This window comes from Ovis aries, chromosome 5 (genome assembly GCF_016772045.2).
Source record: "Ovis aries strain OAR_USU_Benz2616 breed Rambouillet chromosome 5, ARS-UI_Ramb_v3.0, whole genome shotgun sequence".
Taxonomy (NCBI): Eukaryota; Metazoa; Chordata; class Mammalia; order Artiodactyla; family Bovidae; genus Ovis; species Ovis aries.
This window is the reverse complement of record NC_056058.1, coordinates 38,599,548-38,671,636: the sequence shown is the minus strand read 5'-3', so window position 1 is coordinate 38,671,636 and position 72,089 is coordinate 38,599,548. Positions and strand designations below refer to the sequence as shown.

General features: G+C 37.3%; 1 protein-coding gene across 1 annotated transcript; it reads right to left on the bottom strand.

Annotated features, from left to right (window-relative positions):
* Positions 1–15,400: 15,400 nt before the first annotated feature.
* Positions 15,401–63,711, bottom strand: GCSAML (germinal center associated signaling and motility like). Its single transcript, XM_042250405.2, has 5 exons — positions 63,614–63,711; positions 43,489–43,548; positions 39,959–40,008; positions 22,870–22,898; positions 15,401–21,968 (listed from the first exon to the last, which is right to left on the bottom strand). Exons 1-5 carry the CDS (start codon positions 63,640–63,642, stop codon positions 21,735–21,737), a joined length of 402 nt encoding a protein of 133 aa, XP_042106339.1. The 5' UTR covers positions 63,643–63,711; the 3' UTR covers positions 15,401–21,734.
* Positions 63,712–72,089: the final 8,378 nt, after the last annotated feature.

Genomic DNA, 72,089 nt, shown 5'->3' with positions numbered 1-72,089 from the left:
ACCCAGAGATCAAATCTACATTTCTTGTGTCTCCTGAATTGGCAGGTTGGTTCTTTACCACTAGCTTTACCTGGGAAGTCCATAACATAACAGTGTAGACAATCACAATTAGAGACAGTGAAGTTGATATCAATAGGATGCAAGAAATGCTTCAGAGCATGAAGTGAAAATTATTAGGATTTAACTACCATTGGGATATTGAGCCAATGAATAGGAAGAAGTTAAAATTATTGAAGTTTTGCACATAATGAAATTAGAAGATTGAGTAGTTAAGAACAGTGTGCATCAATTCAGTTCCAAGTCAGCTGAGGCCTGGAAAAACAGACTGATCATTTCTGCAATGTTCAGGAACAAAATTTTAAAACCACTTTTTGGTGCCTTTCTTATCATGAAGACTTTGACCTAGAGTCTCACCCAACCTATGACATATTGTTACCAGCTACTTATTTGACACCTAGTCATAATTAAGATCCTATATAAACACATAAATCATATATATAACTTTTATGATTATGGAAATTGCATAATAATATAATTCAGTTCAGTTCAGTTCGGTCGCTCAGTCATGTCCAACTCTTTGCGACCCCATGAATCGCAGCATGCCAGGCCTCTCTATCCATCACCAACTCCCAGAGTTCACTCAGACTCACACCCATCGAGTCCGTGATGCCATCCAGCCATCTCATCCACTGTCGTCCCCTTCTCCTCCTGCCCTCAATCCCTCCCAGCATCAGAGTCTTTTCCAATGAGTCAACTCTTCGCATGAGGTGGCCAAAGTACTGGAGTTTCAGCTTTAGCATCATTCCTTCCAAAGAAATCCCAGGGCTGATCTCCTTCAGAATGGACTGGTTGGATCTCCTTGCAGTCCAAGGGACTCTCAAGAGTCTTCTCCAACACCACAGTTCAAAAGCATCAATTCGTTGGCGCTCAGCCTTCTTCACAGTCCAACTCCTCATCCATACATGACCACTGGAAAGACCATAGCCTTGACTAGACGGACCTTAGTCAGCAAAGTAATGTCTCTGCTTTTGAATATGCTATCTAGGTTGGTCATATTAGAACAGCTGAATGAATATAAGCACTATCCCCAGCCAAGTGTCAAAACTCTGGATGTTTGAAGAACTTGTGGCAAATTAATCATTATCACTCCCCAAGTCTCTTTTAAAATACAAATGTAGCTGAAAAGGGTAACACTTTAAGACTTTAAATTTTTGTCCTGAAGTTTTTATTTAAAAACAATCCTGTCAAGTTTTTTATTTTTTAAACTATATCTCTTTTACCACTAAGTATGTTGTCTTAGCACAGGTTTTCAAAATTTCTCTTTTGCGTCATTAAAATCCACCAAGACACCACCAAAGTCATCTTTATCGTGCTTAGACACACATGCAATCATTGCTTCTCCTTGTGTTAATGGAAGTCTATGGAGCATGATGAAAAGTCAAGGATTTTGGAGACAGATAAGGTTTGAGTCTTGGTCTTTCATATCTTAGTTGTATATCTTGAATAAGTCTCTAGATGTCACTGGGCTTTGGTTTACTTGACTGCAACATGGAGATGATGAATAGTTCTAATGTACAGTGATAATGTAAGGACTGTTTGAGATAGCGGATCTAGAATGGCAGTGCTTTGGTTGGGGATAAAGATGTGAATAAATATTGTATTTCATGTATGGGTGAGAGTGTTAAAATGCAAGGTCAAAAGTCCTTCATGTAGTTTACTAGCACCTCAATAATCATGCCTAAGCCAAACATGGTGGCTTTTGGCAACTCCTTCCAAGCCTCAGAAGGAAACACTTTCAGTTCTCCAAACTTAGAATGTGGTTTTCCATTGTTAAGTTTTACTGCATACTGTATTTTTAATAGTATTCACTCATACAGATACTACATATTCATACTCATCATCTGCTTAGATATTTTTACATTCTTTAAGACTCAATTTAATCAGCATTTTGGCAAATCTTTACAGAAGTCACTTTTGCAATTCATTTCTACAACTCTGTATTTGTATACTTATGCATTATTATCATTAAAGACTATTGAATGTGATGTCTACTATCTTGATGTCCTTCATATCTAGCATAGTTTCCAAAAAATAATTGTTAAGTCAAAATCAATATATAAATATGTATAAATAAAACTTAAGGCTTCCCTGGTGGCTCAGACCGTAAAGAGTCTGCCTGCAATGCAGGAGACCCAGGTTCGATTCCTCGGTCGGGAAGAAATAAAACTTGGGCTTCCCTGGTGGCTCAGATGGTAAACAATCTGCCTCCTACATGAAAGACCCAGGTTTGATCCCTGGGTTGGGAAGATCTCCTAAAGATGGGAATGGCAACCCACTCCAGTGTTCTTGCCTGGAGTATTCCATGGACAGAGGCTATTGTCCACAGGGTCACAAAGAGTCAAACATGACTGAGCAACTAACACTGTCACTTCCAAATAAAATTTTAATAGAAGAGCTTGTGGCTTATCTAATAATATATTTATCTTTTATCATTTAATATATGAAATACTTTACATATTTATATAGTAATATACAGTTATTATTTATTCCATTATATATAATTATATATTATGCTTCATTATATATGAAATACAAGACAGAAGATCTAGAATAATGAACTTATAATACATATTCAAATATTACAATATAATAAATGACAAAGAAAAAGATCTAAATATTCAGAAAGAAGACTGTAATAAAGGGAAGGGGCTAAAGTAGAGAATACCAGTGTGTAATATCATCAGTTATCCCATGATACCTGGTCTATTGATCAGAGATTTTCCATCTACCTTGAAAACAAAACAACTTAGAATGAATCAAGATTGAGGTTTTCATCTCTTTTTCATCAATATCAAATCTATATATACTTAATTTTTATACTCTATTCAGTCATAAACACATTGAGGACCAGTTTTCTTATCCTTTTAACAGCATGTATTAAAGTATTTATACATGTTAGGTGAATAACTACCAATTAACTATTTCTCTTGGACATTGTATCAGCTAATGTATCCACCAAAATTTATTGTATATATACTACATTCTATGCTATATAAGGGGAATATTAAATTTTAAAAAACATGAATTTTGTATCAGAAATTTTGCTGGCTAGTAGAAGCACAAGCATACTCAAGAAGTAAGCACAATGAGAAGTTTTAGGTATAGTTGCTTAGCAAATCTTATTTCATTCTATAATAACTAACAGAGGGGAGAAAAAATGGAGATAAAAGAAAGATTTCAGAAAGTCCCTTTGAGTTGAGCTTTTAAGATTATAGCGTGCTCTTGAGTTGCACAAGTTTATTTCAAGAAGCAGCAGCAGTCTGATGAGTTAAAAAAAAAAAAAACAGACTTGAAATAAGCTGGTATCATCAGTGAAGCTGAAAATTATTGCCTGGAGCTTAAAGTGCAAGAGCTGGAAAGAGCGGAGGGATAGAGAAGCTGCAACCAGCAGTTGACTGATCTTAGACTGTTTATGTACTAGAAATCCACACAGCATTTTTACAAACTATGACAACCATGTGGGTAATTTTATGAATGGAAATGTCAAGCAATTATTCTGAAGACTTTAGCAGAGGCTAGGTGATAGAAATGGGATCGAAAACAGCAAGAAGGAAAAGGTAAGTGTCTGCTGACCTCCTGCTTTACCTTCCACTCTCTCTGATCCAATTCATGAAAATAAAAACAAACATCTCATGGTACTACTGAACAGGCCATTCTGATAAGAGAATTCCAAATGGGTTTTCTCTTTATCTACAAATGTTTGTTACATGATATTCAGAGAACTGCACCTCTCATAGTTGAGTTTGGAAGCTGCTTTCAACTTAGAAAAGAAAATGCATGACCTGGTCTCAATACTTTGCTGCAGAAAGTTCTGCCTGCTCTTACCATTTCTGAAACAGAGAAAAATGTCTTGGCTGTTTATATTGCATTGATTCTGAGAGGATGCTAGGACAGGACTGAAATCTGTGCAGTTGCCTAGGAATTCACTAGATAAAACATGAGATTTGGCATTTGCTCTAAGAGTGATCCCTGACTACTTGGCTAACTTTGGGAAACGGTTTTATGTCCCTAGAATTAAGTGTCTTTATATATAAAGTTAGGATATTACTAACAGTTTTTTCCCATGCATATAAGATATATTGCCATGATGAATTAAAATATGTTTTATAAATATCACTGAAAGTCAGTAATTCAATCATGAGTACATAATGAATGAGACACAGAGGACTCATCATATACCAAACTCTGTTCTGAGTTATGTGCATTCTGTGAACCTGTTTAATTCTCTCTATAAGACTAGTGGTTTTTACTATTCTTATCAATAAAGATGAGAAAATTGATGCTGAGAGTGGAGAAATAACAAGTTCAAGGAGACTTTAGTGGCAAAGCTGGAATCTGAGCCCAGGTGTTTGTACTCCCAAACTCCTCACGCTGTGCTGGCCTCCTGAGTTCTTGCTAAGATGCAAGAAATAGGCATACGTGTAATGGCTATGCAACTACAACTACCTTCTAAGTCATCTCTTTAGTGTCTCATTCATTAACTCTTTCTGTTAAGAGATTCATTTTGGTGAAAACTGCCCTGTTTTGAATTTTAGCTTCAAGCCTTCCAGGCTGTGCTAATACCTTGGAGAGCTCTCAGATATTTACACTCCAAGACCACAGATGGGAAGCAGTGTCACAATGGCGGTATACCAAAACCTATTTCATATATACATATCTGCATGTTCTGCTCTGAGGTGGAGAGGAAGGAAAATTTAATAAGAACATATAGACAGAGCCAGTGGCAGGTGGCATTCTGACAAATAATAGAGACAGAGAGTAACACTGGGAAAGAAGATAAGGATTAAAAGAAATACAATTGTGGGGAAACTGGCACATATGATATATCTTTGCAGCTTTTGGAGCTAGGGATATTCACTTAGTCAGATGAGCAAAACCGAGCATGAATGAAGCCAATGTTGAGAGTTTAATCTTATGGTGATATTTTCTGATTCAGAAGTACACATGAATGTAGGGAAAGAGGTAGCAGTAAAGATGTTTCTACTGTTCAGTTGAGTGAACCCTAAACCAGATCTAAGCATAGTCTGCTGTAATCAATGTGTATTGGGGTTATCTGATTAGATATTGTGAAATGTTTAAATGTTGCTTACAAGAGTAAAGGGTATTGGAAAAATGTTACAAAACTTACCCATAAAGTTGCTGATATAAAGACTTTATGTATAATTGCTTCTGAGACGCCTAGTGTGGAGTTCATAGCTGACCATTCTATCACTGGAGACTTGTACCATTCCTGCATCATTCACTTGGTTTGATCTTAGTATGTCATTTTCCCCTTTTTACTAATTTTCCCTTTTCCCTGAAATGAAATGAAAGAATGGAGAAAAATTGAACTGTGAAAGAGCTGGGAGACACAAATTTAATTCTTATTAGAACCCCAACTTAAGCATTGTCCAGGAGAGGAATACTTTGCTGCTATAAAATTTCAATGCTGAGTATCAATTATTAAAGAAATATAACTTAAGCCCACAAAGCAGGGAAAGAACACTGTATTTTCATGAATACACCAAACCAATGAACCTTTGGAAGCCACACAGTAGTCAATCTCTTACAAACTCGTTGACATCTCTTCTTTAGAAATGTATTACCCAGAGTTGGTAATGGACAGGGAGGCCTGGCATGCTGTGGTTCATGGGGTCACAAAGAGTCGGACACGACTGAGTGACTGAACTGAATTGAACTACCCACTTACCTTTTCCCCGCTTAGTGGTGACGTTAGTCCAAAATTATCTGCTGCCAACTCATTAAAGTTCCTTGAACTTATGGTTTCATCTCTATGTTTCTGTTGCCACTTCTGTAAAAATGAATGAAAATTAAAATATTTCTATATTTCTATGCTTTAAAGAAAGATTAAAATACTTTTTAAGTTTAATTTTAAAAAGATTTTTAAGTCAACAGACTATAACCAAATTTATGACTCTTAAAGGAAGCTACTATAAATGCTTTAGAAATCTCTCTGAAGTAGTAAACTTACAATTATAATTTGGTAGCAATTAAATGAACTCCCTCACTTTATCCAACTCTTAAAGCATGGGCATTCTTCTTTAGTCAGCATGATAGTTCAAGCAGAATTCTATGAAACATATTTAGCAGTTATCCTTCCAGATGTTGTAACATTTAAATTTTGAGGAAATATTAGCTATTTAAAAAGCATATTGTCTTAATAATAATGCATGTTTAGAGTAGCACAACCTTTGGAGTATGTAAAAATGTTCTGCCTCATGTGGTGTTCAGAGAATAAACACAATTTATTATGAAATTGTCAATTTTCCTGAAGTGTGGATGCTTTGCATACTACAGAGAGATCATGCATTTGTCCTCTGGGATACTGTGCCCCACCAGGAAATACTTATTAACAGAAGATGGCCAAGGAGAACAATTCATTGTAATCCCCAAAGTCATATTTTTTGGTCATTTGAAACATTTTTAATAGCCTAGAAAATTTCAACAGTATCTCTGGAGATGACTACCATTTATTGTTTTCTTTTTTTTTTTTTTACTCTATAATATTGTATAGGTTTTGCCATATATCAACATGAATCCGCCACAGGTGTCATGTATTCCCAATCCTGAACCCCCCTTCCACCTCCCTCCCCATACCATCCCTCTGGGTCATCCCAGTGCACCAGCCCCAAGCATCCTGTATCCTGCATCGAACCCAGACTGGCGATTCATTTCTTATATGATATTATACATGTTTCAATGCCATTCTCCCAAATCATCCCACCCTCTCCCTCTCCCACAGAGTCCAAAAGACTGTTCTATACATCTGTGTCTCTTGCTGTCTCGTATGCAGAGTTATCGTTACCATCTTTCTAAATTCCATTTATTCTTTAAAAGTTTGATAGAATTAATTACTGAGTATGTAAGCCTGAAGGCTTCTGCTTTGGAAAGTTTTATATATATATATTTAAATATATATATAAATTTAAACCTATATTTTAATCCATGGCTTTACTTTATTTTTTTTCATGGCTTTACTTTAAATATAAGTATTGTATATTTCAATTAATACAAAAAAGAAATCAGAATTGTTGCTAGTTAACAGCGTACAGTTACTGGTATAATTTAAGCTAAAAGACACCTACAGTCAACTAGCAAACCACACAGTTTTGTGTCATGTGTTTTGCTGTTACCTTAAATCATTTTGTTTGTTTTCTTCCAATTTAATTGAAATATAATTGACACCCAGCAGTGTAGTATAAGTTTAAGGTATAGAGTATAATGATTTGAATTACATAATCATGTTAAGTTTAGTGAATATTTGTCATCTCATATACAAACAAATATGAAAAATAGAAATTTTTTTCCTTGTGATGAGATTTCTTAGGATTTACTCTCTTAACAGCTTTCATATATAACATACAGCACTGTAATTCAATCATTTTGTACATTATATCCCAGTACTTAATTATCTTATAACTGGAAGTTTATACATTTTGACTACCTTGATTCAGTTCCGTTTCACAACACTCTCTGCCTCTGGCAATCACAAATCTGATATTCTCTTCTACAGTATTTTTTTATTTATTTTGAAGTAGAAATGATCTGCAATTCTATGTTAGTTCCTGTTAGACAACATAGTTCAGTTCATTTCAGTCCCTCAGTCATGTCCGACTCTTTGCGACCCCATGGACTACAGCACACCAGGCTTCCCTATCTATTAACAACTCTGGGAGCCTACTTAAACTCATGTCCCTTGAGTTGGTGATCATCCAGCCATCTCATTCTCAGTCGTCCTCTTCTCCTCCAGCCTTCAATCTTTCCCAGCATCAGAGTCTTTTCAAATGAGTCAGTTCTTCACATCAGGTGGCCAAAGTATTGGTGTTTCACCTTCAGCATCAGTCTTACCAATGAATATTCAGGACTGATTTCCTTTAGGATGCACTGGTTGGATCTCCTTGCAGTCCACGGGACTCTCAAGAGTCTTCTCCAACGCCACAGTTCAAAAGCATTAACTCTTTGGCTCTCAGCTTTCTTTATAGTCCAACTCACACCCATACATGACTACTGGAAAAACTATAGCTTTGCCTAGATGGACCTTTGTTGACAAAGGTCTCTGCTGTTTAATATGCTGTCTAGGTTGGTCATAGCTTTTCTTCCAAGGAGCAACCATCTTTTAATTTCATGGCTACAGTCACCATCTGCAGTGATTTTGGAGCCCAAAAAACTAAAGTCTGTCCCTATTTCCACTGTTTCCCCATCTATTTGCCATGAAATGATGGGACTGGATGCCATAATCTTAGTTTTCTGAATGCTGAGTTTTAAGCCAACTTTTTCACTCTCCTCTTTCACTTTCATCAAGAGGCTTTTTGTTTCTTCTTTGCTTTCTGCCATAAGTGTGGTGTCATCTGAGGTTATTGATATTTCTCCCAGTAATCTTGATTCCAGCTTGTGCTTCATCCAGCCCAGCGTTTCTCATGATGTACTCTGCATAGAAGTTAAATAAGCAGGGTAACAATATACAACTTGACATACTCCTTTCCCAATTTGGAACCTGTTTGTTGTTCCATGTCCAGTTCTATTCAATATTTCTATACATTTCAAAATGATCACCACTATAAGTTTTGCTATAATCTGTCACCAAAAAAAAAGGTATTATATAATTATTGACTATATTTCCCACACTGTGCATTTCATACATGTGATTCATTTATTCTGCAACTGGAAGTTTATAGCTCTTAATCTTGTTTGAGCAACATTGCCTTTCTTTGGGACTGGAATGAAAGCTGAACTTTTCCAGTCCTGTGGCCACTGCTGAGTTTTCCAAATTTGCTGGCATACTGAGTGCAGCATTTTCATAGCATCATCTTTTAGGATTTGAAATAGCTCAACTGGAATTTCATCACCTCCACTAGTTTTGTTCATAGTGATGCTTCCTAAGGACAATTTGACTTCACGCTATAGTATGCATGGCTCTAGGTGAAGTGATCACACCATTGCCATTATCTGGGTCATTAAGAGTTTTTTTGTATAGTTTTCCTGTGTATTCTTGCCACTTCTTCTTAATATTTTCTGCTTCTGTTAGGTCCATACCATTTATGTCCTTTGTTGTGCCCATCTTTGCATGAAATATTCCCTTGCTATCTCTAATTTTCTTGAAGAAATCTCTAGTCTTTCCCATCCTGTTTTTTCCCTCTATTTCTTTGCTTTGTTCACTTAGGGAGGCTTTCTTATCTCTCCTTGATATTCTTTGGAACTCTGCATTCAGATGGCTATATCTTTCCTTTTCTCCTTTGCCTTTCACTTTTCTTCCTTTCTCAGCTATTTGTAAGACACCCCCCCCCCCGCCTCAGACAACCATTTTGCCTTTTTGCATTTATTTTTCTCGGGGATGGTTTTGATCACAGTTTCCTGTACAATATGATGAATTTCTGTCATAGTTCTTCAGGGACTCTATCAGGTCTAATCCCTTGAATCTACTTGTCACTTCTACAGAATAATCATAAGGGATTTGAATAATGAGCATAAAGGGAACATACCACAACATAATAAAAACCATATATGACAAACCATAGCTAATGTCACGCTCAACAGGGAAAAGCTGTAAGCATTTCCTCTAAGATCTGGAACAAGACAAGTATGTCCACCCTTACCACTTTTATTCCATGTAGTTTTGGGATTCCTAACCATGGCAACAGAGGTGAAAAATATAAATAAGAGTAATTCACATTGGAAAAGAAGTAATGCTGTCATTGTTTGCAGGTGACATGATACTGTACATAGAAAAAACTAAAGATGCTACCAGAACACTACCACAGTTCATCAATGAATTTGGTAAAGTCACAGGATACAAAATTAATACATGGAAATCTGTTGCTTTTCTATACACTAACGATGAAAATTCAGAAAGAGAAACTAAGGAAGCAATTCTAGTTAATATCACATCAAAAAGAATAAGAATGCTAGGGAATAAATGACCTAAGAAAACAAAAGATTTATACTCTTAAATCTTTAAGATGCTGAAGAAAGTAAATGCAGATTAAACAAACAGATGTAAAGATATTCTTGAATTGGAAGAATCAACATTGTGAAAATGATTATTATCCCAAAGCAGATTCAATGCAGTCCTATTAAATTGCCAATGGCATTTTTCATATTAATAGAATAAACTTTTTTTAATTTGTATGGAGACACAAAAGATCCCAAATACCAAAGAAATCTTAAGTATAAAGAAATAAAGTTGGAAGACATAGTTTCTGTGATTTCAGACTCTACTATTAAAACAAAGCTACAGTCATCAAAACAGTATAGTACTGGCAAAAAAAAAAAAAAAAGACATATTGATCAGTGGAGCTCAATAGGAAGCTCAGAAATAAACCAACACACACCTATGGTCAGTGATATACAACAAAGAAGGCAAGAAAAGACAGTCTCTTTCATAAGTGGTGCTGGGAAACCTGGCAACTTCATGTAGAAGAATGAGATTAGAACATTCTCTACACCATACACAAAAACAAACACAAAATGGATTAAAGGCCAGATGAAAGTGCAGATACTATAAAACTTTTAGATGAAAACAGAGAGTGTTCAAACAGAACACCCTTTGAAATAAATTGCTACAAGATCTCTTCAGATCCACATTCTAGAGTAATGAAAATAAAAACAAAAATACATAAATGTGACCTAATTAAAATTAAAAGCTTTTGTACAGCAAAGTAAACCATAAATGAAACAAAAAGACAATCCATAGAATGGTAAAAAATGTTTGCAAACAAAGTGACAGACAAGGGATTAATCTCCAAAATATACAAATAGCTCATGAAACTCAATATACTGAAAAATAGTAATAATAACCATAAATAGGTAAAATATCTAAATAGACATTTCTCCAAAGAAGACATACAGGTGACCAAAAATCATGTGAAAAGATGCTCAACATTGCTAATTACTAGAAAAATGCATGTCACGACTACAATGGGCTAACACCTCATAGCAGTCAGAATGGTCATCATCATTAATGCCTACAAACAATAAATGCTGGAAAGGGTGTGGAGAAAAAGAGAACCCTCTCACCTTGTTGGTGGCAATGTAAACTAGTATAGACACTATGGAGAATACTATGAATATGCCTTTAAAAAATAAAAATAAAACTACCATATGATCCAGGATTCCAATTCTGGGCATATAGCTGGAAAAAACATAATTCCAAAAGATACATGCACCCAATGTTCAGCATTATTACAATAGTCAACGTATAGAAGCAACCTGAGTGTCCACATGGTATACATATCCTATGGGATATTACTCAGCCATTAAAAATGAAATAATGTCATTTACAACAACATAATGGATCTGGAGATTAGCATACTAAGTGAAATAAGTCCAACAGAGAAAGACAAATATCATGTGGTGTCATTTACCTGCAGAAGCTAAAAAAAATGTGATACAAGCAAACTTATTTACAAAACAGAAACAGACTCACAGACTTCAAAAAGAAACTTATGGTTACCAAAGGAGAAAGGTGGAAAGGCAGGATAAATTAGGAATAACATGTATATCCTAAAATATATAAAATAGATAATCAGCAAGATTAAGGTATAGCACAGGGAACTCTACTCAATATTTTATAATAACCTATTATTCAGGAAAAAATTATTATTATTAAGGATTATTCAGGACAATAGTCTGAAAAAATGGATATATGTATATGCGGAATTGAATCACTTTGCTGTACGCCTGAAACTAATGCAATCTTGTAAATAAACTATACCCCAGTATAAAATAAAAAGTAAATTTTAAAATGTAAATCAATAAATTGCTGATAAGTATTAATATGTACATATTGCCATTCTTCTCATTGTTTTTGTAGTTCTTCAAGATTTTTTTTGTAGTTCTTTTGTGTTTCTTTCTTCTTTCCTTCCCTTCTGTGTGATATGATGACTAACTTATGTTTGGATTTTTTCTTTGTTGTGTTTTTATCTATTACAAATTTTAGGCTTGTGATTATCATGAGGCTTATATATAGCAATATAGAAAATATGTGTGTGTGTATATATATACACATGTATGTAACTGTTTTGTTTCTGATATTTAAATGCATTTTAATGACCTTGAATTTTTACTTTCTCCCATTATGTTTACTGTTTTTGACATCCTTATTTATATTTTTTTCTTTTGTGTGTCCCTTAGCTAATTTTATTATGGATGATCTTATTACTTTTGTCTTTTAATCTTTCTACTAGTTTTATAAAAGGTTTATACTACCTTTATTGCATACCTGCTTTTTCCCATTAGACTTTTTTCTTTTATAGCTTTAAAATTTCTAAATTGTGGCTTTTTCTTTTCCATTTAGTGATGTCTATTTAACATTTATTGTAGAGCTGGTCTCATGGAGCTAAACCTTTTCAATTTTACTTGTTTGTGAAATTTTTTCTCTCTCTATCACATCTGAATAAAAGCCTTGCCATATGGACTATTCTTGGCTATAGGTTTTTCACTTTCATCATTTTCAATATAAAGCATTACTCTCTTTTTGCCTACAGAGCTTCTGCTGAAAAGTCAGCTGATAGTATAATGAGAGCTCACTTGTACATAACTGTTGCTTTCCACTTGCTGCTTATATGGTTCTATCTTCTCTTTAATTTTTGCCACTTTAATTACACTTTGTCTTGATGTGGTCCCGTTGGGACTTTCTTTTTTGTATTCTCCGTGCTTCCTATACCTGGATGTCTGTTTCCTTTCCCAGGTTGGGGAAAGTTTTACCTAATATGTTTTCAATATGTCCTCAGCCCCCTTCTCTCTTTTTTCTCTTTTTGGGACTCCAGTATTTTTCAATGGTAAAGAAGCTGCCTGCCAATGCAGGAGATGCAAGAGATACGGGTTTGATCTCTGTGTCAGGAAGATTCCCTAAAGTTGAAAACAGCAAACTGCTCTAGTATTCTTGCCTGGAAAATTCCATGGACAGAGGAGCCTGGTGGACTACAATCCATGGGGCTGCAAAGAGTCAGATACAACTGGATGACTAGAACATGCATGACATATGTCAAACATATCTAATTTTTAAATAAAAGAATTTTTTCTGAGATCCTGTATCTTCCTTGCTATCATTATTCTGACTTTTCTTCCTGAGAGGCTGCCTATCTCCACTTCACTTAATTGTTTTTCTGGGGCTTCATCTTGCTCTTTCATCTGGTACATATTCCTCTACTGCTTCACTTTGTTGAATCTGTGATTATGGTTTTCTTTCTGCAGGTTGCAGGGTTGTAGTTCTTGATTCTGATGTCTGCCCTCTAATGTATGAGACTAAGAGGATTTTTCAAGCTTTCTGAGGGGAAGGACTAGTGGTGGGTAGAGCTGGGTATTGTCCCTCTGGTGGTCAGTCTTGCACTCAGTAAAACTTTAATCTGCTTGTCTGCTGATTGATGGGGCTGTGTTCCCAACCTCTTTGTTGTTTGGCCTGAGGTGACCAAGCACTGGAGCCTACAGACTGTTTGGTGGGGCTAGTGGCTATTTCTGGAAGGGCTGACTCCAATGAGTACTTTGCAGAACTGATCCTTCCAGTGTCTTCATCCCTGAATTGAGCCATAGCCACCCTGAACTCTGCAGAAGACCTTTCAATATTGCCAAGCAGATCTTGCCTAGTCTCTGATGGGTTCACTATTTTTCCCCCTCTGGGTCCTAGTGTGCACAAGACTTTGTGTGTGCCCTCCAAGAGTGGAGCTTCTGTTTTCTCCAGTGTTGTGGAAGTCCTGCAATCAGACCCCAGTGGTCTTCAAAGCCAGATTCTGTGGGGACTCTTCCTCCCATTCCCTGACCTCCAGCTGTGAAGTTTGACATGGGGCTCAGAATGCTCCTGTGGAATAACTTCTGTGGTATAATTATTTTTCAGTTTGTGGGTCACTTACCTGCTGGGTATGGGATTTGATTTTATTATGACCACACCCCTTCTACTGATTCATTCTGGCTTCTCTTTGTCTTTGGATGTGGGGTATCTTTTTTTGACAGGTTTTTCATGGTTGTTCAGCAGTTGTGAATTCCTTTCACATGAATTTCATTTCATCACTGCACAGATTCTCTAGTTGTGGCACACAAACTTAGTTGCTGTGCAGTGTGTGGGATCTAAGTTCCTCGACCAGGGATGAAACCCATATTCCCTGCATTGCAAGGTGGATTCTTAGCCACTGGACCACCAGGGAAGTCTCTGAGATTTATTTTTAAATGCTTAAATACCTAAGATACATTGATGAACAGATAATGATTACTAGGCAGAGTTTTCCGCAGAGACAGACCAATACAAAAAATGCATCTATATCTATATCTATATCTATCTACCTATCTATCATCTGTCTATCTACCTATCTATCCATAGAGAGACAGAGAAAGAATTTTCTCACACAAAAGTAATGATTGATAAGCCTGAAATTTCTAAGTGGGTCTGACAGCTTAAAATTTAGGTAAGAATTGAAGCTGCATCTTGAGTCTGAATTCTGTAGGACAGGAGTCTGGAAATTTAGGCCAGACTTCTATGTTGCAGTCTTAGAAAGAAATCTTTCTTTCTTGATTTGTATCAGTCTTTTTTAATTAAGGCTTTTAGTTGATTGGATGAGGCCCACACAACATTATAAAAGGTTAAGTGAAGTGAGTGAAAGTCACTCAGTCGTGTCCGACTCTTTGCAACCCCATGGACTGTCCGTGGAATTCTCCAGGCCAGCATACTGGAGTGGATAGCCTTTCCCTTCTCCAGGGTATCTTCCCAACCAAGGGATCGAACCCAGGTCTCCTGCATTGCAGGCAGATTCTTTACCAGCCGAGCCACAAGGGAAGCCCATAAATGTTTATATACTTTACTAAAAATTTACACACTTAAATGATAATCACATCTAAAAAAATTATCACAACAACATCTAGATGGTTGCTTGAGCAGCCTAGACAAGTTGTGGTCCACCCTTTGCTTGTGTGGCATCCATACACATCTTCTTAAACAGTACTAAATCTGCAAATAAAAAAATAACAGGGTGGACTGGGTAAAAGTGCTTAAAACGTACAAAATTCAAGTTAAAAGACAAATAGATATGGGGATGTAATAACAGCATGGTGACTATAGTTAACAATACTGTATTGTATCTTTAGAAATTGCTAAGAGAGTAAATCTTAACAGTTCTTACCATGAGAAAACAATGTGTACTTATGAGTGATGATGTATGTTAACTATATATACATCTAATACAATGTTATATCTCAATTTAAATAAATAAATAAGAAGGTGTCAAGACTTTCTGGACTAGAAAAACAATATTTAGCTATAAGCTAAGCTATTTAAAAGAGGCATCTAACATATAAGGACATGGAAAAGTTGAGAGGAAAAAGGATTAAAAAAGATAATTGAATCATGCAAATAATAACTAAAACAAAACTGATATGGCTTTAGTAACATTAGAAAAAATAAAGCTTAAGTAAAGAGGATATATAAGAGGATTACAAGGAGAGGTGCTGATTCTAAGCTTTGCGTGAAGTTAATAACATCTTTCAAAATATATAACTAAATATGGTATAGAATGAAAGGAAACTGACAAATTTACCACCATAGTAGGATATTTTCAACACATTTTTTCTCAATAATTATCGCATTTAAAGGGAAAAAAATGAAGATAGACTATTTAAACCACATGCTCAACTGGTTATATCTAATCGGTATATACACAATGGAACCAAAGTTACATTATTTTTTTAGCTCACTATGATATAATTTCAAAACTTTTCCACTTACTGTATCATGAAACAAATTTTGACAAATTTCAGAGAACTAGTGTTATACAGACATCCTTCTCCAACAGCAATAATTAGAAAGTATTAACAAAAAGAAAAAAGAAAAAAACTGATACTAGAAATTGAGAATGTGTTTTAAATAACTTATGATCCAAAATAAATTGTAATGAAAACAGAAAATATTAAAAAGTGAACAGTTGTTGAAATGTGTCTTCAAATATGTAGAATACAGCTTAAACAGTACTTTAAAATTTATGATCTTAAATGTTTACTTTATAGAAGGATGAAATATAATTTGTGAATGACACAAATTCAGAAATTAGTTTAAAGAAAAGAGAAAGAGCAAAATTACACCTTTCCTTATCTTTTTCTAAAATTTCATTTATTTGTCTACTTTTGGCTGTGCTGGGTCTTTGTTGCTGCATGGGCTTTTCTTTAGCTGTGCTGAGCAGAGCTGCTGTCTAGATGTGGTATGCAGGTTTCTCATTGCAGACTGCTCTTGTTGAGGAGCACAGGCTCTAGGGTGTGGACTTTAGTAGTTGTGGCATGTGAGCTCAGGAGTTGTGGCTCCTGGGCTCTAGAGCACAGGATCAATAGTTGTGGCACACAGGCTTAGTTCCTCCACACAGTTTAAGCAGCTCCACAGTCTGTGGGATCTTCCTAGACCAGGTTGAACCCATGTCTCCTGCATTGGCAGGTGGATTCTTTACCACTGAGGCACCAGGGAAGCCCCTCTGCTTATCTTTTGTATACCCAAAGGTATACTAATCTTCTCCCCCAAAAAGAATGCAAAGTCCTTGGATGAGATTCACTCTTCTGTTTGATATTCTATAACTTAAATACTATGATGTAAAGTTAAAATGTATATGTATATATGTGTATGTATGTACATATATATAAGGAAAGTCAATACACTTTATGTTTCATGATAAGAAAATGAGAGGAAAGATTTAAAGACATTTGCTTAATATAAATGTACATGTATATGTAATATGTAAAATGGATATATACTGTACATTTACAGGTTTATATATATATATGTGTGTGTGTGAATATATATGATATAATTCATAAACACAAACACATGCATAGCAACATAAAAGAAATACTCATAACAATTACAATCTTCATTTCTATAATTAGTCACATGGTTGTAGCTGGATAATTATCATCTTTCATTACACATTACATATTTCCTGTGCCCTCAGCAAGTACCTCAGATAGTTGTGGGTTTTTTACCTTGTGGGGTGATCCAAGCCATTCCTGAAGTTGTCAGGGACATTAGTAGTCCTACCTGAATTAGGTTGTTGTAATTTTCCATTGACCTTAGTCATATAACATGGTAGCATTAAGAGAACCTTAAGGGATATCCCCAATTCCAGACATACTCTTCCTTATCTCTGTTGTAGATGACCAGTTCGATTTATTTCCCTTTGGTTGTTCATATCAATTACCCCAACCAGGACAGTAATTTCCTTTTGTCTGTTGATCATGTGGTATGAGCCCAAAATGGCTAGGTGGCAGTCTTAACTTCTGGTTCATTATTGTTTCTCCTGGTCTTCATACTTCTCCTTTTGGAAGTAAGATCTCTAGGCAAGCAGAGCATAAGTTTCTGAGAACTAAAAGCACAAATTTGCCTAATGTGTCCCTAGAAGTAATAGTGAGTGGTGCCCCTCCCGTGTTCACCCTTCGATTGCTGGACCTGTGAAACAGCACCACACAGTGGCCACTAATTTAGAGTGTACACAGCCAAGGAGAACCTGGCCTCAACTAAGCAACATATTGCCAAAGAACTGGTGCTATAATTGAGTCTTCAGAATATCACCCCCCTGTTCTATCACGCCCTCTGCTTCAGGAGAGCATGGTAAGATCAATGATTTTCATAATCATGGGCCCATTGCCATGCTTCTTTCTCTGTGTAGTAAGTTCATTGATCAGAAGCAATGCTCTTGTAGAAGAGTAACATAACAGTAGATGAGGCATTCCACTGTTGGTACTACTACTGGTGCTTTTGGCAGAAGCATTGCATTCAAAGAGTGAAAACCTCATCTTGAAAAAGTGCCTATCTCCTTAAAAACAAAAATAATGCCCTTCCTTAATGGGAGTGATACAAAACACCCTGATGTTGGGAAAGACTGAAGGCAAAAAGAGAATGGTGTGGTGTGGCAGAGGATGAGATGGTCAGATAGCATCATCGAATCAATTGAACATGAATTTGAGCAAACTCAAATAGTGAGAGTTTATAAATAGCAGAAGATAGTGAATGGCAGAGGAGCCTGGCATGCTGTAGTCCATGGGGTCATAAAGAGTCTGCCAGGACTTAGCTACTGAATAACAACAGCCAGGTACCTGTCTGATCACCACAGGAATAGTGTTACATCAGGGATTCAGTGCTGGACTCTCCTGCTGACACTTGGCCCATCAGCAGTGACCATAACAAGGTAGTCCTTGGTGAGTGATGTTGCTGAGCCCAAACATAAAGCTTATCCCTGCCACTATGACCAGTTTGTTCATAAGCCCACTGAGCAATGATAGGTCTGGGGAAACAGGCTGACAGGTTATCCCATCCATCTGATTATTAAAATCTTTCTCTGCTAAGGTCACACTTTGGTGAGCATTCTCATAGGACACAAATATCTTCATAATTTTTAACATGTTAAGAGAAGTCTTACCACATATCTTTTCTCCAGACCTCTTTACCAATTTTCCAATCATGTTCCTTCCAAATATCTGACTATTCACTAAGCCTCTGGCCATAGCAAATGAATCTGTACACAGTTGCACATCTGGTCATTTTTTCTGCCAAGAAAAGTGAATTACCAAGTGCGCTTCTTGAAGTTCTGCCCAGAGAGGAGAATTTCCCTTCAGTACTGTTCTTCAGGGATGTTCCAGAAAGGAACAGTAAAGCAAGAGCTTTTCATTTTAGGCATAATACCTGTGTAGGTGCAAAACCATTTGTAAACCAGATGAGTCTTTCTTCCTGTCAGCTGATTGTGGAAAACTCTTCATGGAGCAATAGGTACAGGTTGGGAGAAAGAAAGTGCTATAGCAGGAATGGGAACCAGGGGCATTTGGGCCACACCTTCATGTAACCTATTTGTGCCTTCAGGGCCTGCTTGGCCCAAAGTTATATAAACCACTTCCAGTGGTATATGTGATGGAATATTATCATGTGTGCCCAATTCTATGGCTTAGTCAAATGACACAGTTGATGATAGGCAACTCATATTGCAAGGCAACTTGGTGACCATGATTAAACCTTTAGTCTCAGAGCTATTTCTCAAAAGGATAGTAATGATCTTTGGAGGATGGATCCAAAATTTTAAGGGCTTTCCCTGTGATTTACCTATAGGAACCTTCCAAAGCTCCAGACAACTTCCTTATGTGCCACTAACACTTCAAGCACCGCTGGATCTGCTGAATCATAAGGTCCAAGTGGCAGAGAACAGCCTGGACCTGATGCAGAACTGTCACTTGTCTTGGGCCCCACTAAAAACTAGCAACTTTTTAGGTCACTCCATAAACAGACAAGAGCTGCAAATCCAAATAAAGAGTATGTTATTAGCAAAATCCACAAATATTGTGTCTTCAAAATTCCACAGGCATTGGATCTCTTTTTTGTTTATAGTAGTAGCCAGATGCAACAATTTATTATTTACCTCAGAAATAATATCTCAACATCCCTAATACCACTAGATGCCTATATATTTCACTAACATAGAAAATCACTGAATTGTAGTAAAATTTATTTCTTACTCTTGAGACATAAAGGTCTTACTGATAAGTCTTCAAATCCCAAAGATTGCCAGTAAGTCATCAGAAACTAGGAGAGAGGCATAAAACAGGTCTCGGGAAAATAGAAAACCTCTGGCTTACAATTTGATCTTGTCTTGAGCTTTGCAGCCTCCAGAATTGTGAAAAAATAAAATTTTGTTATTGAAGCTACCTAGACTGTGACACATTGGCAACCCTAGCCAACCAATACGTCTGAGTACTCAAGTAAATGTATAGCAGCTTTATTTATGTCAAAACTATAAATGCCTCACATACCCATCAGCAAATAATTAGATTAAAAATTATGAGTTATTCATTCAGTAGTTTACTAATCAAAATGTCAACTACTAATATAAGGTGAAACATTCATTATGCTGAATGAAAGACAGCTTATACATTAAAAATAAATACTGAATCTCCACAAGAAATAGGATACGATTTACAACCAGGTCACATCTATGCTTTTAGATTTCTATATTTCTTTTACTAAATGGTAATATTCATTGACCTATTGACTGCCCCTTCTCCTATAATTCCAGATTACTAAGTATATTAAAATGAGTCATTATCTTGAATATAAGTATTTATTACATGTGAAAAATAACTACAAAATCATACAGAGAAAAAATAATTTTGTCCTTTCATAAAGTTTCTACAAGGTAAAACAATTTTGTCATTTCTGAAAGTTGACTGATTTCTACAATAAAAAATTAGTTTTGTCAACTCCTAAAGTTAACTGATTTCTACAATATCTCTACATATTTCTAACAGGGTGACTTTTCCAGAATTATAAAATTTCTGTTAAGTTCTCCTTCCGCACATTGAAATCTCTTTAAAGGAACACAAGAATTTACCAAGAATAGAGAGTTAAAATTTGTATAAAACCCAATAAGTTATACAACTAGAACCCAGCAAATGCTCAATAAATAGTAATTATCTGTATCTTATGTTATATGAGATCATTCCTAATAAATAAGGAAAGTTACATTTTGACATGACCTATTACATTCTGCTAATTTGTCCATTTTCTGTCTGCCCACTCTCTTCCAGGTAGAGAGTGCCTGTAGAGGAGGCAGCAAAGGAGCTCCAATGTAGAGAAGTGTCTCAGTTTACATTTTGTTAGAGATTAATGTGCATAGAAGAATAACAGACATTATTTTAGAGTAAGTCTAGTATTAAACTAATAACTAGAAACCAGATTCCTTCCTACAGCACATGTCATTTTAATGAAAAAATATGAAAAACAAAACAGAAAGTTAGCTGACATCTATTGATTTATCCTTGCCAGTAATCTAAAAGGTCAGTATATTGTAGCTATATAAAAAATAATTATTGATGTTTTGTCAATTATGTCCTTTATGTCCTCAATGGGAAGTTGGCAAGTTGTTTAGACTCTCCTTGAAAATGAAAGTAAAAATAAATGGGTTGTTTACCAATTTGCCTGGATTTTAACGCCAGACACTATTCTTCCTTCTTCATTAAAAATAACTAGTATTTAAATTAACTAGTATATTGTGAACAAAACTATAAGTACAAGTATGCTTTTAGTTTTTAGTGAACTTTGAACAGATTTATCTGATTTACTATCAGAAAGAAAAACACTGGGCCGCTAAACCTCATTCCTTTTTTTAAATTGCACTCAGCTTTTCCTTTTAGAAAGGCCAATATCAAAACCCATTAATTCTTAAACTGCTACCACAAATTTACATGCAAGAATCTCCAGTATGCAGAAAAGGCAAAATTGAAGTAAATACTCAGTTAGCAAAGGTTCTGGTCACTGGTCTTATTATGTTAAGAATTTATTGAGTAGATTATACCTCAAAAATGAAATAGATAATTAGGAGTGTAAATGCTGGCCTCTGAAATTTGGAAAGTAGAATTGGAGTTGGATATTCTAAGTCACATATGTATAGATGTTTATTGTTCTAAGGAGGATCCCCCCTACAATTTCCACATCCTTAAACCTTACAAACAAAAAGAGGTCAAATATTCTATATCATTATATCAACTTATGTGGCTTTACCCAAACCACATTGACAAGATGTTTCAGTTTCTTAATGTGGTACAATGAAAGAATACCATTTATAAAATCTGGCCAGAAATAAAAGTTGCATGTACTGCTGAAAGAGAAAGACTCCCCTGGAGGTCACCATTTGGTCATCTTTATTACTGGAAGATGATGAGGCAGGAGTATTCTAGTGAGGAAGCACAATTTCGTAATCATTCTCAGCTGTACAGGAAGAAGACCTGATAGTGCAAGGTTTCTTGAGAAGGGCATATTCTGTTTCTGGCCCTTCTCTTAATGGTCTCACTCTCTTTGTGATGTTCTCATAACCATCATCACTGGAGTTCAGGGAGGGTCTCCGATAGGGCCTATGATTAATGACAGTGTAGCATACTTCTTCACAACCACTGACATTCTCATTTTCCTGCAAGTACAAAGAAAAAAGAAATCAAGGATCTAGAATCAATCATCAGATTTGAACTCTGTACTCCACTACCCGTCCTTTTTTCTTGTCTAATGATGATCTTGCACTTCAGGTATTCAAGCCCCTTTCTCCAAGCCCTAATGTCTTAAAGACTTCATTTTAGCAACATATCCTGCTTCAAACTACCACTAATTCTGTTTTCATTTCACTACAAATAATAAAAGAGAATAACAAGACACTGTTATCTCCCTGAACATCTAGAGAAAAGTAGTTGTATAGTTTATATCACACATACTGAGGTATAATATATGCAACAATCAGAATCACAGATCTATAAGTAATTAAGCAAATTGCATAACAATTCTTTATAGGATAAAATTTAATATAATTAAGAATCTAAATACATTTTCAATTGTATGGACCATGAACGAAAAATTAAAATACTGCTAATTAAATCAATAAAATGTTTGTGATACAATATTAAAAAGAATGTGTTTTTTCATCTGTTGATTGATATCCACCATGTTTATAAATATAAAATCTAAGTCCTGTACATAAAGATTAAAAGGGAATGTGGAAAGCTAAAAAATAATGTTTTATGGTAGTCAGATTGTAGTTGCGAATTTTATTTACTTTTGTTATAGTAGCTTTGAAAATTAAAATATTAGACTTTGGTAGACTTAAAACAATACAAACTTACTAATCACCTAAATTTTGTTAAAATATTTTTATTTTTTTATTTCTATTTTTGCATTAGAATTTCCAGGAATAATATTTAAACTATGAAAGTCTTTGATAAATCCATTCAGAAGGTGCATGTTAAGGAAGATATACAAGTAGGTTTATATGAAGTTGTCTGTATTTTGCATTTATCACACAAATGTAACAATGATTGTATTACCTGATTAGAAGTGAATGGAACACCTTTACCTGGAGGGTAAAAATAAAAAGAAAGCAATCTAAGAGTTTTGGGACATCACAAATTGAGGGTAAGGAGATAATGAAAGGATAGGAAGAAATGATGAAACTTCGAAAAGCTCCACTGTCTAAACATGTCATGATTCCCTGTTATTACTGAGGTTCTTAAGGAAGGACACATCTTTTGAGGCAACAATACTATCTTTCTGTGTAAATGATACATACCAAAATTGGTGACTAAAAGTAAATTTTGAAGCTGGATAATAAAATTTGGTCCATAAATATGCTATGATAATACAGAATGGCAAGTATAAATAAAAAATAATTATGGCTATAAAATTGATATAAATTTTATAAAGTTATCATAGGAAAATCATACACCTCTTAAGATGAAGTTGTTATAGGGATAGGTACTGACATAACAAAAGTAACTATATCAAATTAAATATAGATTCAATTTGATTACAGCTATAAATACTGAATTATACATGTTAATCTAAGATTCATTGCTGATATTTTAAATAAATATGTTAGAACTATAGGTTACTATATTTAGAGTACTAAACATAGTAAAATCCCAATTTGTAAAAGGAACACTGAATGATTCTTAAATCTACAACCTAATAGGCTTGAAAGTGATTGTGAGCAAAATCATAGAATATGTTAAATAAACAGATTCTGTATAACAACAGTATGCTAGTAATTTTTAACACCTCATTGTTCTTCACAGAAAAGTCACATTCAATGCACTGATTTCAAATATGAAATATTATATTATCCATATAATAATATATCTATAAATATTACAGTATGTAATGAATCAATTAACCAAATATTTTTTTAAATTAATATTGTTTTATAATCAGAAACTGAGGGAATTATATAGCTTGAGCATAATTCTATTTTAGCATTAGTGATAATTTGGAGAACCAAACACAAGTATAAAAGACATGAAAAAAATCATACACCAGTGGGTGAAGTGGTTACAGCTTTTGGTGCTGAAAATGTTAACCTATTTAAGAACAAGCATGTTTATTCTAAGGTAAAAAATGTGAAACATGCCATCATTGTGCTAAAGGTCAGCTAAATTCATATCCAGAGTAGACTTCTTATTTGAAGTTAGAACATTGAAAAAAATATATGTGAGGCTTAGAACCAGAATGGAAGTATATGAGAAAATTTCTGATGACTGCAATTAACCTGAATTCCAAACTCCAAGAAAGATCATTGTGTCACATGAGGTGTTCCCTCTGGTCTTAGAGAGTGGGACTCCTCTTTCCTTTTGAAAACCCTGAAATTTATCTTGCAAAGGAAGGCCAGCCAGTATCTCTTACCAAGAATACATTATATTATTCATACTGAAGATAAAAATCAGATCCAAACATACCATTGACATAAAGTAGATTATAAAAAAAAAAGAGAGATAGGATGGGGAAATCACTTTCTCCCCCAAAAATTCATCAAAAGAACATTTGAACACTCAGCAAATTCCACAAAACAACTTCTGAACACTGGCAGAGGACACTAGACACCCAGAAAGGCAGCTCATTGTCTTCGAAAGGAGGTAGGACAAAATATAAAAGATAAAAAAGAGAGACAAAAGAGTTAGGGATGGAGAGCAGTCGTGGAAGGGAGTAGTAAAAGAGAAGTTCCAAACACCAGGAGGCGATAAGACTCTCACTGGCGCGTCTGTGGGGAGTCTTGGAATCTCAAAGGGCAACATAACCAGGTGGAAAAAATAAATAAATAAAACGCACAGATTACGTGCCTAATGGCAACTCCCAGTGGAGAAGTAGCCCAGATGCTTGCAAGAACCACCAGCAAGCAGGGGCTGAACAGGGAGGCACACGCTGCTTTGCTTAGGGTAAAGACCAGGCTTGAATGCCCTGAGGGCAATCTAAGAGAGCTAACTTGAGATAGCAATTCAAACTGAGGGATAGCCAGAGAGAGAGAAAAGAGAGAGAACTTTCCTGCGAAAAGCCCTAACCTTAGGCACTGCTGGCCTGCTCACAGAACAAAGGACTGAGTGAATACTAGAGGAGAGCTACCCAGCAGTGGACCGGCCCATCCCCCGCTGGAGGCACAGAGGCAGGCGGGCAACAGCCAGAGCCGGAAAGGGGCAATCTCCGCCCCAGAGATGGCATCCTCTATTAAACTGCAAACAGGCTCACAGTTTCTAACCAAGTCTTCCTGGGATCCTGGATGGTTGACATCCACCAGGAGGGTCACAACCAGAGATCAGCTCCCCAGAAGAGGAGACACACCTGAGACGGCACTCCCACTGGTGCACCCAGGAAACTGAATGGCTGGGATGCCAGAGGCGATAAGACGCACCACACCTGGAGAGTGTGTGCTCGCCAAGCACCTGGTCGTTTGAGCTGCTCGGACCTGGGAAGGGCACAAATTACAGGCCCAACCGAGTCTGCACCTTTGTGGAGTACCCGAGAACCTGAACCTGAGCAGCTTAGACCTGGGAAGTGCACGCAACCCATGGCCTGCTTTAGACAGTTCCCCTGCAGAGCAACCTGGAGCCTGAGCAGTGTAGACTGTAAAAGCACACATTCCGTGAGTGGGAGCAAACCCAGTGTGGCCAAAACACTGTGAGCGCTCCCCACACACGCCAGTGATATTTGCTTGCAGTGTTCCTCTCCCCACACCACGACTGAACAAGTGAGCCTAAATAAGTGACCACCTTCGCCCTGTTGTGTCAGGATGGAAATGAGACACTGAAGAGACTTACAAACAGAAGCCAAAATAAACAGAGGGAACCAAAATAAACAGAGGGAACCACTTTAGAAGTGACAGGTGCAACAGATTAAAACCCTGTAGTTAGCACCGATTACATTGGAAGGGGCCTATAGATCTTGAGAAGTGTAAGCTGAAACAGGGAACTATCTGAAACTGAACTGACACCACACTGCCCTCAACAGCTCCATAGAAATTCCTACATATAATTTTACTTTCAAATTTTTTTATTTTCTTTTTATTTTTAAGTCCTCTTACTCCCTTAATTTTCATTTTTATATCCTGCTATTACCTTGCCAAAAAAGACCCTATTTGTAAAGGAAACTTCATATATATTTTTTATAGTTTTTGTGATTTTGTTTTGCTTTTTTAATATTGTATTTTTGAGAGCCTAACCTCTACTCTAGATTTTTAATCTTTGCTTTTTAGTATTTGTTATAAATTTTGTACCTTTAAGAATCCAATCTTCAGTACCCATTTTTACTTAGGAGTGTGATTACTGGCTTGATTGCCCTCTCCCATTTTGACTCTCCTTTTTCTCCCCTAGGTCACCTCTATCTCCTCCCTCCCCCTTCACTTCTCTACCCAACTCTGTGAATCTCTTTTGGTATTCTGGGCTGTGGAGAACACTTAGGGAACTGATTACTGGCTAGATCTGCCTCTCTGCTTTTGACCCCCACCCCCACTTCTGAGGGTCACCTCTATCTCCTTCCTCCTTCTTGTCTTCTCTATGTAACTCAGTGAACATCTCTGGGTGTTCCAGGCTGTGGAGAACATATAGGGATTTCATTACTGGCTAGATTGCTCTCCCCCCTTTTGATTCCCCCTCTTCTCCTCCTGGTCACCTCTATCTCCCTCCTCCCTCTTCTCTTCTCCATGTAACTCAGCTAACGTTTCTGGTGTCCCTCATTATGGAAAATCTTTTCTCCATTTACCTAGATGTTTTATCACTTGTGCTGTATGGATGGAGAAGTCTTGAAGCTACTGTAAGAATAAGACTGAAAACCAGAGGCAGGAGGCTTAAGTCCAAATCCTGAGAACAACAGAGAACCCCTGACTCCAGGGAACATTAATAAATAAGAGCTCATCTAAAAGCCTCCATACCCACACTGAAACCAAGCTCCACCCAAGAGCCAACAAGTTCCAAAGCAAGACATACCACACAGATTCTCCAGCAACACAGGAACATAGCCCTGAGCTTTAATATACAGGCTGCCCAAAGTCACACCAAACCCACTGACATCTCAAAACTCATTACTGGACACTTCATTGCACTCCAGAGAGTATAAATCCAGCTCCACCCACCAGAACACTGACACAAGCTTCCCTAACCAAGAAACCTTAACAAGCCACTCGTCCAACCCAACCCACAGGGAGGAAACTCCATAATAAAGAAGAACCACAAACTGCCAAAGTACAGAAAGGCCACCCCAAACACAGCAATGTAAACAAGATGAAAAGACAGAGAAATACTCAGCAAGTAAAGGAATATGATAAATACCCACCAAACCAAACCAAAGAGGAGGAGATAGGGAGTCTACCTGAAAAATAATTCAGAATAATGATACTAAAAATGATCCAAAATCTTAAAAACAAAATGGAGTTACAGATAAATAGCCTGGAGACAAGGATTGAGAAGATGCAAGAAATGTTTAACAAGGACCTGGAAGAAATGAAAAAGAGTCAATCAATAATGAATAATGCAATAAAGAAATCAAAACCATTCTGGAGGGAACCAACTGTAGAATAATGGCGGCAGAAGATAGGATTAGTGAGGTAGAAGATAGAATGGTGAAAATAAATGAAGCAGAGAGCAAAAAAGAAAAAAGAATTAAATAAAATGAGGACAACCTCAGAGACCTCTGGGACAATGTCAAATGCCCCAATATTCTAATCATAGGAGTCCCAGAAGAAGAAGACAAAAAGAAAGGACATGAGAAAATACTTCAGGAGATAATAGTTGAAAACTTCCCTAAAATGGGGAAGGAAATAGTCACCCCAGACCAAGAAACCCAGAGATTCCCAAACAGGATAAACCCAAGGAAACACCCAAAGACACATATTAATCAAATTAACAAAGATCAAACACAAAGAATAAATATTAAAAGCAGCAAGGGGAAAACAACAAATAGCACACAAGGGGATTCCCATTAGTTTCTGTTTCAACAGAAACTCTTCAGGCCAGAAGGAAATGGTAGGACATCCTTAAAGTAATGAAAGAGAAAAACATACAACCCAGATTACTGTACCCAACAAGGATCTCATTCAGATATGAAGGAGAAGTCAAAAGCTTTACAGACAAGTAAAAGCTGAGAGAATTCAACACCACCAAACCAGCTCTTCAACAAATGCTAAAGGATCTTCTCTAGACAGGAAACACAGAAAAGGTGTATAAACTTGAATCCAAAACAACAAAGTAAGTGGCAATGGGATCATACTTATCAATAATTACAAAAATGTAAATGGGTTGACTGCCCCAACCAAAAGACAAAGACTGCCTGAATGGATACAAAAACAAGACTCCTATATATGCTGTCTACAAAAGACCCACCTCAAAACTAAGGACATACAGACTGAAAGTGAAGGGCTGGAAAAGATATTTCATGCAAATGGAGACCAAAAGAAAGCAAGAGTAGCAATACTCATATCAGATAAAATAGACTTTGAAATAAAGGCTGTGAAAAGAGACAAAGAAGGACACTGCATAATGATCAAAGGATCAATCCAAGAAGATATAACAATTATAAATATATATGCACCCAACATAGGAGTACCACAATATGTAAGGCAAATGCTAACATGTGTGAAAGGGGAAATTAACAATAACACAATAATAGTGGGAGACTTTAATACCACACTCACACCTATGGATAGATCAACTAAACAGAAAATTAGCAAGGTAACACAAACTTTAAATGATACAATGGACCAGTTAGACCTAATTGATATCTATAGGACATTTCACCCTAAAACAATGAATTTCACCTTTTTCTCAAGTGCGCACGGAACCTTCTCCAGGATAGATCACATCCTGGGCCATAAATCTAGCCTTCTTAAATTCAAAAAAAATGAAATCATTCCAAGCATCTTTTCTGACCACAATGCAGTAAGATTAGATGTCAACTACTAGCAAAAAACTATTAAAAATGCCACAATATGGAGGCTAAATAACCAACAAATCACAGAAAAAATCAAAAAAGAAATCAAAATATGCATAGAAATGAATGAAAATGAAAACACAACAACCAAAACCTATGGGACACTGTAAAAGCAGTGCTAAGGGGAAGGTTCATAGCAATACAGGCTTACCTCAAGAAACAAGGAAAAATGTCAAACAAATAACCTAACTCTACACCTAAAGCAACTAGGAAAGGAAGAAATGGAAGAACCCCAGGGTTAGTAAAAGGAAAGAAATTTTAAAAATTAGGGCATAATAAATACAAAAGAAACAAAAGTTACCATAGCAAAAATCAACAAAGCTAAAAGCTGGTTCTTTGAGAAGATAAATAAAATAGACAAACCATTAGCCAGACTCATCCAGACACAAAGGGAGAAGAATCAAATCAATAAAATTAGAAATGAAAATGGAAAGATCACAACGGACAACACAGAAATACAAAGGATCATAGAGACTACTATCAGCAAGTATATGCCAATAAAATGGACAACTCAGAAGAAATGGACAAATTCCTAGAAAAGTATAACTTTCCAAAACTGAACCAGGAAGAAATAGAAAATCTTAACAGACCCATCACAAGCCTGGAAATCGAAAATGTAGTCAGAAATCTTCCAGCAAACAGAAGCCCAGGACCAGACCGCTTCACAGATGAATTCTACCAAAAATTCAGAGAAGAGTTAACACTTATCCTACTCAAAATCTTCCAGAAAACTGCAGAGGAAGGTAAACTTTGAAACTCATTCTATGAGGCCACCATCACCCTAATACCAAAACCTGACAAAGATACCACGAAGAAAGACAACCACAGACCAATATCACTGATGAACATAGATGCAAAACTCCTTAACAAAATCCTAGCGAACAAAATCCGATAACATATTTAAAAGATCATACATCATGACCAAGTGGAGTTCATCCCAGGGATGCAAGGATTCTTCATTATTTGCAAATCAATCAATGTAATACACCACATTAACAAATTGAAAGGTAAAAACCATATGATTATCTCGATAGATGCAGAGAAAGCCTTTGACAAAATTCAACATCCGTTTATGATAAAAACCCTCCAGAAAGCAGGCATAGAGTAAACATATCTCAACATAATAAAAGCTATATATGATAAACCCACAGGAAACAGTATCCTCAATGGTGAAAAATTGAAAGCATGTCCCCTAAAGTCAGGAAGAAGACAAGGGTGCCCACTCTTACCACTACTTTTCAACATAGTTTTGGGAGTTTTAGCAACAGCAGTCAGAGAAGAAAAAGAAATAAAAGGAATCCAGATTGGAAAATTAGTAAGACTCTCACTGTTTGCAGATGACATGATCCTCTATATAGGAGACCCTAAAGACTCCACCAGAAATTACTAGAGCTAATCAATAAATATAGGAAAGTTGCAGGATATAAAATTAATACACAGAAATCCCTTGCATTCCTATACACTAACAATGAGATAACAAAAAGAGAAATTAAGGAAACAATTCCATTCACCATTGCAACAAAAAGAATAAGATACTTAGGAATAAATCTGCCTAAAGAAACAAAAGACCTATATATAGAAAACTATAAAACACTGGTGAAAGAAATCAAAGATGACACAAATAGATGGAGAAATACACCATGTTCATGGATCAGAAGAATCAATATAGTGAAAATGAGTATACTACCAAAAGTAATCTATAGGTTCAGTGCAATTCCTATCAAGCTACCAATGGTATTTTTCAGAGAACTGGAACAAATAATTTCACAATTTGTATGGAAATACAAAAAACCTCGAATAGCCAAAGCCATCTTGAGAAAGAACAATGGAACTGGAGGAATCAAGCTGCCTAACTTCAGGCTACACTACAAAGCTACAGTCATTAAGACAGTATGGTACTGGCACAAACACAAAAATATAGATCAGTGGAACAAAATAGAAAGCTCAGAGATAAATCCACGCACCTATGGACACTTTATCTTTGACAAAGGAGGAAAAAATATTCGGTGGAGAAAAGACAATCTCTTTAACAAGTGGTGCTGGGAAAACTGGTCAACCACTTGTAAAAGAATGAAACTAGAACACTTTCTAACACGAAACACAAAAATAAACTCAAAATGGACTAAAGACCTAAACATAAGACCAGAAACTATAAAACTCCTAGAGGAGAACACAGGCAAAACCTTCTCTGACATAAATCACAGTAGGATCCTCTATACCCACCTCCCAGAATATTGAAAATAAAAGCAAAAATAAACAAATGGGACCTAATTAAACTTGAAAGCTTTTGCACAACGATGGAAACTATAAGCAAGGTGAAAAGACAGCCTTCAAAATGGGAGAAAATCATAGCAAATGAAGCAACTGACAAACAACTAATCTCAAAAATATACAAACAACTTATGCAGCTCAATTCCAGAAAAATAAATGACCCAATCAAAAAATGGGCCAAAGAATTAAACAGATATTTTTCCAAAGAAGACATACAAATGGCTAACAAACACAGGAAAAGATGCTCAACATCACTCATTATCAGAGAAATGCAAATCAAAACTGCAATGAGGTACTATCTCACGCCAGTCAGAATGACTACTATCCAAAAGTCTACAAATAAATGCTGGAGAGAGTGTGGAGAAATTACGGAAACCCTCTTACACTGTTGATGGGAATGCAAACTACTACAGCCACTATGGAGAACAGTGTGGAGATTCCTTAAAAAAACTGGAAATAGAACTGCCTTATGACCCAGTAATCCCACTACTGGGCATACACACCGAGGAAACCGGAAGTGAAACAGACACATGTACCTGAATATTCATTGCAGCACTGTTTATAATAGCCAAGACACAGAAGCAACCTAGATGTCCATCAGCAGATGAATGGATAAGAAAGCTGTGGTACATATACACAATGGGATATTACTCAGCCATTAAAAAGAATGCATTTGAATCAGTTCTAATGAGGTGGATGAAACTGGAGCCTATTATACAGAATGAAGTAAGTCAGAAAGAAAAACACCAATACAGTATATTAATGCATATTTAGAAAGATGGTAACCCTATATGTGAGACAGCAAAAGAGACACAGATGTATAGAATAGTCTTTTGGACTCTGTGGGAGAAGGCAAGGGTGGGATGATTTGAGAGAATAGCATTGAAACATGTATATTATCATATGTGAAACAGATCGCCAGTTCAGATTCAATAGGTGAGATGGGGTGCTCAGGGCTGATGCACTGGGATGATCCTGAGGGATGGGATGGGGAGGGATTGGGAGAGGGATTCAGGATAGGGAACACACATAAACCCATGGCTGAATCATGTCAATGTATGGCAAAAAACCACTACAATATTGCAAAGTAATTAGCCTCCAATTAAAATAAAAAATTTTTTAAAGAAAGAGTATATTTTCCTTTTTATTTATGCTCTTAATATGTATTCACAACATGCCCAAATCAAACAAACAAAAGTGTGAATTCAGCAACACTGTGTTGTTATTGAATTGATTCTGTGAGTCCTAGATTATGAAAGAAAGCACACATATCGTATGGAACCAAATGAATGTCTAGATACTGATGCACTTACCAGAAAGTCTGGATTCAATACTGCAATTCAGAGAGTTGAGAGGCACATCTAATTATTAACTAGAGTGGCTGCCTAGGAATTAATCTCAGTAATGGCCTGTATAAAATGGCATTACTGCTTCAGGTTGTAATTGTCTCCTATTGCTGCTGCCATGAAATTAAAAGACGCTTACTCCCTGGAAGAAAAGCTATAACAAACATAGAGTACTAAAAAACAGACATCACTTTGCTGACAAAAGTCTGTATAGTCAAAGATATGGTTTTTCCAGTAGTGCTATGGTTTTGAGAGCTGGGCCATACTGAAGGCTAAGTGCCAAAGAATTGATGCTTTTGAACTGTGGTGCTTATGAAGACTTTGAGAGTCCCTTGGACAGCAAGGAGATCAAAACAGTCAATCCCAAAGAAAATAGACCCTGAATACTCACTGGAAGGACTGATACTGAAGCTTCAATACTTTGGCCACCTGATGCTGTTAGGGAAACTAAACCTCCCGTGTAGCTCAGTCAGTAGTCTGCCTCCAATGCAGGAAAACTGGATTCCATTCCTGGGTCAGGAAAATCCCCTGGAGAAGGAAATGGCAACCCCCTCCAGTTTCCTTGACTGGAGAATCCCATGGACAAAGGAGCCTGGCAGGTTACAGTCTATAGTGTTGCAACAGTCGACCATGACTGAGAGAGTAAGTGCACATGCACACGCGCTCACACACACACAAGCACAGTCTTATTTAGGCTTCAGAGACAAAGCAGAGCCGGCCTCTCACTTTGCTTCTAACCTGCCTGGCCACTGCCCTGACGAATTGACTGAGAGTGACTGCCTGCTGTAAGTGCAAGACTTTCAGTCATTTCAGTCAGTCCAGTCCCTCAGTTATGTCCGACTCTTTGCGACCCCGTGAATTGCAAAACGCCAGGCCTCCCTGTCCATCACCAACTCCCGGAGTTCACTCAAACTCATGTCCATCGAGTCGGTGATGCCATTCAGCCATCTCTTCCTCTGTCGTCCCCTTTTCCTCCTGCCCCCAATCCCTCCCAGCATCAGAGTCTTTTCCAATGAGTCAACTCTTCCCATGAGGTGGCCAAAGGACTAGAGTTTCAGCTTTAGCATCATTCCTTCCAAAGAACACCCAGGACTGACCTCCTTTACAATGGACTGGTTGGATCTCCTTGCAGTCCAAGGGACTCTCAAGAGTCTTCTCCAACACCATACTTCAAAAGCATCAATTCTTCAGCTCTCAGCTTTCTTCACATTCCAACTCTCACATCCATACATGATTACTGGAAAAACCATAGCCTTGACTAGATGGACCTTTGTTGGCACAGTAGAGTACCTTAGATAAAATGGGGGAAGAATCTTGAGATTGTTGAGCCCCTGAGAGGGGACTGGCAAACCAAGCCCCAGGCTTAACAACATTCCAAGTTTTACAAGACAAAACAAACAGAATTAGCATGAAACTAGGCTTGCAAAAGATATTAAGAAGAGGTGGCAAGAATACACAGAAGAACTGTACAAAAAAGATCTTCACAACCAAGATAATCACGATGGTGTGATCACTCACCTAGAGCCAGACATCCTGGAATGTGAAGTCAAGTGAGCCTTAAAAAGCACTACAAATCAAGCTAGTGGAAGTGATGGAATTCCAGTTGAGCTATTTCAAATCCTGAAAGATGATGCTGTGAAAGTGCTGGACTCTATATGCCAGCAAATTTGGAAAACTCAGCAGTGACCACAGGACTGGAAAAGGTCAGTTTTCATTCCAATCCCAAAGAAAGGCAATGCCAAAGAATGCTCAAACTACCACACAATTGAACTCATCTCACACTCTAGTAAGGTAATGCTCAAAATTCTCCAAGCCAGGCTTCAGCAATACCTGAGCTGTGAACTTCCTGATGTTCAAATTGGTTTTAGAAAAGGCAGAGGTACCAGAGATCAAATTGCCAACATCTGCTGGATCATCGAAAAAGCAAAGAGAGTTCCAGAAAAACATCTATTTCTGCTTTATTAACTATGCCAAAGCCTTTGACTGTGTGGATCACAGTAAATTGTGGAAAATTCTGAGAGATGGAAATACCAGACCACCTGACCTGCCTCTTGAGAAACCTATATGCAGGTCAGGAAGCAACTGGACATGGAACTGGACCTGGAACAACAGACTGGTTCCAAATAGGAAAAGGAGTAATGCAAGGCTGTATATTGTCACCCTGCTTATTTAACTTCTATGCAGAGTACATCATGAGAAACGCTGGGCTTGAAGAAGCACAAGCTGGAATCAAGATTGCCGGGAGAAATATCAATAACCTCAGATATGCAGATGACACCACCCTTATGGCAGAAAGTGAAGAGGAACTAAAAAGCCGCTTGATGAAAGTAAAAGAGGAGAGTGAAAAAGCTGGCTTAAAGTTCAACATTCTGAAAGCTAAGATTATGGCATCCGGTCCCATCACTTCATGGGAAATAGGTGGGAAACAGTGGAAACAGTGTCAGACTTTATTTTGGGGGGCTCCAAAATCACTGCAGATGGTGATTGCAGCCATGAAATTAAAAGACATTTACTCCTTGGAAGGAAAGTTGTGACCATCCTAGATAGCATATTAAAAAGCAGAGACATTACTTTGACAACAAAGGTCCATCTAGTCAAGGCTATGGTTTTTCCAGTGGTCATGTATGGATGTGAGAGTTGGACTGTGAAGAAAGCTGAGTGCCGAAGAATTGATGCTTTTGAACTGTGGTGTTGGAGAAGACCCTTGAGAGTCCCTTGGACTGCAAGGAAATCCAACCAGTCCATTTAAAGGAGGTCAGTCCTAGGTGTTCATTGGAAGGACTGATGCTAAAGCTGAAACTCCAGTACTTTGGCCACCTCATGCGAAGAGTTGACTCATTGGAAAAGACCCTGATGCTGGAGGGATTGGGGGCAGGAGAAGGGGACAACAGAGGATGAGATGGCTGGATGGCATCACCAACTTGATGAACATGGGTTTGAGTGAACTCTGGGAGTTGGTGATGGACAGGGAGGCCTGGCACACTGCGATTCATGGGGTCCCAAAGAGTCGGACATGACTGAGCAACTGAACTGAACTGTACTGAAGCTTGCAATTTGGTCACAGATTGATGATATCAATTTGCATCTGTCCTGGGATTGTAAATGGGAGACCCAAATTGCAGTCCTTGAAGTCTCACCCATGGAGTGGACACACTGCCTGGGACCCTTTCCCAACTGGGACTCCAGATGTGCTGTGACATGGGACTTCCCAAAGCTGATTGAGTCTGAATGTTGGTCAAAACCCAATTTGGTGATGTATCTTCTGCTCTATTTCTCATTTCTTTTAATGTTAGTATATTGAAAGTAAGCTAGATAATTCTCTAATAAATATCTGTGTTATTTATTTGCATATAACAAGTGGCTTATTTTGTTAACAAATTCTGTGAACCTGAGATGAAAGTGAAAACTTTCTGCAAAACAGATGCAAAGAGCTGACTCATTGGAAAGATCCTGATGCTGGGAAAGATTGAGGACAGGAGGAGAAAGGGGCAACAGAGGATGAGATGGTTGGATGGCATCATCAACTTAATGGAGATGAGCTTGAGCAAACTCTGGAAATTAAGGACAGGGAAGCCTGACGTGCTGCCATCCATGGAGTCGCAGAGTCAGACATGACTGAGTGACTGAACAAAAACTGCTGTAACAAATTATCACAAACCTGATGGCTTAAAACAATGCAAGTTTACTACTAATATCTTACAGTTTTAGATATTAGAATTCTGAGTCTCACTGGGCCAAAATCAAGATGTTGACATGGCTGCATTCCTTTCTAGAGATTCTAAATAAGACTCAATTTCTTTGCCTTTTCCAGCTTCTGGAGGCTGCACTCATTCCTTGGATCATTGTCCCCTTCCACTGCTACAAACAAGCAATAGCTGTTTGAGTTTTTCTTATGCTGCATAACTCTGACACTGTGCTGCATCACTTCTGCTTCTCTCTTCTACATTTTAAAGAGCATTTGTTCATCTCTCCACCTAGAAACCTTGAATCACTTATGCAAAGTCCCTTTTGACATTTAAAAACATAGTCAAACTTGGATGTCTTTGGGGGCCTTTATTCTGTTAATACTTGTTTGCATGTTCAGTAGCTCAGTCCTATCCAACTCATTGTGACCCCATGAGCTGTAGTCCACAAGGCTTCTTTGTCCATGGGATTTTCCAAGCAAGAATACTGGAAAGAGTTGTCATTTCCTCCTCCAGGGGATCTTCCCAACTCAGAGATTAAACCCACATCTCCTGTATTGGCAGGAAAATTCTTTACTGGGAAGCCCCTTATTCTACCTACTACCTATATATTCCTTGCTATAAAGCCAAAAAAATGAAAATATCTTAAGATTTAGGAATGTAAGAATATTTAAATGAATATACTGCTATAACCTTCTCATCCTGCCCCAACATCTCAGAAAATGGCAAAAATAACCTTCCTTTCCCTATGTCCATGAGATAACACATGGTAAGCATCACATTGCTTTCTAAATTGCAAATTTTTCTTGCTATTTGCATTTTGGTAAGTCTTCTGGCTCTGTTATGATTCATACACCATTAACAGACTGCCACATCTTTCCTGCAGTTCAATCCAATAATTATGACTAATTTGTAATTGTTGGAATCAGGAATGGTTGAAGTAACAAACTTCCAAAGGTATGAGAATCTGGGCTAAGTTACATCAGCTGATTAGGTTTAGAGGCAGAGCAGATCCCATCAGTATTAAAAAAAAATGAGACACAAATAGTCCACAGTACAAATGGCAAAAGACTTATTAAATTTTACCTGTGGTCCCTTGGGTGGAAAAGGCTAGCCTAAATCACTGCTCTAACAGACCTTTTGGGGAAGAATGAGAAATATAAAGACTAACTGATTATCTGATTTTTTTCTTTGGAGCACATAAACAGAGAATATGATACTTTAAATTTGTGATTCAAGAGCTGATTAAAGGACCGAGGAAACTTCCCTAAAAGAATCTTATTTTACCTTAGCCCACTAATAAGAGAAGGGAATTTTTTCCTGTGTCTATGTCATAGTGTGTTGAAGGGATCCATAAATATATCCAATGAATATTACCATGACTTTAAAACAAGAGTGAAAGCAGATATGTTGACCAATTTGCAGCAGCATCATATAGGTTCTCCTCAACTGGCTCTGGTCCAAGTGGAATGTAAACTAACTAAAAGCAATAAAATAATTATTGACTTTAATATCAAAAATATGCAGAGGTGGTAATTTTGACAACTTTCTCACTTAATTTCCTTCCCTTTTTGGCCTCAGTAAATGTGGCTGGGTCTTGGACATTTTCACAAAATTAATTAGATAACTTAAGTTTCATTTACTGTTGCAGATGAGATCTCTTAATTCACTAAAGCAGTGCATTGGCAGATACATAGATACATTTGCTTTCATGAAGAGACACCAGTGCTACTTCATTGGTGTATTTCAGGGCTTTATCAATTTCTGTCTCTCTGTCAATATCTACTTTGCAGGAACATTGATCATTTCATATATCTGCAGGAAATAAAAATAATCTACTATATAGAGGACATAAGGCCTATAGATCCTAGTGAACATAAAGGGACAGGTACCCCAGAATACTTTAGATATATAGTTTGCCAAAGAAAAATGAAGGAACCTTCACCTAGGTGAAGTTTTGGGGGGTGGGAGGGGTAGTAGCCTGAATTATTTCAGGATAGCCCCACCTCAATCCAGAGAAGGCAGTGGCACCCCACTCCAGTACTCTTTCACCTGGAAAATCCCATAGACGGAGGAGCCTGGTAGGCTTCAGTTCTTGGGGTTGCTAAGAGTCGGACACGACTGAGCGACTTCACTTTCACTTTTCACTTTCCACTTTCGTGCATTGGAGAAGGAAACAGCAACCCACTCTAGTGTTCTTGCCTGGAGAATCCCAGGGAAGGGGGAGCCTGGTGGGCTGCCTTCTATGGGGTTGCACAGAGTCAGACAGAACTGAAGCGACTTAGCATCAGCTACCTCAATCAATTTGCATCTACTCTTCCTGTAAATAAAAGTAGGGCAATATTTGGTGAATCTCTTAGGATTTGAGTAAGCTATATGTCAACTGGAGTTGGGCTCAAAGGAACAGCAAGAGGGCATCACTATAGATCCTGCAAACATTAAATACTTAAAATTTTAAGTTTAGGACCTCAGAATTTTAATTAAAAAGATAAATTTGATGAGAAATTTAACTTGCAAAACTGACACGATGAAAAAGAAAATGTGAATGATCTATAACTACAAAAGCGTTTGCATCTAGAAGTGAAAAAAGTTCTTACAATAAACATTTTCCCCAGATACTTTTCCCTAGAAAATTCTACCAAAGATTAGAAAAAATAAAATCCATCATACAGAAGCTCCTCAAAAGAGTAGAAAGTTTCCAAATCTGGGTCAAGCACCAGCATTCCTGATGTACTGAAACAGGGTAGCATCAGACAGTAGAGCAATGGGCAACAGTTGAGGATCCAAAGAATAGAGTGTGGTGTCAAATAAATGAAGGAAGGAAGAATTTCAGGAGGGAGATGCTGAGCAGCATTTTCAAGTGCTAGAGATACAGTGATGGGATTACGATGGAATATTTTCCTTTACAGTCTGTAGTTACATCTGAACAGAGACATTCAACTTTTTTTAGTGTGATCCATACTTAAAAGTATATTTTATATCCTGGTTCAGTACAACCATATACATATATAAAATAAAAATAATTCTCATATAACAATTATATATGCAGTGCACTATGATGCTCTTTAAGCATGTTATTCTAATTATGGCTGTGATACAGTCTGGTAAAATGTATTGTTTCATAGTCCATTGAATACACTTAGTGGAACAGTAGTACCAGAAGTAAACTACTCTGAGTTTAAACTGGGAAATGCAAAGTCCCAAATAATGAGGCTATACAATTCTTTCAAGAAGTTTGACTGTGAAGAGGAGAGGACAGCTGAAGCAATAGTGATTAGAAAATGTGAGTTTTCTTCATAATTGTTCATTTTGAGTAATTGCATGATTACTACAGTGGTAAAGAATGTGCCTGCCAATGCAGGAGATGCAGTGTCAATCCCTGGATTGGACGGATCCCCCGGAGAAGGAAATGGCAACCCATTACAATATTCTTGCCTGGGAAATCCCATGGACAGAGGAGCCTGGTGGGCTACAGTCCTTGGGGTCACAAAGAGTCAACATAACCAAGCGACTACACCTAGATGCTATATCAAATGGAGTAAATGCTTTAAACAACAACAACACCACCACCAGATAATATGACCCTATTTTAAAACTTCAATATATAAATTAAAATTGGCAGAGATTGATTAATTCCTTCCCCTAGAAATTTATGAAATGCTGCCAAAAATAAATCATGTTCAAATACTACTGTAATACAAAGAATAATGAGATCAGTTTTGTGAGATAAAAATAAGTAAAGGACCAGCACATCCCTATAAGGACTCCAAGCAGAATTTCCTCCAACTGGAACATAGTATCAGAACATCACCTAATTTGTATGTTTACAACATACCTAGTATGAAAAATATTATGAAGCAATGACTTACTTTTCTTATCTTGACCTTGATTTTCTATCTCAAGTGTAGTCACTTCCTGCCTACAAAGGAAAAAGATAATAATATGAGACTCTCCAGTTCTCTGAAGCCAAATTTGCACTTGAAAGAAATACTTAATTGCCCTTAACCCAAGCTCATTGCTAAATCTATAGTTCAAAGGTTAAATAAATTTAAATACTTGCTTACTCCCCTTTCAGAAAAACCATGAAATATAGTTAATGCTGTATTGTATCATTGATATAGGCTCTCACATTTTAAAAAGGTAAATATGTGAGATGACGGATGTTTTAACTACATCAGTGGGGCAATCCTTTCAAAATGTATACGTAAATCATCAAGTACTCTATAATTATCTTAAAACTTTGTCTTAAATTTTTATTTTTTAATTATACTTCAATAAAGGTGAAAAAAGGAAAACCACACAAATCTAAGAACAGAATGAAAAGCAGAGAACAAATTCCACAAATGCCAACAAAGTATTTTATGAATTTATTGTACTTAGGAATTTCTAAATTATTTAGACCACATATATTGTATATTAGCATATATATGAAAGGCATATGTGCAATATAGTGAAACTGGGAATGACCCAAAGGATAATATTGAAATTCAATTTATTTCTCTGCTGTTCTGGATGAGTGAGGACATCTTTAAAGATAAATCATAAGTTCTAGAAATTATAACTACAATCTTGCAGTGACAGACATTAAAAGTATGGGCTAGTGATGAAAGAAATAGAGATTATCTCTACAGCCACACAATTCCACACCACATAACAAAGAAGAGACAAAGAGGGGGTGAAGTTGCCAACACAACTTTCCTTTTCCCAAACTCTTAAACTTGAGGGACAAAATGGAAGTGACAAAGGATACAACCTATAATGATATTCCCAACTCAAAGAGGGTAATGCATACAAAAAACAGCGATGTGCTCAGAGCAGAGGGAAGAAAATATTTGGTGAGGAGGCCATCTGAGACAACATACTAAGATCAAAGCCTGAGTCTTAGATTATCTCTCCTCCCCCAAAGTGCAAGTGTTAGATGCTCAACCTGTTCGACTCTTTATGACCCTGTGGGCTGTAGCCCACCAGGCTCCTCTGTCCATGGAATTCTCTGGGCAAAAATACTAGAGTGGGCAGCTATTCTCTTCTCCATGGGATATTCCCAACCCAGGGATCAAACCCGTGTCTCTTGCATTCTAGGCAGATCCTTTACAGTCTGAGCCTCCAGGGAAGCACTCTCACTAAACCAATGGACAAATATACACACTACTTTATCTCACAAATCACCTGCTTGCACAGCAAAGTCCTAAGCACAAAGTTGCAAGCGTGGATTGGATTATATATATATATAGAAACAATGTAATAAAGACAAGTAAAGAACAAAATTATGTTAATAATTTTGGTCATAATAATACATGGAGCAGGAAAGTGGGCTAGCATAAATGGGGGTGTGGGGAATTGAAAGAAATGGCAAAGCTTTTAGAGAAAGTAAAATAGTATTAAAAGCAAGGAAAAGTAAAAAAGCAAGCAGTACCATAAAAAACATACTTATGACTAAAAAGTAAGTGGTAGAAAATAAAGAGGTAGAGTGGTTAGAAAAAGAATGATAATTATGAAAAAAAGAAATCTTAATATCACATAATTGTTGTTTCAGGACATGAGAACCAAACAATTAAAACAAAAATATCCAAATACATCTTTAAAAAATAACTCCTGAAATAAAGACTTGAATCTGAAATTTTATTTTATTGGTGAAAAAAACACAAATCATGGGAACATTGATGTGTAATAGCTTCTGAACTTCAAGAATAATGAATTCTGGAACATCCATGGGAAAACATTACAGATATAGAATGAAATCAGAACATTAGTTCAGAAACATCACAAGATATTTTCTACCTCTTCTCCAGCTACAAAATGTAAAGGGTATTTGCAAAGAGTCACAGTGAAGGCATAGCCACTCCACTATTTCTACATCTTCCTTTGTGCAGAGAAAGCATAGCTGAAACTTAGGAAATGACTGATTCCTCAAAAATTATTTCCTGTCACCAACAAACATCAAGGTCTTCCTCTCCATCCCCCATAACTTCACATTTTGTAAGACTAGAAAGAGTCATCTCAGAGACAGAAACACAAACCTTGAGATGAAATGATTAAGAAAGGGGGTTGAGTACAAAGATATGAAAAGCTCATGACTGGTAAACAAGTCATGGCATTTCTGTTAATCTAAGCAGTGGCAAGATATGAGTGTCCAGATATAGATTGCTTTTTCACTGCCTTTTTTTTTTCCATGAGTGTCCTCTCAGGGTTGGGCAACTGATAGGCACTAACAAGTTCAAGCAGTGGTTAAAGCCTTCACAAGCACTTGCTCTATAGAGGAAAATGGAATGTAAAAAGTCAAACTAACAATATAAAGTTACAAGTTAAAAGAGAGACATAGAAAAATATGAATTGATGCTTTCAAATTGTGGTGCTGGAAAAGACTCTTGAGAGTCCCTTGGACTGCAAGGAGATCAAACCAGTCAATCCCAAAGGAAGTAAATCTTGCATTTTCATTGGAAGGACTGACACTGAAGCTGAAGCCCCAATACTTTGGTCACCTGATGCAAAGAGCTGACTCATTGGAAAAGACCCTGATGCTGGAAAAGATGGAGGGCAGGAGGAGATGGGGGCAACAGAGGTTGGATGGCATCCTCGACTCAATGGATGTGAGTTTGAGCAAACTCCAGGGATAGTGAAGGACAGGGAAGCCTGGTGTGCTGCAGTCCATGGGGTCACAAAGAGTCAGACACAACTGAGCAACTGAACAATAGCAAAATATAAAGAGAGAGGCAGTGTAGAAAATCGACATGGTATGGAAACAGCATTCTTACATAGTCTAGTCAAGGAGCTCATAGAAATCAAGAGCCAGCATCTCCAGAAGAGATCTTTTCTGTCACAAACAAGGAAAATGAAACCCATGAGCACTAGCAAAGCAGCATGTGCCAGGGCCCTGAGGTGAAGAAGATGAGTGGCATGAAGGATATCACTTCCTGGAAGAAAACAGGTGAGCATGCAGGGTGAGGAATGATATTGGAGACATACACAGAAGTCAATCTGTACTGAATTTTAGTCCATGGTGAAAAGTTTAGACTTTATTCTGGGTGTAATAGAAAAACATTGATGGGTTTTAAGAGAAAGGCATGATTAGATTTATATTTCCACAAATTATTCCAAGTATGTGGAATAGGTTGGAAGTGTGGTCATTCCAAATAACCAACCAGAAACAAATATCCTTTCTATCAGCTGTTCATTCATGCACTCGCATTATATAACTATTAAGAAACAAAATATGTGTACTAATGACCCAGATTTCATGCTTAGAGTCTCCATCTAACATTCTGCCAAGTCTTAGAGGCAATCGCCAAAGAATTTTATCATTGTGGCTGTAAGAGGTCTAAGATAGGACATTAGCTCTCATGGTACAGAGATTTTGGAAGTAAATCTCTGGGGAAAATACTCTGAAATGCTGTGTTCTTACCGTTTTCTTTTCACGTCTGGGCTTACCTTCCCAAGCTCCTTTTGATTGTCTTTCAAGCAACTAGAAAACAAACAAGAAAAAAAGATTGTTACCTCTTTCCAAATCTTTTTGTCTTCTTTTTCAGCTTTCCTTAATATTTTTCAAAAAATGGGGTATAGTTGCCTTACAATTTGTGTTAATTTTTGCTGCACAGTGAACTGAATCATCCATATATATACATATCTCCCCCTTCTTGGACCTTCCCCAGCCTGTATCCCACCCATCTAGGTCATCATAAAGCACTGAGCTGAGCACCCTCTACCGTACAGCAGGTTCTCACTATCTCTCTTACACATGATGGATTTATATGTCAATCTCATCCCACTTCGCCCTGTACATGTCCACAGGTCTAATCTCTACATCTGCATCTGTATTCCTGCCCTACAAAAAGGTTCATCTATACCATCTTTTTTAGATTCCACACATACATGTTAATGCATGGTATGTGTTTTTCTCTGACTAATTCTCTCTGTATGATAGACCCTATGTCCATTCACATCTGTATAAATGACCCAACTTTGTTCCTTTTTATGGCTGAAAAATGTTTCATTGTATATATGTATGACATCTTCTTTATCCATTCATCTGGATTTAGGTTGCTTCCATATCCTGGCTATAGTAAATAGTACTATAAAGAACACTGAGGGGCATGTGCCTTTTGAACTATGGTTTTTCAGAGTATATGCTCAGTAGTGGGATTGCTGGGTTATATAATAGTTCTATGTTTAGTTTTTTAAGGAAACTCTGTACTGTTCTCCATAGTGGCTATATCCATTTACCTTCCCACCAATAGTGCAAGAAGGTTCCCTTTTCTCCACACTCTCTCCAGCATTTGTTGTGTGTAGATTTTTTGAAATGGTCATTCTGATTGGTGTGAGGTGATACCTCATTGTAGTTTTAAAATACATTTCTCTAATAATTAGTGATATTGAGCAATTTTTCATATGCCTCTTGGTCATCTGTATGTCTTTCCTGGAGAAATGTCTATTTAGGTCTTCCACCTATTGGGGTTTGTTTTTGTTGTTGTTGTAATTGAGCTGTTTGTATATTTTGGAGATTAATCCCTTGTCAGTTGCTTCTTTTTCAAACACTTTCTTTTCTCCTGTTCCCAGGGTTGTCTTTTTACCTCGTTTATGGTTTTCTTTGCTATGCAAAAGCTTTTAAGTTTAATTAGGTCTCACTTGTTTATTTTTGTTTTTATTTTCATTGCTCTAGGAGATGGTCAAAAATGATCTTGCTGTGATTTATGTCAAAGAGTTTTCTTCCTGTTTTCTTCTAAGAATTGCATAGTGTCTGGTCTTATATTTCAGTTTTTAATCTATTTTGAGCTTATTTTTGTGTGTGGTATAAGGTTCTAATTTCATTCATTTACATGTAGCTGTCAAGGTTTCCAGGCACCACTTGTTGAAGAGTCTCTCTTTGTCCACTGTATATTCTTGCTTCCTTTGTCATAGATTTGGTGCCGATAGGTGCGTGGGCTTACCTCTGGGCTTTCTATCCTGTTCCATTGATCTATATTTATGTTTTGTGCAAGTACTTTACTGTTTTAATTACTGCAGCTTTGTAGTGTAGTAGCTTAAGCAAACCCCAGGAGAGAGGGAAGGACATGGAAGTCTGGCGTGCTGCAGTCTATGGGGTTGCAAAGAGTGGGACATGACTGAGCAACTGAACAACAGCTGAAGTCAGGGAGCTTTATTCCTCTAGCTTCATTTTTCTTTCTCAAGATTACTTTGGACATTTGGGGTCTTTCATCTTTCTATATACACTGCAACATTTTTCATCCTAATTCTCTGAAAATTATTGTTGGTAATTTGATAAGGATTACATTGAATCTGTAAGTTGCTTTATGTAGCATAGTCATTTTTCACAATATCGATTCTTCCAACCCAAGAACGTGGTATATTTTTCCATTTGTTAGGGCCATCTTTGATTTCTTTCATCATCAGTGTTGTCTTATTGGTTTATAAATGCAGGTCTTTCGCTTCCTTGTGCTTAGTTAATTAGTTCTATTCAACTCTTTGCAACCCCATGGACTGTAGCCCACCAGGCTCCTCTGTCCATGAAATTTTCCAGTCAAGAATACTGAAGTGGCTTGCCATTTCTTACTCCAGCTTTCACCTCCTAAGGTGAGTTTATTCCTAGGTATTTAACTCTTTTTTGTTGTAATGATAAATGACATTGCTTCCTTAATTTCTCTTTCTGATCTTTCATTGTTAATGTATAAGAATTTAAGAGATGTATGTGCATTAATTTTGTATCTTGTAGCTACCAAATTCATCAGTTAGCTCTAGTAGCTTTCTGGTGGCATCTTGAGGATTTTTTTATGTAGGGTATCATGTCATCTGCAAACAGTAACAGTTTTACTGCCTTTCCAACATGGATTCCTTTTATTTGTTTTTCTTTTCATATTGCCATAGCTAGCTCTTCCAAAATTATGTTGAATAACAGTGGTGAGAATGGACATCCTTATCTTGTTCCTGATCTTAGAGGAAATGCTTTCAGGTTTTTCACCAGTGAGAATGATGTTTGCTGTGGGTTTGCCATATATAGCCTTTGTTATGTTGAGATAGGTTCCCTCTATGCCCATTTTCTGGGTACTTTTTTTTTTAATCACAAATGGGTGTTGAACTTTGTCAAAAGCTTTTATTGCACCTATGAGATGTTCATATAGGTTTTATTCTTTAATGTATTAACATGGTGTATTACATTCATTGATTTGTATATATTGAAAAACCCTTGTATCCCTGGGATAAATCCCACTTGATCGTGGTATATAATGTTTTTAATGTGTTGTTGGATTCTGTTTACCAGTATTTTATTGAGCATTTGCCTCTACGTTCCTCAGTGATATATGTCTGTAATTTTCTTTTTCATGATATTTGGTTTTTATCACAGTGATGGTAGACTAGAGAGTGAATACACTTCTCTTACTATTAAAAAGCCTGCTTTTCCTTTTTGTTAAACTTCGTTTCCTTTGAAATTGACAGTCATAGATACAGAATGCAATTTGGAAATTGACCTGAAGCCAGACTTATGATGGAACAAAATTCTATGATCTGGATCCTTGATTCTCTCAGTTTAACTTTTTATAATCAGGAAAGTTCCAGGGCTTGGGTTGATCATGATCTGGCATGCAAATTTCCTGAGTTCTCCAGAAGAGATAGGCGGTGCCAAGAAGGTTGAAAGCCCCTTACAATGGAAAGATGCATATTAAAAAACAGAGACATTACTTTGCCTACAAAAGTCTATGTAATCAAAGCTATGGTTTTTCCAGTAGTCATGTACAGATGTGAAAGTTAGACAATAAAAAAGACTGATCACGGAAAAATTGATGCCTTTGAATTGTGCTGGGAGGAGATTCTTGAGATCCCCTTGGACAGCATGGAGATCAAATCAATCAATCCTAAAGGAAAACAACCCTGACTATTCATTGGAAGGACTGATGCTGATGCTGAAACTGAAGCGCCAATACTTTGGCCACCTGATGGGAAGAGCCAACTCATTGGAAAAGACCCTAATGCTGAGAAAGATTGAAGTCAGGAGAAGGGGATGACAGAGGATTAAATGTTTGGATGGCACCATCAACCACTGAAGCAATTGAACCAATGAACATGAGTTTGAGCACCCTCCAGGAGATGATGAAGGACAGGGAAGCCTGCTATGCTTCAGGCGGTCCATGGGGTCGCAAAGAGTCAGACATGACTGAGCAACTGAACAACAACAACAAAGTAAGTCAGACAAAGACATAATGTTTGATATCAATTATATATGGAATCTAAAATATAATGCAAATGAATATATGCAAAAGATAGTCACAGATATAGAAAACAAACTAGTGTTTGCCAAAAGGGAGAGAAAAGACGGAAGGGCATATTAGAGATATGAGGTTAAGAGAGACAAACTACTATTATAAATAGATAACCAACAAGAAAATACTGTATAGCACTGGAATTATAGCCATTTTCCTATAACAACTTTGGATAGAGTATAACCTGTAAAAATACTGAATCAGTATGTTGTACACTTGAAATTAATAAAGTATTAGAAGTCAAATATACATTAATAAAAATAATAAAGTTTAAAAAATCAGAAAAAGTGCATGACAATCAACTAGGTGTTATCCCAGAAAGGGTAGGTTATCAATACAAATAACCTGTTCCTTGACAAAATGAATGGCTAAAGAAGATGCAGTACATATATTCAATGAAATATTACTCAGCCAATAAAAATAATGTCATTTTCAGCAACATAGATGGACTTACAGATTGTTATCCTGAGTGAAGACAAATACTGTATGATATTGCTTATATATAGAAACTAAATAAAATTATACAAATGAACTTACAAAACAAAAACAGATTCCCAGACCTACAGAGCAAACTTATGGTTAGCAAATTGAAAGGGTCTAGGGGAGGGATACATTAAGAGTTTGGGACTGACATGTACACATTGCTGTATTTTAAATGGATAACCAATAGGACCTACTGTATAGCAAAGGGAACTCTGCTCAATATTATGTAAAAACTTACATGGGAAAGAGGAGAGTGAAAAAGTTGGCTTAAAGCTCAACATACAGAAAACTAAGATCATGGCATTCAGTCCCATCATTTCATGGCAAATAGATGGGGAAACAGTGGAAACAGTGGCTGACTTTATTTTTCTGGGCTCTAAAATCACTGCAGATGGTGACTGAAGCCATGAAAGTAAAAGACATTTACTTCTTGGAAGGAAAGTTATGACAGCATATTAAAAAGCAGAAACATCTCTTTGTCAACAAAGGTCCATCTAGTCAAGGCTATGGTTTTTCCAGTGGTCATGTATGGATGTGAGAGTTGGACTATAAAGACAACTGAACACCAAAAAACTTATGCTTTTGAACTGTGGGGTTGGAGAAGACTCTTGAGAGTCCCTTGGACTGCAAGGAGATCCAACCAGTCCATCCTAAAGAAGATCAGTCCTGGGTGTTCATTGGAAGGACTGATGTTGAAGCTGAAACTCCAATACTTTAGCCACCTGAAGCGAAGAGCTGACTCATTTGAAAAGACCCTGATGCTGGGAAAGATTGAGGGTGGGAGGAGAAGAGGATGACAGAAAATGAGATGGTTGGATGGCATCACCAACTCAATGGACATGGGTTTGGGTGGACTCCAGGTGTTGGTGATGGACTGGGAGGTCTAGCGTCCTGCAGTTCATGGGGTTGCAAAGAGTCGGATACAACTGAGCGACTGAACTGAACTGAGCTGACATGGGAAAATCATTTGAAAAAGAATAGTTACATGAATATGTATAACTGAATCACTTTGCTGTACACCTACAAATACGATATTATTAATCAAGTTCAAATTAAAATTAAAAGTTTTAAAAAAGAACCATATTATCAACTATTTGAACTTCAATGCCCTTATTGACTTGTACTATATTTTTCACTTAGCTTGTATTAATCTGCTAACAGAAAAATTATAAGCTTAAGCAAATAGATTTTTGTTTGTCCATTATTTGTGCATTTTTCTGAAAATAATTAGATACATTTACAGATATTGGGTTGAGACATTCAGGGGCATTATCTGGCAGACACGCTTGTTACTTTTGCCATGCCTACATTTTTGGTGTCACTATCATGCTTGTCTTGTTATTATCACAACCTCAGACATCATGTCCATGTTCAAAGTAGTTATAAAAGGGAAATTAAATGCTATTTATGTTGAACATATTTATTAGAAAAGAAAAATATTTCATAGGAAGCTCCAGGTCATCTCATTGAACATCTAATGATATGCCTACCTACAAGGGATATTAGAGCTGATTATATTGCTAAAATAAATAAAATCAAAATTATATTAGCAAGGAATCTTGAGGAATGGATACGGGTCATGCAACTTACAGTGTTTCCAATTCACTAATAGAGAAAAAAAAGACAAGGAAAAAAGCCTTTCCTAATCATTTCCTATTACTTGTTAACAATATCTCTTATTCACAAGCCCAAAGTTCACTTAGACACTGCTAAGACAGGACAGTAAAGTCAGTAACAATATAGTTCTGAATTGATAATGGATTTTATGTTCATTATTTGTTTGCTTTCTCACTACCATCTCTGTTTATCAAACACTGATTGCTATTGGAACTCTAAGCCATTAATTTTTTAAAAAATGAAAGAAACCTATTAACATATTTACCATCTTAGAAATCTAACCAAAAAATTTAAAGGTTATCTCAACAATTTCAAAAATTCATTTGATACGATTTAGCCACGTTAATAATAAATATTCTCATAAAATGTATATTAAGTTGAAACTTCTTTATTTTGATAAAAGCAATATATCAAAGCATACAGCAAAGTTAATGAAAACAAAACAAGAAAAAGGCAGGAGCTGTAAAAAATGAAAAGAAGTAGAAGTCTTTTTTGTAATTTGTATATTAACTATATGTAAAACCCAGTAGCATTAACCTAACAAACCATTAAATAACAAAGTTAGCAAGACTGGTAGACACAAAACGATCTTACAAAATTCAATAGCATTTTAACAACACTAGGCTAGAGTATAATGTACTTTATCTGATATTATAAATAGTACCTAGAAATCAACCTAAACAAAGAACGCAAGAAAACCACAAATTACAACCCTTTTAGAATACACTAAAATTTTGAATAAAGTTACACACAACTGTTGTGACTGGAATAGTGGTTGCATCAGCATAGTTTTTTGCCCTGAAATTAATCTATATAGCCAATGTTATCCCAATCAAAATTTAAGCTGACACTTTTGATTAACTCAAATAATTTAGTTTTTAATAAATACGAGAGGTAAAAGTCCTCAAAAAGTTAAATCAATTTTGAAGTGAAGAACAAAGAGGGCATGTTCTGAGCATAGTTAATGGGCATTGTTAATATCTATTCCATCTTCTTTCTGGAAAAAGAAAAGTGATGACTGCTTTCCTCAGAATCATTTGCCACCAATATTAAAGCTTCAAATTATATGCTGCTCAAAGTGTGAAGAGGCCTTTTTGTGGCTCTTCCTCCAAAAGTCAGGTTCACAGACAAGTTTTTGTGCATCAGCCTTCTGGTGTCCATTCTCAGGCCTCATAGACAGTACTGGTGGGGAAAGTTTTAATGTAGAATCACCCAAAAAACCTCTTAGGCAGGATAGCTTGGTCAATTTTGTAGGGTAAAGATGTGTTTATAAAGAGGCCCAGGCGGAAAGCCACAACTACAGCCACTCCAGTGATTTTGTAGGTACCAAATTCTTTGCATTAAAATCCATCCTACTAAAATCATTCTGCTATGGTTTATATTTATTATATTAAACCTGTGTGATGTTATAGAGAATAACATAACACCAGATATCAAGTCTCACTACAAAGTCACAATAATAAAAATCTATATGCTGCTAGTAAAGGAATACAAGACATAAACCAATCATATGTAGACACTTCATATATAATATAGAAGATATTATAGTTCAACGGGAAAAGAACAGCTCTTCAAGTAATTGAAGTTTCAAAATGTGGGTCATTTTTTTTTGAGAGAAAAAAAGCAAAACCCCTAACTTAATCCATTTACTAATAGAGATCAAAGATCTAATGAAGAAAATCAGTACAAGAAAATTCAGAGTAATAGCTTTGCTACATAAAAATGGGAGAAAACTTCTTCCTAAGGAATTACCCAAGAGAAAAGAAAACATATATCCACAAAAGCATTTAAATATGAATATTTATAGTAGGTTTATTCATTATAGCCCAAAATAGGAAGTAACTCAAATACTATGAATAGAAGAATGCATAATCATACTCTTGTATATTTGCACCTAAACAGACTCTGGAATATTCAGTAACAAAATAGAATGAACTTTCGTCACATGCAACAGTATGGATGAATCTCTTCATTAATGTTGACTGAAAAGCAAACACAAAAAAGTACATATTTTATGAGCTCATTTGTAAGAAAACAAAAATGGGAATAGAAGAGTACTTTGAGGTGATTGAGAAGAGGCATGAGGAAAATTTCTGGGATAATGAAAAATTATATGTCATGATTGGGGTGTTCTCATAGGTATACACATGTTCTACAGATATATACCACATTCCATAGGTATACACATTTGTAAAACTCAACAAGTGTTACACTCAAAATTTGCTCATTTTGCCATATGCAAATTTTGTCTTAATACAGAAATCAATTAAAGGAAAATTATCTTAAAAGAACCAAACCACAAAAGCTTGACAAATTTTATTACATCAACATGTAGGACTTCAGGCATTAATAAATAACAATGAAGCAAGTAGATAGATGCCTGGTAAGATTAGATATTTGTTATGGCTAACAAACTTGAATCAGTCTCCTGAACCTCTTCCTAGTCCTATCTGTGCACTTCCCTATAAAATCCAATTTTAGTAAAAATCCTGCCAAAGTACTCTAACCAGAACCCCACCAAGCTCCTCACCCTCCACCATTCACCAAGAGATTTCTGATCATCATGGCCTGTCTTCAACAAGAGTTCTGTTAGGTCTGTTGAGCCAGAACCACTTTTAACCCTATTTCCTCTTAGTAAATTTTCATCCACTGACCCCTACCCTGTTCCTTGACTGTAAATTCTTTCAGCCCCATCTCTCTCCCCAGCTGTAAAATCAAGTCTTCCTTGCCATCTTTAACAAGTGTCATTACTTTTTTCTTTAACCTGGCTAACACTCAAGAGGTGAGTCCGTAATATTCAAAAGGTGTTTGTTAATCCACAAGAATTCAAGAAACCAAAGCGGTGGGGGGGGGGGGGGGAGATGAGCAAAAAAGTTTCTGTTTGTTTAGGTATTTTGTTTTGCTTTATTTCTGATTGGAGGACAATAGCTTTACAATAATATGTTGCTTTCTGCTGTACAACAACATGAATAAGCCATAAGTATACACATATCCCACATATCCTTTCCCTGTTGAGCCTCCCTCCCACCCAACTCCTCAATTCCCAGCCCTCTAGGTCATCCCAGAGTACCATGTGTAAAAAAGCTAGCTAGTGGGAAGCATCTATGTAGCACAGGGAACTTAGCTTGCTGCTCTGGAAGCAGAGGCTTTGGATAGTAAACATTTAAAAGAAGCTTCAGAGCCTAAGAAGCACCTGAATAGATATGCAAAATCACCAATAAACAACCAGAGAAATGAAAATTAAAATAACAATTGTTTACAAATTTACATTTTAAATATATGGCAAAATTAGAAAACATGCATTTTTCAAGTATAGGAACAGATGTGAAGATCCAGAAACTCCAGAAAGGGAGAGTAGAAGGTGTAGCCTCCTGGTAAAGAAATGGGGTATATTCCAGGTCACTCCTTCCAAAGGGATATAAGAGGTATGCTTTAGATATCCACAGCAGGACTTTGGTAGGCAGGTTGGCAATGAATGGATAGTGTGAAGCAAGTGCCGATACAAAGTTACAAGGCAGATACACTCACTCTAATAAATATAGATCTCAAAGATATTGATGAGTATAGAAGAAAAGAGACTAAGTTGATATTAAGTTATTGTTTGCATCTACTAACACTTCAAAGACTCAGATCCAAACACTCTAAGGCTACAGATGAAATAAATTAAAATTGGTACTTATAGGAAGAGGAATGAGATTGGGAATGAGGGAGGAAGGAGAAGACAATAATGGTCTTACATAGGTGGCTCAGTGGTAAAGACTGCCTGTCAGTGTAGGAGATATGGATTTGATTCTCAAGTTGGGAAGATCCCCTGGAAAAGTAAGGACTTTTTTCAAGTGAGCTCGCTCAGTCATGTCCGACTCTTTGTGACCCCATGGACTGTAGCCCACCAGGCTATTCCATCCATGGGATTCTACAGGCAAGGATACTGGAGTGGGTTGCCATTTCCTTCTCCAGGGGAACTTCCCAACCCAGGGATCAAACCCAGGTCTCCCACATTGCGGGCAAGGGCTTTACCCTCTGAGCCACCAGGGAAGCGTCAAACTCACTCCAATATTCTTGTCTGAGAAATCTCAAGGACAGAGGAGACTGGTGGGCTACAGTCCACACAGTCATAAAAGAGTCAGACACCACTTAGTGACTAAACAAGATACCACTCCTTAGTCTTCCTGTTAGTGGTGATTCCTTTGTTCCTTTCTCTGCTTTTAAAGCACCTGCCACTTTATTAGAACCTAGATGAAAATAACAATGCAAAATACTTTTCAATGGTCACAAAGAGTAGTTTGTTTTGAAAATCTTTAACACATTCTTTTTATTTTTTGGAAAGCAGAAAAGCATCACCAAAAAGCATCATCAAATTCTACACTTAATTATTAACTAATGAGAATAAAGAGAAAAAACCACATGATCATCTACACATGAAAAATTCATCTGCTTCAAAGTCAGGTACTTCAGTCTCTGATGCCTGGCTAAGCACTTGGCCCTGAACACAATTTTAAAAGTAAGAGCAGAATGATGAGACGGTAAATAAATTTCCTCTTAAGGTACATTTTCCTTTTCTTTAGTCAATTTACTACCTCCCCTTTCTGAATACAGAGGCATACTAAAGTCTTATTCTCTGGGGAATATCCAAGCCTTTAATGTGGTTACTTTAGCCCTCAGCAGGAATGTAAAAATTCTTCATAAACAATTATGGAGATCTGGTTATAAAATTCTGTCCAAAATGTAAGTTCTAAATCCATGTTGCCTGAGGAAATATGGACTGGGTCTAATTCCACTAGAGGCAATATAGATTTTCTGTTATTGAATTTTCCTTTAAACTATCATCTTTGAAAGACTGAGTCATACAGAGATCGTAAAATATTTAAGATGATCAAGAACAATAAAACTACTAATCTTATAATTTTAGAATTTTCATGCACTGTTCAGAAATTTTATTATTTTTAGTCAATATGGGCCTGTTTGCATGCTGTGTACATATATAGATACAAACTTGAAGTAGACTGATGATGTAGAGGAGAAAAAGTCTTCCTCTAATTTCTTTAGGTCTCCAGCTGGGCCTAAAAATTAAGCTGACATGAGGCAGACTAACAGGAGAAAAACATACAAATTTTATTGAATTTTTACATGCATATGAGAGCCTTCATTTGAGAAAGAAGACCAGAAGAAGTGACCAGGGCCGGAAGCTTGTGTATCTTTTAGACAAAGGCACAATAAGCTTGTAAAGCATTGACAAGGCAGAGGGGTTGAGCTAGAGCTAATAAATGACAAAGGTGTAACAAGTTTTGTTAACATAGCTTTTTTGACCCTAAATTCCTTGTCTCTGGTGATAGAAATTTCTCTCTTCATCTTGGAACAAGGAGAGCACCTTTCACATAAGAGATTCATCTCCTGCTTTCAGGGAAGAAAGGCAAGTTTTGGGAAGTCAGAATAACCATCCTGCTTCTGGTGTCCTTGAATTCCTTCAGCTTGAGATAATCAATATACCAAGGCACCATATTTTAGGGTAGTACATCCTGAACCCTATTATTGGATAGATGGAGAGAAGATTCACACTTTCTAAATATAATGTATATGTCAGCTATAGATTTCCAGAAGAAGGAAACAGTGCTTATTATCCATTTAATGCTGAACCCAATAGACAAGCAACAGGCAGAGGGCTTCATGTCATCCCCTCATACTCCTCTGAGAGCCACCAGCAGGCTTCCCACCTTCCCACGTTCTAAAATGTCCAAAGTACCCTCTTGGAAAGAAGAGAAGTCTTATAGAAAATTTCTCTCAAGTAATCAAACAAAGATTGTGGTCTTTGGAGTCTTGCTGGCTACATGTTTGATGACTTAAACCACCCCTTCTAACTGAGAGACTGAAACCAGTGCACTCTTAATTTCAAAACATATAAAAATGGGGATAACAATATCTCCTTTGTGGTATCATTGTAATGATTTAGCCCAGCTATACAATATTTCAGCACTTGTTCAGCTGCTTGATAAATGTTATCTCCCTTTCCCCTCAATGCCATTGGATTAGAGTGTCTGCGAGTGAAATCTGGAGAATCTTTGGTGCAAGTCTCATGACGCTTTCATTCCATGAATGAGCACACAGAGACATGGGGTAATGGCTGAGTCTGGAGAATAAAAAAGTGTCATCACAGACAAAGGAGAGGGGGAGAGCTGAGTCTGATTCTTATCATTTCTGTTTCCTCTGGCAGATTTGATGGGGATTTATTTGACATTTACAGGAGGAAGTTGGAAAGTACCACCTCACCTAAGATTCATCACTACTCTCCCCGTTTCTGTGTCTCCTTCATCTCCAAATATGTGCAGCATATCCCAAGAGTTTCTAACAATGGAGAGGTCCCCAGGAGAGGCCAGGAAGAGACTTATGTGTCATTCATGGGGATAACTTTTTCCTCCTCTCATGCCACATTTGTGATCTAAATGACTGACAAACTCCAAAGTGAAGTGCATTTACTGTCACCAAAACTCTTTCTTTCCATTTTGATTGTTCCTGCTGAATTTCAGCTCTTCATTTCCTTTTAATTCATCTATTTTTTAGAACTTCTTTACTTTGTCCATTTTTCTCCATTTCACCTTACACACCAAGGACAGACAATTCTCTTAACGTATAAGCCACATTACATCTTTCTCCACTCATAAATATTCATTGCATTATCACTTCCTGGATGCCTTTGAAGACTTTTTATCATCAAATGCCAAATCTCATTTTCAAATTCTTCTCCTGTGGGGATTATCCTCGAAAAATATGCTCTAACTTTTGACAGTTGTACTTCCTGAAACACCATGTACTTCAAACTCTTATATTTTTTCACACATTGTCCTTTTAGTTTGCAATCTTTTCCACTTTGTCCAGCCTGCCTAACATTGGCAGAACAATCCAAGCTGCAATTCTTCAAACATGCCCTACCTCCCTGCCAGTCCAAATCAGAATTCCATTCATCCCTTCCTCTTGTTTCTATAGCACACTATTTAGGCTTCTATGAAGAATACATTAACATCTGCCCTGTCTGAAAAAAAAGAGCTTGTTGTGGAATAGTGGAAATGACACATGACTTGATATCATGATATCAATTACTGATATATCCTGGTAATCATTTCACAACATATATATGTGTTAAATCATCATTTTACATGTGTTAATTCATCATTTTATAGCAGAAGTGACCTTGAAAAGCTTTTATAATCTATCAGCTATATAATTTCTAATTTTTTTAAGTACAAACAGCTATTAGGTACAGTATTTGTTCAAGGGGCTTATCAACTTTTTAGTTGGCACCCACTGTAGTCCCTCATCTATGTTATTATTTTCTTAAGGCCAAGAGTGCTATTTCATATAGGCTTCCCATAAATTCTGTCTGACCTTAAAAGAGGGAAGCACTTTTCATCATGGCATACATGAATTCAACTCTTTGAGCACAACTGTTTCACTTCACCTTCATCACCACGGAAGACATACCAATGGCCAACAGCTGCCTGGAAATGTTCAACATCCCTAGTTATCAGTGAAGTGCAGATCAAAATCACATTGAGTTATATCATCTCACACCTATTAAAATGGCATAGCTGTTATCAAAAATATATTGCATGTGTGTATGTTGTTTTATAGCTGAGTCATGTCTGACTCTTTATGACCCCATGGACTGTAGCCTTCCAGGCTTCTCAGTCTGTGGGGATTCTCCAGGCAAGAATACTGGAGTAGACTGCCATGCCCTCCTCCAGGGGATCTTTCCAAACCAGGGATCAAACCAGGTCTCCCGCAATGTAAGCAAATTCTTTACCCTCTGAGCCACCAGGGAAGCCCAAGAATATCAGAGTGAGTAGCCTATCCCTTCTCCAGCGGATTGTCCCAACCCAGGAATTGAACCAGGGTCTCCTGCATTGCTGGTGGATTTGCAATGGTGTGAAGAAATTGGAAACTTTGTGCATTGTTGGTAGGTAGACAAATTATGCAGGCACTATGGAAAACAGTATGATGACTTCTCAAAAAAATTAAAAACAAAATAATTATTTCTATAATTTTGTTTCCGAGTATATGTCCAAAGAAATCAAAGTCAGGGTCTCAAAGTGATATCTGCCTTCCCGTGTTTACTGCAGCATTATTCACAATAGAGAAGATATGGAAACAACACAAAAGCCCATTCACAGATGAATAAAGAAAATGTGGCATGTAGCATATACATACTATCTAAAATTATTTGGCCATAAAAAGTATTCTACCTTTTACAACAACATGGATGAATCTTGAGTATATTATGCTTAAGTAAAATAATGCAGTCACAGAAGAACAAATACTGCATGACTTCAGTCATATGTGAAACTGAAAATAATTGCAGCATGGAAGCATATGCACTACCATATGTAAAACAGATAGCAAATGGAAATTTGCTTTATGACTTAAGGCTCTAACTGGGCTCTGTAACAACCTAGAGGTATGGGAAGGGGTGGGAGGTGGGAGAGTGGTTCAAGAAGGAGGGAGTATATGTACACCTATGGCTACTTCATGTATGGCGGAAATCAAACCAATATTGTAAAGCAATTATTCTTCAATGAAAACTAAGTAAGTTTTAAATTTTTTAAAAAAAGAAAACAGTTGAACTTATAGAAGCAGAAAGTAGAGTGATTGTTGCAAAGGGCTGGAGAGAAAGGGAAAGGGGGAATTGCTGCTCAATAATATCATGTTTCTGTTATACCATATAAAGTAATTCCAGAATATGCAGCACAACATAGTTCCTATAGTTAATAATAAGTTATTGTGCAGAGAAGGCAATGGCACCCCACTCAGTACTCTTGTCTGGAAAATCCCATGGACAGAGGAGCCTGGCAGACTGCAGTCCATGGGATTGCTAAGAGTCAGACACGACTGAGCAACTTCACTTTCACTTTTCACTTTCATGCATTGGAGAAGGCAATGGCACCCCACTCCAGTGTTCTTGCCTGGAGAATCCCAGGGACGGGGGAGCCTGGTGGGCTGCCATCTATGGGGTCACACCGAGTCGGACACGACTGAAGTGACACAGCAGCAGCAGCAGAATTGTGCATTTTAAAATATATTAAGATCTCATGTTAAGCGTTCTTAACTCAGACACAAAACACACACACACACACACACACACACACAAAACAAGGAAACTGGAGGTGATGGTTCAGTCGCTCAGTTGTGTCCGACTTTTTGCAACCCATGGACTGCAGAATGCCAGGCCTCGCTGTCTATCACTAACTCCTGGAGCTTGCTCAAACTCATGTCCATTGAGTCAGTGATGCCATCCAACCATCTCATCCTCTGTTGTCCCCTTCTCCTCCTGCCTTCAATCTTTTTCAACAGCAGGGGCTTTTCAAATAAGTCAGTTCTTTGCATCAGTTGGGCAAAGTATTGGAGTTTCAGCGTCAGCATCAGTCTTTCCAGTCAATCAATATTCAGGACTGATTTCCTTTAGGATTGACTTGTTGGATCTCCTTGCAGTCCAAGGGACTGTCAAGAGTCTTCTCCAACACCGCAATTCAAAAGCATCGATTCTTTGACGTTCAGCCTTCTTTATGGTCCAACTCTCATATCCATACGTGACTACTGGAAAAAACCTTAGCTTTGACTAGGAGGACCTTTGTTGGCAAGGTAATGTCTCTTCTTCTTAATATGCTGTCTACGTTCATAATTTTTCCTCCAAGGTGCAAGCGTCTTTTAAATTCATGGCTTCAGTCACCATCTGCAGTGATTTGGGAGCCCAAAAAAACTAGTTTCTCAGTGTTTCCATTGTTTCCCCATCAGTTTGCCATGAAGTGATGGGACTGGATGCCATGGTCTTAGTTTTTTGAATGTTGAGTTTTAAACCAGCTTTTTCACTCCTCTATTTCACTCTTAATTATCTCCACTAATTAAGGTATTAGTACCTTAATTGTGGTGATGATATCACTGAAGTGTAAATATGTATCAATTTAAAAATACATATTTTAAATATATGAATTTTGCCTAACAACTATATCTCAATGACACTTAGAGAAAAAAGCCCAGGACAAGCAGTTGTAAAATATGGAGTGGCCAAGAGGTGACCCTATTAACCTCATGTCGTCTGCCCTCCTCATTCCATTACACACCATACTCTGACTCTCCTCAAGGCCTTTACACATGGTCTCTCTGTCTGGAAGCAAATCCCACAGATTTTTGCCTAATCTGCTTATTCCCAATTACTCATGTCACTCTAATATGAGCTCTCCATGACATCATACTCCTCCCTTTGCTCTATTTCATTCATAGTGCTTAGAACTCCCTGAGGTGCACTATTTATATACTTGTAATCCATTTCTCCTGCTAGAACAAGTTCCATGAGGTAGAATCTTTTTCCATCTTGTTCTCAATCATATCCGTAGTTCATTGAATGGGATTCATTGTGAACTAAATAATTTCTATAAGTAATTCACTGAAGCAAAATGCACTGTAACTCAAGAATCTGAAAATAAAGTTGACTTCAGTACTAATGGAATTAAATAATAGTATCATTCATTAATCAGCTACTATGTTCCTGCTAAAAAGAGTTGGACACAACTGAGAGACTAAACTGAACTGATGTTCCTGCTAACATATTTGAAAAGTGAAAGTGAAAGTTGCTCAGTCATGTCCGACTCTTTGAGACCCCATGAACTGCACAGTCCATGGAATTCGCCAGGAAAGAATAATGGAATGGGTAACCTTTCACTTCTCCATGGGATCTTCCCAGCCCAGGGATTGAACCCAGGTCTCCTGCATTGCAGGTAGAGTCTTTACCAGCTGATCCACAAGAGAAGTCCAAGAATACTGGAGTGGGTAGCCTAACCCTTCTCCAGGGGATCTTCCCCACCCAGGAATTGAAACTAGAGTTTCCTGCATTGCAGGCTGAGCTATCAGGGAAGTCCACTAACACATATACTTTGTTTCATTTTATCATCACAACTAAATCTAGGATCTGGCAATATTATTACCCTCACAGTTGACATACAGTTATGCAATTATAGAAACCAAGGAGCTTATCCAGGATCACAAGAAAAATAGGACAATTATGAAATAAAAGCTTAATCTAGCTTCATGATTTCTCAGGTGAATTATTTATTAGAAATTATTCATTTCTCCTTTATCCAGTTGTATGAACTGCAAGCCGTGCTGCTAACCTGCCTTCTGAAGTTCACCAAGGCAAAGAGTACTCTAGACAGAAATCACCCATATTTTACTTACTGAAAATAAAATAACCTCCCATCACCAGTTAATAAATGTATTCAAAAATCCATCACTTTTATATTTAATATTGCATTTTTCCAATGAAACCATACATAAGGATAAAAATAACCACTTAGTATGGAAAAATAATGAGATAATCTTATGAACTTCTGAATGATGTATAGAGCAGAGAGCAAGCCTGAGATAATTATTAGTCTCTACTATCACTGCAAGTTGAATACTTCACTCAGTCCTGTGAGTACTACAGAATCTGGTTGCCTTGAAGTTTGTGGGTATGCAGGAGGACCTAGAATATTCTCTTACTGTGGAGGAATCATTCACAGATGACAACCATGAGAAATCTTAAAACAACATCTGTCTACTTCCTCTTCACATCTTCCTGGACTGAAATCTAGCTGATAGGCTTCTCCAGAAGGTGGGAATAGGATCCTAAGCAGAGAGCAATGGCTAAAGAGTAGAATGTGTGTGTGTGTGTGTTAGTTGCTCAGTTGGGTCTGACTCTTTGCGATCCCATGAAGAGTAAAATAAGAAGGGGGTTTTGCAATGACAAGTGTAAGCAAACCAAGACACTTTCATCTCTCTGAGTCTAACTGGCTTCGTTTACAACATGGTTGAACTGAATCAGCATCCTCATAATGCTTTCATGTTTGTAAAGTAAGCAAAATTCATGGCTGTTTTGAAAGAGACCACCAACCTTATCAGAACATGGTAACAGATAAAGTTGGATATTTTAAAAATCAATGCAGAGAATAAGACAGCTAAAAATGGAAAGCTTCCTTAAGTCTCAGTAATCTGAAGAGGATGATTTAACCCTCTGCTTTTCTCCAATGAGCGCACGTGCTTCTTAACACTAGCCAGAAAACATTTATTGAGAGCCTTCTTTCTGCAGATCACTAGCAAGAATTTCAGGGATTTTCAGAGTTTAAGAGTACTATCCTCGTAGTCAGAGAATACGTTATCTAAAAGTCTTACACTCATATAACCGTGACAGAACACGATGAGTTTAGTGTCATCAGTGTGTATGAACCATTTACAAGTCATTGAATAGTGAAAGAATAATTTCTGGCAAAGATCGGGAAGATGTAATATCTGGCCACAGCACTGTAGAATGAATATTATATTTTAACAAATAAGAAATGGTTGAAAATGAGCCTTAGAGCAAGAATTCTGACAGCCAAGGCACACTTGAACTCAAATCGGCCAAGAGACCAGATTGACAAAATCCATACAACATATTTATGACACAAAGGGGAAAAAAAGGTATATTTAACTAACTAAGTACACATTCTTTAGATTTCTGTTTTGCTCTACATTCTAGACAGTTATAGTGGCTGTAAATATATATTCAAAGTAAAAGTTGCCTTGGAGAGACTCCATTAGTAAGTATAAATTACTTAATTAGATGCCGGTTGCTAAGCAAGAGGCAATGCCCAGTGAGGCAATGCCCAAAGGGAGAAGAGAACAAGGAGGTAGTGATTAAAACAATATATAGGACTCTAAATTCTAAAACAAATGTTCCACAGTTTAGATGTTTGCTAGTGGGAAACAGATATACTCATTGGAACACAGGAGCAATATGTTGAGTATCGCAAGGCTAGATCAATCTACCTGTATTACAGATCACATCCAAATGGCCAACAACGACTATTTGGAAAAGACCCTGATGCTGGGAAAAATTGAAGGCAAGAGGAAAAGGGGGCAACATCGACTCAGTGGATGTGAGTCTGAGCAAACTCCAGGAGACAGTGAAGGACAGGGAAGCCTGGCATGCTGCAGTGCATGGGGTCACAAAGGGTCAAACACAACTTAGAGACTGAACGACAATAATCGTTAACTATCAGGGAAATACAAATCAATCAAAACCACAATGAGATATCACCTCATTAGTACGGCTATTATCAAGAAAAACAAGAGAGAAAAAAAAAAACAATCTTTATCCATTGATCCGTTGCTCAATACTTAGGTTATTTTTATGTCTTGTCTATTGTGAATAATGCTACAATAAACATAGGAGGATCCTGTTTTTATTTCTTTTGCATATGTACCCAGAAGCAAAAATGCTAGATCATAGGATAATTGCATTTTTTTAATTATTTAAATTGTTTTCCACAGTTACTGAACCATCAACAGTATACAAGTCTTTCTTTTCTCTACACCCTTGCCAACACTTGATATATCTTGTTTGGAAACAATCTAAGACCACAGATGAGTGGATAAAAAAGATGTGTCTTATAAAGCAATTATATTCCAATAAAGAATAAAATGAAAGTCATTCCAACAATAACAAAAAGAAATATGTCTATATATCTTAGGCAAAGAAAAAATCATTTACCTATGAGAAAGAGGGAAGTGTTTGATGAGGATAGGGATAAAAATCACCCACAAAAGGCACTACTTAAATTAGAAACACTTGAGTGAATTATTTCACTTCCACAATTTGTAAGAACCTGAGTGTTTATTTTCACACTGATCCCATGAAGTCAATGAATGGCAAGATAAGCCCTCTACCCAGATGAAGAAAGAGTTGTAGGAAGATTCAAGTGATCACAGACCCAGGTTGCTGGATAAAAGATAGGATGCACAGTTAAATTTGAATTTCAGATAAACAACATTTTTTTCAGTTTAGGAATGACCCATGCACAGCACATGACCTGTGCAATAGTGCTCCAGATATTGCATGAGGGATACTTATATCGAAAAAAAAATGCATGTGTTTATGTGAAATTCAGATCTGACTGGCATCTTGTATTTTTATTTTCTAAATCTGGCAACCTACTACAATTCCACAGTAAGCCAAGAGAAAGCGGATTGGGAGATTCCTGTACGTTCTTAGGAGATGCTGTCTTTAAGTTCAACCTTCTTAAAGCACAACTGATCCACCATTCCAAATGCACACACCCCACCTCCGTCTCCCTGTCTCTTCTCCCAAGAAGGGCTGTGGCCAGAGTCAGGACTCACCTGATTTCTCTCATGAAATTATTTCCCATCCTCTCACTGTGACTCTGTTTCTCAGATCCTGAGTTTAATTCCACTTGGGGTGTCTTGACCAAAGTAACAGTCACCACAAAATGGGGCAGGATGTTACATCTGACCACTGATTCATGCTTTCACCAATGACAAGTTGCCAGAGGATGGGCATAGGCATGGTAGAGAAGGCAGGGGAGGGGAAAAGGAAGAGATGTGAGTGTGAGTGTGTGTGTGTGTGTGTGTGTGTGTGGAGTGTGGAAAAATCAGGCTGAAACATGAGAGAATAAATCTAACACTCTGGGTTCATTTTGCTTTCAAGAAAACTTCAGGATTTCAGAGTCAGATAAGGCAGGGACTATCTCTATTTCTCAGAAATTTGAGATTTCAATACTCTCAGTATTTTGTCCTCTTCCAAACACACAAAAAGAAACCCTCCTATAAGGAAAAGAAATAAAGTTAAAAACAGAACAAATGTCTGTTTGTTCTTCCATCCATAAAAATCAAATCAAATGTAAATGCCTTTCCTTAGTGATCTGATACTTCAGAAGACAAGACTGCAGAGAAAGAGTAAGAGAAATAGAAGAGTCTGGACATTATTCAAGATAAGCAAAAAAGAAATTTTTCTTCCTGTTGTTTTTCAAGACTAACATTACAAGGGGGAAGGTGACAGGGCCTAACATACAATCTCCACCATCTGCTCCCCCACTTCCTCCCCTACACCGCCCATCAGAGCCACAGAGCACAAGCTGGCCACAGTGATAATTTCAAGGCAGGCAATGAGCTGACTGCTGACTCTGAGCCATTGTTGCTGGGAGAGTGAAATAGCTTTTTGTTATAGTTCTCATGCAATAGAGTAGAGAATAAGTAGCCACTTTTCTTCAGTTCTCATTCAACATGAAATTGATCTGCTGAATTCAGAAACTATACACTCATATGTTTCAATTCTTTTTTTCTGAAAGTCCCAGGACTGAGGATGTCTTTATTTTTTTATTTTTTTACTTTACAATACTGTATTGGTTTTGCCATACATTGACATGAATCCCCCAGAGGTGTTCATGAATTCCTTAGCCATCTGCAGAGTTCAGGAAGTATCAGGTCTTGTGTGTGTGTGCAAAGTCACTTCAGTTGTGTCTGATTGTTTGTGACCCTGTGGACTATAGCCCATCAGGCTTTTCTGTCCATGGGATTCTCCAGGCAAGAATACTGGAGTGGGTTACCATTTCCTCTTCCAGGGGATCTTCCCAATCCTGGAATTGAGCCCATGTCTCCTGTGGCTTCTGCATTGCAGGCAGATCCTGCATTGAGTCACCGGGAAAGCCCAAATTCTGGTTCAGAAATTTCTAAATTCTAGTTTATGTTTCAATCACAATTGTGAGAAAATCATATTTGCAACAAGATTGTCACACATCTCATTCTGCGTTTATGGTTTACCCAATTCATATTTGAGAACCTGTGTAGTAAAGCCCTGCTTCCCAAACTTTCACATCTATAATAGTCATCTGATGATCTTGTAAATGCAGATTCTGATTGTCAAGCTGGGGTCAATAATCTGCCTTTCTAACAAACTCTTGGGTAAATGCCACTCCTGCTGATCCTTTAAGGAGCACAGTGCTAGACCAGGGATTCCCAAAGCATGGTTCCAGACCAACAGCATCATGTCACCTGAGAATTTGTTAGAGACACAAATTTTCAGGCCCCAGCTCACACCTGCTGAATCAGACTCTTGGGATGTGTTTCTCCTATTGCCTGCTAAGATTTGAGAACCAGTGCCATAAACCATTTATTACTCATTAGCAGTAGCAGCAGCAGCAAACTCATCAGTCCCTAAATGCTTAAGTAGGTCCCCACTGGGAGCCAGACACTCAGTGATGGAGATGTAGTATCACCCAAGGTCTTCAATTTCTTCAGCCTCTTTAGGTTCCCCTCTGCTCACACTAGCATGAGTCTATCAGGAAAAAGATAAGGATTTAAAGGGTAAAGAATCCACCTGCAATGCAGGAGACACAGGAGATGGAGATTCAATTGCTGGGTCAGGAAGATCTCTTGAAGGGGAAAATGGAAACCCACTCCAGTATACTTGCTTGAAAAACCCTATGGATAGAGGAGCCTGGTGGGCTACAGTCCATAGGGTTGCAAAGAGTCAGATATGACTATAGCACTAGTGGTAATGCAGGAGACATAAGAGTCAATGTGGGTTCAAACCCTGAATCTGGAAGATCCCCTGGAGGAGGGCGTGGCAACCCATTCCAGTATTCTTGTCTGGAGAATACCCATGGACAGAGGAGCCTCACAGGCTAAGTCGTGGGGTCGCAAAGAGTCAGACACGACTGAAGCAACTTAGCAGGCACACATATATACTCAATACCATCCCCACAATCAGGCAAATAAAACTAGCCATCACCTCCAAAATTTCCTTACATCCTGTTGGTGTTTGCATGTGGGTGTGTGTTTGCATGTGTTAACATGAGATCTACACTGTTAACAAAATTTTAAGTGTACAATACCTTTTGGTTAACTATAGCATTACGTTATAACAGTCAACAGAGGGAAAAGGCAACCTACAGACAACCTACAGAAAAGAAAAAATAATTGCAAACTATGTATCTGATAAAAAGGTAATTTCCAAAATACATAAGAAACTCATACAACTCAATAACAGAAATAATAATGAAAAATAAGTAGCCAAATAAAAGAATAGGCAAAGTATTTGAGTAGACGTTTCTCTGAAGATGTCTTACAGATGTCCAACAGTTATGTGAAAAGACACTCACCATCACTACTCATTAGGGGAATGCAAATCAAAATCACAATGAGATTTCACCTCAAACCAGTTAGGATGACTGTTATTATATTTTCTTTTTTTAATTTATTTTTTATTGAAGGATAATTGTTTTACAGAATTTTGTTGTTTTCTATCAAACCTCAACATGAATCAGCCACACGTATACATATATCCCCTCCCTTTTGAACCTCCCTCCCATCCCCCTCCCCATCCACCCCTCTAGGTTGATACAGAGCCCATGTTTGAGTTTCCTGAGCCATACAGCAAATTCCCATTGGCTGTTTTACATATGGTAATGTAAGTTTCCATGTTACTCTTGCCCTACATTTTACCCTCTCCTCCCCTCTCCCCATGTCCATAAGCCTATTCCCTATGTGTATTTCTCCATTGCTCCCTGTAAATAAAATCTTCAGGGCCATATTTCTATATTCTGTATCTATGCATTGCTGCTGCTGCTAAGTCACTTCAGTCATCTCCGACTCTGTGCCACCCCATAGACAGCAGCCAACCAGGCTCCCTTGTCCCTGGGATTCTCCAGGCAAGAATACTGAAGTGGCCTGCCATTTCCTTCCCCATATATGCATTAGAATGCAATATTTATCTTTCTCTTTCTGACTGATTTCACTCTGTATAATACGTTCTAGGTTCATCTACCTCATCAGAACTGACTCAAATGTGTTCCTTTTATGGCTGAGTAACTAATTATATTCTTTGCAGCGAAAGATGGAGAAGCTCTATACAGTCAACAAAAACAAGACCAGGAACTGACTGTGGCTCAGATCATGAACTCCTTATTACCAAATTCAGACTTAAATTGAAGAAAGTAGGGAAAACCACTAGATCATTCAGGTATGACCTAAATCAAATCCCTTATGATTATACAGTGGAAGTAAGAAAGAGATTCAAGGGCCTAGATCTGATAGATAGAGTGCCTGATGAACTATAAAATGAGATTCGTCACATTGTACAGGAGACAGGGATCAAGACCATCCCCAAGGAAAAGACATGCAAAAAAGCAAAATGGCTCTCTGGGGAGGGCTTACAAATAGCTGTGAAAAGAAGAGAGGTGAAAAACAAAGGAGAAAAGGAAAGATATAAACATCTGAATGCAGAGTTCCAAAGAATAGCAAGAAGAGATAAGAAAACTTTCTTCAGTGATCAATGCAAAGAAATAGAGGAAAACAACAGAGTGGGAAAGACTAGAGATTACTTCAAGAAAATCAGAGATACCAAGGGAACACTTCATGCAAAGATGGGCTCAATAAAGGACAGAAATGGTATGGACCTAACAGAAGCAGAAGATATTAAGAAGAGGTGGCAAGAATACACAGAAGAACTGTACAAAAAAGATCTTCACAACCCAGACAATCACAATGGTGTGATCACTCATCTAGAGCCAGACATCCTGGAATGTCAAGTCAAGTGGGCCTTAGAAAGCATCACTATGAACAAAGCTAATGGAGGTGATGGCATTCCAGTTGAGCTGTTTCAAATCCTGAAAGATGATGCTGTGAAAGTGCTGCATTCAATATGCCAGCAAATTTGGAAAACCCAGCAGTGGCCACAGGACTGGAAAAGGTCAGTTTTCATTCCAATCCCAAAGAAAGGCAATGCCAAAGAATGTTCAAACTACTGCACAATGGCACACATCTCACATGCTAGTAAAGTAATGCTCAAAATTCTCCAAGCCAGGCTTCGGCAATACGTGAACCGTGAACTTCCTGATGTTCAAGCTGGTTTTAGAAAAGACAGAGGAACCAGAAATCAAATTGCCAACATCCACTGGATCATGGATAAAGCAAAAGAGTTCCAGAAAAACATCTATCTCTGCTTGATTGGCTATGCCAAAGCCTTTGACTGTGTGGATCATAATAAACTGTGGGAAATTCTGAAAGAGATGGGAATACCAGACCACCTGACCTGCCTCTTGAGAAACCTGTATGCAGGTCAGAAAGCAACAGTTAGAACTGGGCATGGAACAACAGACTGGTTCCAAATAGGAAAAGGAGTACGTCAAGGCTGTATATTGTCACCCTGCTTATTTAACTTCTATGCAGAGTACATCATGAGAAATGCTGGACTGGAAGAAACACAAGCTGGAATCAAGATTGCTGGGAGAAATATCAATAACCTCAGATACGCAGATGACACCACCTTTATGGCAGAAATTGAAGAGGAACTAAAGAGCCTCTTGATGAAAGTGAAAGAGGAGAGTGAAAAAGTTGGCTTAAAGCTCAACATTCAGAAAACGAAGACCATGGCATCCGGTCCCATCACTTCATGGGAAATAGATGGGGAAACAGTGGAAACAGTGTCAGACTTTATTTTTCTGTGCTCCAAAGTCACTACAGATTGTGATTGAAGCCATGATATTAAAAGACGCTTACTCCTTGGAAGGAAACTTATGACCAACCTAGATAGCATATTCAAAAGCAGAGACTTTACTTTGCCGACTAAGGTCCATCTAGTCAGGGATATGGTTTTTCCAGTGGTCATGTATGGATGTGAGAGTTGGACTGTGAAGAAGGCTGAGTGCTGAAGAATTGATGTTTTTGAACTGTGGTGTTGGAGAAGACTCTTGAAAGTCCCTTGGACTGTAAGGAGATCCAACCAGTCCATTCTGAAGGAGATCAGCCCTGGGATTTCTTTGGAAGGAATGATGCTAAAGGTGAAACTCCAGTACTTTGGCCACCTCATGTGAAGTGTTGACTCTTTGGAAAAGACTCTGATGCTGGGAGGGATTGGGGAAGGAGGAGAAGGGGACGACAGAGGATGAGATGGCTGGATGGCATCACTGACTCAATGGACGTGAGTCTGAGTGAACTCCAGGAGTTGGTGATGGACAGGAAGGCCTGGCGTGCTGTGATTCATGGGGTCACAAAGAGTCGGACACGACTGAGTGACTGTACTGAACTGAATATTCCATTTTGTATATGAACCACAACTTCTGTATCCATTCATCTGTCAATGGACATCTAGGTTGCTTCCATGTTCTAGCTATTGTAAATAGTGCTGCAATGAAACACTAGTTTCCTCAGGGTATATACCTAGGAGTGGGATTGCTAAGTCATATGGTGCTTTTATTCCTAGTTTTTTAAGGAATCTCCTACCATCTTCCATAGTGGCTGTATCAATTTACATTCCCACCAACAGTGCAAGAGTGTTCCCTTTTCTCCACACCCCCTCAAACATTTACTGTTTGTAGACTTTTTGATGTTGGTCATTCTGACTGGTTTGAAGTGATATCTCATTGTGGTTTTGATTTGCATTTCTCTAATAATGAGTGATATTGAACATCTTTTCATTTGTTTGTTAGCCATCTGTATGTTTTATTTGGACAAATGTCTCTTTAGGTCTCTTTCCCACTTTTTGATTGGGTTGTTTTTCTAGCATTGAGTTGTATGAGTTACTTGTATATTTTGGAAATTAATCCTTTGTCAGTTATTTCATTTGCTATTATTTTCTCCCATTCTGAGGGCTGTCTTTTCACCTTGTTTATAGTTTCCTTTGCTGTGCAAAAGCTTTTAAATTTAATCAGGTTCCACCTGTTTACTTTTATTTTTATTTCCACTACCCTAGGAGGTGATCTTGCTTCGATTTCTGTCATCGAGTGGTCTGCTTATGTTTTCCTCTAAGAGTTTTATAGTCTCCGGTCTTACATTTAGGTTTTTAATCCATTTTGAGTTTATCTTTGTGTATGGTGTTAGAAAGTGTTCTAATTTCATTCTTTTACATGTAGCTGTCCAGTTTTCCCAGCACCATTTATTGAAGATGCTACCTTTGCCCCATTGCATATTCTTGCCTCCTTTGTCAAAAACAAGGTACCTATAGGTGCATGGATTTATTTCTGAGCTTTCTATCTTGTTCCATTGGTCTATATTTCTATTTCTGTGCCAGTACCATACTGCCTTGATGACTGTAGCTTTGTAGTATAATTTGAAACCAGGAAGGTTGATTCCTCCAGCTCCATTCTTCTTTCTCAAGACTACTTTGGCTGTTCGTGGTCTTTTGTATTTACATATGTATTTTGAAATTTTTTGTTCTAGCTCTGTGAAAAATGTCATTGGTAATTTGATAGGGATTGCATTGAATCCGTAGATTGTCTTTGGTAGTATAGTCATTTTCACAATATTGATCCTTCCTACCCAGGAACATGGACTATCTCTCCATCTATTTATGTCATCTTTGATTTCTTTCATCAGTATCTTATAATTTTCTGTTTAAAGTTCTTTTTAGGATGACTGTTATTATATTTTCATATCATTACTAATGATACAAAGTACCCCATTATATAACCATGTAATGATTGTTTTTTGGTCTTTTCTCTCTCTCTCTCTCTCTCTTTTTTTTTTTTTTTTTTGTTACTTCAGTATTTCTATTATAATAATGCTACAACTGGCATTTTTTACAAAAAAATCTTTACATTGCTGATAATGTTTGTTTAAAATTTCTAATGTTAACTGGAAATTTCCCTCTATGAAAATAGTGATATTTGTAACATTAAATTACATCAGCCATCGGTGTGGGAGATTTGGTATCAGTTACTTCCCTAAAGCTTGGAGCTAGACCAAGCATGTGAGATGAAAGAAGATTCTTATCTGTTAACAGCTGCTGCTGCTAAGTCACTTCAGTCATGTCTGACTTTGTGCAACCCCGTAGATGGCAGCCCATCAGTCTCCCCGTCCCTGGGATTCTCCAGGCAAGAACTCTGGAGTGGGTTGCCATTTCCTTCTCCAATGCATGAAAGTGAAAAGTGAAAGTAAAGTCGCTCAGTCGTGTCTGACTCTTAGCGACCCCATGGATTGCAGCCTACCAGGCTCCTCCATCCATGGGATTTTCCAGGCAAGAGTACTGGAGTGGGGTGCCATTGCCTTTTCCAATCTGTTAACAGCTAGTCTCTGCTTATTTGTAGATAATACTGGAACCAAAATGGTTTCTTACCCAAGACCTGGGTAAAGAAACTGACTCTCAAATCTAACTCGATTATTTTATGTGGAAGGACAGACCAATAAGATGAAAATTGACTACTGGAAAAGTTCACAGATCAACAAAGCAGATACTTGGTTTAAAATGTTTTTAATGTCATTGCTTGACTAAATTTAAATTTTGTTATTTTCATCATATGGGAAAAAAGTTATCTCGATTTTGAGAAAAGATAAAATAATGATTGTATAGGAGATCATAATATGCCACTTTGGTGTAATGAAGATATTTTATAATCAATAAATGCAGGAAAGAGCCTTCTTTGAGCTCCCCTTATCTACTTAAACACAAAGAAAGAATTTCTTCAAAGAAATAATTCATTTGTAGTAAATCCCCTCCCTTGGAGTTTTATCACAGGGAGGATTGAATCATCAAAGGAAAGGAGATAAGAAGTCATCATCACATTCAAACAGACATTGTCATCATCTATCATACCCCCCATTTTTCTCCTAAGAACCTAAAATTCATTTGCTGTCTGGTAAGTAGTGTTTGGAGAAGGCAATGGCAACCCACTCCAGTACTCTTGCCTGGAAAATTCCATGGACGAAGGAGTCTGGTAGGCTACAGTCCATGGGGTCGCTAAGAGTCAGACACGACTGAGCGACTTTACTTTCACTTTTCACTTTCATGCATTGGAGAAGGAAATGGCAACCCACTCCAGAGTTCTTGCCTGGAGAATCCCAGGGACGGAGGAGCCTGGTG

Bases quoted from the DNA above. Each gene is read 5' to 3' on its own strand.
- GCSAML (XM_042250405.2), bottom strand. From the start codon at position 63,642: ATGGGAAATAATTTCATGAGAGAAATCAG. The intron at 43,549-63,613 runs GTGAGTCCTGAC...TTTGTTTTCTAG, and splicing joins AATTTCATGAGAGAAATCAG to TTGCTTGAAAGACAATCAAA. The intron at 40,009-43,488 runs GTAAGAACACAG...TTTCCTTTGTAG, and splicing joins CCAGACGTGAAAAGAAAACG to GCAGGAAGTGACTACACTTG.